We start from the raw sequence: 71,747 nt of genomic DNA, 5'->3' as shown, positions 1-71,747 counted from the left end.
AATAAAATCTTTTTTTTTTTTTTTAAGATTTTATTTATTTATCAGAGAAAGAGAGGGAGTGAGCGAGCACAGGCAGACAGAATGGCAGGCAGAGGCAGAGGGAGAAGCAGGCTCCCTGCCGAGCAAGGAGCCCGATGTGGGACTCGATCCCAGGACGCTGGGATCATGACCTGAGCCAAAGGCAGCTGCTCAACCAACTGAGCCACCCAGGTGTCCCCTGAATAAATAAAATCTTAAAAAAAAAAAATGTATTTGATCTTTGTCCCTGGTACAGTGCTCAAAAACCTTGGCATGTCCTGAGTGAAAAGAGTGTCATTGGTTATTCTGGAATCCAGAGTAACTTTAACTAGAGTTAATGGTAATGAGGTGACTCAAGGTGGAGGTTAGTGGTCCCTAGACACTTTCAGGATGGAAGCTCATCACCTGAAAAGCTAATTAGGTGATTACAGGGCTGGAATTTTCAGGCCCATCCTCTTATTTTCAGATAGGGGAGAGGAATTGCTGATTGAGTTCAAATAGCCAATGATTTAATCCAATACACCTATTCAATGAAATCTCATTAAAAAAAAAAAAACGCTGAAACAACCAGGCTCAAGCTTCTAGGTTGGTGAACACATCAATGTGCTGGGAAGATAGGATACCCACAGAGGTCAAGGAAGCTCTGCTCTCCTTTCCCCCCACACTTTGCCCTATGTATTTCTTCCATTCGGCTGTTTCAGTGGTAAACTTTACAATATAACTGTAATAGAGTGCCTGGGTGACTCAGTGGGTTAAGCCTCTGCTTTGATCTCAGGTCATGATCTCAGGGTCCTGGCATCAAGCCCCACATCAGGCTCTCTGCTCAGCAGGGAGCCTGCTTCCCCCACTCTCTCAGCCGCCTCTCTGCCTACTTGTGATCTCTCTCTCTGTGTCAAATAAGTAAATAAAATCTTAAAAAACCAAAACAGTAATAGTAAGCACAGCACCTACTTGAATTCTGTTCCGTTATTCTAGAGAATTCTCATATCTTATTTGGGGGTGTGGCAGTCATGGGAATCCCCCAAATTTGTAGTTAGGTAGGTAAAACTGCAAGTAGTTTGGGTATACCTGAGACTTGTGGCTAGTATCTGAAGTGGGGGCAGTTTTGTGGGAATAAGCCCTTGCTTGACCTGTAGGTCTACTCTAATGCTGGGTATTTAAATTACAGGGTACCCATTTGGTATCAAAGGATTGCTATTGAAACAACATATATTTAAATGGGATGTGTGCATGTATTACATACACCCTTCTCTCATCATATATTACATAATTAATAAGGAAAAATTTAACTACTGTGCATTTAAATCAAACAAAAACCATGAGGTAGCACTTACCTTTAACCTTGGGGCAATCATTACCCATAGGTCTTAAGTCTTGAAAGAGCCGCGTCTACCTGTATCCTCACATTTGGATTTTTAACTTTTAGTCTAGTAAGAGCTTCATCCATTTTATGCACAAAATATTATCAATCTGGCCTTTTCCCAGCATATTTCCCAAGAACTTATTTAGAATCTGGCACAACAAACACTGAACTTCATTGCTATATGCCTCAATCCTAAAAAGGAAAAGAAAAAAAAAATCAAATTATTCCCAGGAGGCATTATAATGACAACCATCTGATTTTCCCTAAGTTCAGAATTCTAGAATTTAATAATAACTCATGAGGAAGTTACAATTTATGCAAAAAAATAAAAAATATAAATAACAGAAAAAAGAAAAAGGCTTTAACGTTAATGTCATTCATAGTCATAGATATACTACATATGCATTTAATATAGTCTCAAAATAACCCTTATCTGAAATAATATTTGCCAAATAACAGGATGCAATAATTTTTGGACCAAAATTTAACTTCTTTCCTAAGTAGAATTCTCATTTAAATATATTTACCTGAAACTGGTTCTTAAATTTTTTTAAGTAAAGCTAGCATTATAATAATAAAGTAAATCTAGCATTATATAATAAATTAGCTTTTGATTATAATCATATTTTATCCTACAGAAAAAATGTATAACGTGACTTTCATGTGACATAAATATGTGTATGTAGGTACATATAACATAAACTTACTTATCATCACACATAACATTTATTTTTTTAAAAGACTATTTATTTGAGAGAGAGAGACAAGCAGACTTGGTAGCAGGGACCCGATGTGGGGCTCTATCTCATGACTCCAAGATCATGACCTGAGCTGAAATCAAGGCTTGGACATTCAACCGAGCCACCCAGGTGCCCCTATTTATCATCACATATAATTTAGACCCCTAGCTGTCTTCTCTCTAAATTATTAAAGCCCTAAAGGCTTTCACCCAGTAAGTTTTTGGATGATACATACACTCACTGCAAATGTTAATACTAATTGAGAAAACTTGCAGAGTACTTTCAAGATAAAGTAAAATAATTAAAATAAGTTGAAATGTCACTGTCTTCATATTCCCTCTACTTGGCTAAATGAAGTAATAAACTGGTCCAAATTCTATTTCTTGCTCCGCTGCAGATTTCATATTTACAGACTATCATAATGTATTTAAGGTATGAACAAATGCCTCCTGAAAAAATGCTTTACTGACAACCAGAAATATAAAACCAATCCTTCACAAACTACATTGATAAGTCTTTATCCCTAGCACTGACCTAAGACTCTCCAAGATATTAATGTCTCATCAAACTAAATCTTTATTCCTTAATAACTTTTAATCATCTATCCAGAAGAAATGATTAAGGAAGAAAGACTTGGTAATCATTTACTTGTGTCTCTCCTGTTTCTGAATTACTTCTGCCATGGATTAAAGCAGCATAAGACTTTGATTACAAAAGACTGTTTTGATTCCTCTACACATCCTTCAGTCTATTTAGAAAAATGTACCAAATACAGTTCAGTTGTCAATTCTTTTATAATTTCACCTGCCTATAACACAGCAATTTCACTTTGATATATCATTTATCATTTTAACTCCTATTCCCACACTACTCAGGATATTACTTACAAATGTTCATATCTGTCAAAAACATTCTCCCAGGGGCACCTCAGTGGCTTAGTGTGTATGGGTAGGTAGGGGTAGGGCATCTGCCTTCTGCTCAGGTCATGATCCCAGGGTCTAGGCTCTCTGCTCAACTGGGAGCCTGCTCCCTGTGTTTGTGTTCTCTCTCATTCAAATAAATAAACTCTTAAAAAAAAAACTTCCAATTATATTTCAGTGGTTCCCAAACACTCCCAAAAACAAACAAAAAAGCAATAGCTCTCGTATTTGGCTGCTGGGAGGATAGAATGGACCACTCTATGAAGGGCAACTGTAATTACCACATTTACTAATACACTTCCTCTTTGACCCAGCAATTCCCCTCAGATAATCTGACAGCTACCCCTGCAAATGTAGGAAATATGTATTCATTAAAGCTTTGTGTCTAGGGGTGTCCGACTGGCTCAGTCAGTAGAGCATACCACTTTTGATCTCGGGATTGTGAATTCGAGCTCTCAACACTGGGTACAGAAATTACTTTAAAAAAAAAAAAAGTCACTTCTAATACGTAAATACTGGAAACACAAGTGTGTACCTGTAGTGCACTGGCTATTAGAGCATGTCCACAAAATAGAACATGTGACAGCTTAAAAAAAAATGAAGAAATCTAACTAATAAGGAGTATCCAGAATATACTATTAAATGAAAGAAGCAAAGTGCAGAACAATGTAGAAAATCTTGAAGGAGAAATGAAAGAACACATATTCACATTTGCTTGTATCTGCATGAAGCCCTGAGGGTAAACAAGAAACTAGTTAAAAATGGTTATCTGTAAAAGACTGAGGGAAAATACTGGATGGGGACTAGGAAAGGAGCAAGTCTTCTCGGTGAATTTCTTTCTATATACTTGGAGCATGTAAAATATTTACTAATCAAAAAATGTTTTTAAAAATCCAGTGAGGGGCGCCTGGGTGGCTCAGTGGGTTAAAGCCTCTGCCTTGGGCTCAGGTCATGGGCTCAGGTCATGATCCCAGGGTCATAATCCCAGGGTCCTGGTATCAGGGAGTCTGCTTCCTCCTTTCTCTCTCTCTGCCTGCCTCTCTGCCTACTTGTGATCTGTCTGTCAAATAAATAAATAAAATCTTTAAAAAAAAAAAAAATCCAGTGAAACAAACCTGGGTGGCTCTGTGGGTTAAGACTAGGTCTTTGGCTCAAGTCATGACCTCAGGGTCTTCTGATGGGAGACCTGCCTCAGGCTCTCTGCTCAGCAGGAAGCCACTTTCTCTCTCTCTCTCTCTCTCTCTCTGCCTCTCTGCCTACTTTGTGATCTCTGTTAAACAAATAAAATCTTAAAAAAAAAAAAAAATTGAACATCCAGTGAAATAGTTTTTTAAAAATATCTTTGTGTAATCCTGCCAAATAAGAAAAATTAGCTTGAGAAAAAGAAATTTTTTTTCTATCTTTTTCCCTCTGAATAAATTAGCCAACCATATATGTTTGTTCAACATCATTCTTCGGTCATTTTTTTAAAACTTCCAGAAAGTGATCGCTTTTCTGTTCCTAGAATTGCTGCTATTCTTCTCTTCAATATCCTGTTGAGTTTGTAGGTGTTCAGAATGGATTGGTATCTAGCTGAATTCCTGGGACCAGACAAAATTTAGGTCCCCGGCTCCACCAATATCTTGCTCCTGCAGTCTATCTAGTCCATTTTTTTTTCTATTTCTTATAAAACCATAATAAAAGCCAATTAAGTATATCAACCTGAAAAATATCTGGTTTGTAGCAAAGATGCGCTTACTTACACTGATTTTGTCAATAACAAAGAAGTGTGTTTTGTTAAAATCATTACAGGGCATAAACACAAATTTGTATTTATGTATGTATTTTAAACCTGGTTAATGAAATGCAGATTAATGTTAAAATCAGTGAGCTCTTAACCTGAAGAGACACCGAACTGTGATCATTAAATGCAATACTGGTCTCTAAATAAGTAAACCAGGTAAAATGGTACTAAAACTCAAAATTCACTACAATCCTCTTATTATAAGACTGCCGGGATGTGCGTGCGCTCACGAGTCACTCGCGGGTCCGCGGGAAGGGGGGAGGGGCGGCCGGAGGCCCGTGGGGAGAGGGGGTGCCCGGGCGACGTCGGGCTGACCTCCAGACCTCTCTGAACCGGGTGGGGAAGGTTCAGAAGGTTGGAGTCCGGAGGGCCACGGGAGGCTCCTGGGAAGGCTGGTCCCAGGAGGGCGAGGGGCGAGCCCCGGGGCCGCGCTTACCGTGCGGTAGGCGCGGCTCAGCGCTGGTGATCTTGTTCTGGTGCGGCTGCTGCGTCCGCTGGAAGGCCTCCTTAACCGGCAGCGGCTCTTTCTCCGCCCCCATGGCGGCGGACCTGGCCGGGACAAGCCTCGTCCGCTCCGGGGTGCAGGGGCCCGACGGAACGTCAAGTCTACAAAGCCCCCTCAGGATCGGGTTAGCCCGCAGCTGAGCCCCCAAATTGGAATTACCGCCCGAGTGTTCAAGTAACTCCCGCGGGAGAAGGAAATACCGCGAGACTACCGCGGGAGCGCTTGGACAGGGAAGAGGCGGACCGGGCCTCTGGTTTGGCGCGTGCGCAGAAAGCCGAGCCTGTCCTTTTCCTACTGGAAGTGAGATGTTTATGGGTGGTAGGTTTCGGCCGGAAGTGGTGTTGCGTAGGGAAGGGAGGGATGCGCTGAATCGCTGCTTGACGGGCGAAACGCTAGGCTTGCGGCTCTGGGGTGGAGGTGAGGAGAAAGGCAGCCAGTGATATGACTGGACCTCAGACTTGTAAGGGGCGATATTCCAGGGTTCGTCGGGGGAGGCACATTCTGGTTTTGCTCAAGAGACGAATCGAGGTCTCCCGGGAGAAGGAGGTTTGAGGGAAGCTATTCTAGGGTCGGCTGAAAGGGTCAGACTGAAATTCTTCTCAGGCCTGAGAGGGCTGCAGGGAACAGGAATCTGCTGAAGTGGATAACGTGTGAATATACCCAGAGGTGATACCGGGAACTTCCTATCCTTAAGGTCTGGGGTGCTAATGGCGTGCATAAAGGGAAACAGGGAGTACAAGAGATGGAAGGTAATGTTAAGTTACGGGTTAGGAGACCGATCGGCAATGCCTGCAGGAGGGAATCAAGCCTTATCGATTCTTTTAAAAAGTAGAATTATTTTAGACAAAGATAGAAACAGAAGTGTAACTCATACATTGTGTACTTGCCATTTAATTGGAGAAATAAATAACATAAATTGTTTGATAATATAAATTGAAGTCCTTTGTCTACTCGACACAATTTCATTCTGTTCCTCTTGCCCAAGGTAACCACTCCCCCAAGCACCTTTGTGTTTTAATTTCATACATAGTACTGTTTTGCATAATTTTAACAACCAGTAATGTAATACCCTTTTGCAGCTTGCTTTTTTACTTAACATACTTTTTTTTTTAAAGATTTTATTTATTTATTTGACAGACAGAGATCACAAGTAGGCAGAGAGGCAGGCAGAGACAGAGAGAGGGGGAAGAATGCTCCCTGCTGAACAGAGAGCCCCATGCGGGGCTTGATGAGCTGAAGGCAGAGGCTTTAACCCACTGAGCCACCCCGGCACCCCTTGTTTACTTAATGTTCTTAATCTTTATCAGTGTGATGTAATTCCGATTTATTCATTATAAGAACTGAACAGATACTTCCTTATATTAATTTTTCACTATCTTTTTTTTTTTTTTTTTTTTTTTTGCTTTATATGGCCAGTGCCTGGTACATTGTAAGTACTTAAATGTTAGTTAAATGGATGAACGCTTTAGCATTTGAGCTAAATCGTTTCAAGAATGAAGAGAATTGGGGGTGCCTGGGTGGCCCAGTAGGTTAAAGCCTCTGCCTTCCGCTCAGGTCGTGATCCCAGGGTCCTGGAATCGAGCCCCGCTCAGGCTCTCTGCTCAGCAGGGAGCCTGCTTCCCTTCCTCTCTCTCTGCCTGCCTCTCTGCCTGCTTGTGATCTGTCAAATAAATAAATAAATAAATCTTTAAAAAAAAGAATTTTAAATGGCTTACAGGTGTTCGATACAAACAATACTAGTCAGAAGCAGAATCATGGAAGTGCATGGTGTATTTCAAGAACTTCAACAGTCTTAGAGCTTAAAATGTAGAATTGTTTGAAGGTATGGGATGAAGGAGACACCTAGAGAGATAGATAAGGCTTACATTTAAAGGATATTGTCCTGAGGAGGATGCACTAGCTCAGAACCATTAGAGGTTTTTGAATTATGAGGAAACTGATCAAATCTGTATTTTTAGAGTCCCTGGCTGGCTCAATTGGTAGAGCATGCTACTCTTAATCCCCAGGTCGTGAGTTTGAGCCCCACATTGGGGGCAGCGTTTACTTAAAAATAAATAAATACATAAATATTGCTGTTAAGATTTTATTTACTTATTTGACAGAGAGAGAGAGATCACAAGCAGACAAAGAGGTAGGCAGAGAGAGAGGGAGAAGCAGGCTCCCTGCTGAGTAGAGGCTGGGCAGCCTCTGTATCAGACTTGATACCCTCTGTATCAAACTTGCACCATTTTCTATTTATGTATGTGTTCCATTTAGCTTGTATCTTGCATCCTTTTTCAGTTATAGAAGAACTAACCCCACGGTGCCTGGATGGCCAAGTCAGAAGAGCATGCATCTGTTGATCGTGGGGTCATGAGTTAGAGCCTCACATTGGAGGTACAGATTACTTAATAAATCAACTTAAGGGACGCCTGGGTGGCTCAGTTGGTTAAGCAGCTGCCTTCGGCTCAGGTCATGATCCCAGCGTCCTGGGATCGAGTCCCACATCGGGCTCCTTGCTCCGCAGGGAGCCTGCTTCTCCCTCTGCCTCTGCCTTCCACTCTGTCTGCCTGTGCTCGCTCTCACTCTCTCTCTCTCTGACAAATAAATAAATAAAATCTTTAAAAAAAAAAAAAAAAAAAAAAAAAAAATAAATCAACTTAAAAAAAAAAAAAAAAAAGGACTTCCCATGCTTTCATTATCCCATCTACCAGGTCTATACCCTAATACATTACCTCTATTACTGTAAGTGATTTATCTGATTTAGGAGAGGAAGTAAGCTCTTTAAGAATACTTTTTGAATACAAGAGTCTGAAGCATAGCCAATTATAAACTCCCAAGGAGGACTGGGTTGAAATAGAAGTAATAAAAATATAAAAGACCAGAATCATTAAATGACAGCTGTCTTTGTGTAAAAGAATAATAATTCATACCTATAATAATAAGATACTAGTATTTTTATGTGAGTTATTTTTAGGTAGATCTAGGTGTTAAACTTTATAAGCTAAATTTAAACATAGTTTACATTTATGTTTTTATAGGACCATTCTTTCTACTACTTAATATTATAAGCAGTTTATTATGAAATAGGATCTCTTTGATTATCCTATTTATTTATTTATTTATTTATTTATTTGACAGAGAGAGACAGTAAGAGAGAGAACATAAGCAGGGAAAGTGGCAGAGGGAGAAGCAGGCTTCCTGCTGAGCAGAGAGCCCAATTCAGGGCTTGATTCCAGGACCCTGAGATCACGACCTGACCTGAAGGCAGATGCTTAACCTCTGAGCCACCCAGGGCCCCTGATTATCCTCCTTTAGAAAGTGTTTTACCGGGTGCCTGGGTGGCTCAGTGGTTAAGCCGCTGCCTTCGGCTCAGGTCATGATCTCAGGGTCCTGGGATCGAGTCCCGCATCGGGCTCTCTGCTCGGCAGGGAGCCTGCTTCCCTCTCTCTCTCTCTCTGTCTGCCTCTCCGTCTACTTGTGATTTGATTTCTCTCTGTCAAATAAATAAAATAAAATCTTTAAAAAAAAAAAAAAAAAAGAAAGTGTTTTACCAGCCTTTGTCTTACATATTACTAAATTGTTCAAATACTTATTTTTCAAATAAGGTAACAGTAATAGTAAAAATAATGTCAGTCGTTCCCTCATTTATTCTTTTTGTTTGTTTGTTTAAAGATTTTATTTATTTATTTGACAGATAGAGGGATCACAAGTGGGCAAAGAGGCAGGTCGGGGCGGGGGAGTGCGGGGTGGGGAAGAAGACCCCTGCTCACCAGAAAGCCCAATGTAGAGCTCAGTCCCAGGACCCTGAGATCATGACCTGACCTGAAGGCAGCTGCTTAACCCTCTGAGCCACCCAGGTGCCCCTAATTTATTCTTTCTAATACATTTATTGAGTGCCTACCATATAACAAACACATTCTGGGAACAGGTAGGTAAGATTCATTTAGTACAAAATCAGTAACGTGAAACCATATTACATGACTGCATTAATGAAACCCTCAACTACAAATAGTTGGTCATCTTAATTGAAATTTTGTTCTAAAGGATGGCTAAGCCATATGCACAGCTGACTGAAGAGCATTATTGCTTGGAAGTGTGGTTATATATCCACAGCAGTCAACTTCAGTGCATATATCTTAAGCATCACTGCACACATTCATGATCTTTCAAGTTTTGGCCAGAAGGGATCTGTCCCAACAGAGCCCATTTGGCCTGTGGAATTATACTGGTGTACTTGCTTATCATGATATGTATAGCTCTGATTTACATTGAATTCTAATGAAGGATATGTCTCTTCAAATTAAAATTCCAAAACTTAGACCAAAAACTTAAGGTTTGAACCTATTCCCCAAAACTCCTGTGACTTCCCATTAAGGCACCTTTCAGAGATAAGTAAAGAAAAAGGAGGGCAAACAAAACACGAGCGTGTTTAGCTCCATTTTTCTTTTATTTAGCTCCATTTTTCTTTAGCTATATAAGGTAAATATTTAAAAAAAAAATAGGGAGATATGACATAGTTTATCCTTAAAATTGTAGTGGTTTCAGGGGCATCTGATGCATTCCAACATAGAGCATGTTACTCTTCATCTTGTGGTTTTACGTTTAAGCCCTGTGTTGGATGTAGAGATTACTTAAAAATAAAATCTTAAAAAAAAAAAAAAAAAAAAAAAGCTCTAGTGGTTTGAGATTTCTTGGAGGGAAAGAAGTATTAAAAACAAGTGAGGATCCTTGTTGGAAATTTTAATTATGAGAGGAAGAGAGTTAATAATTGTTCCCTCAACTATTAAGGACAGCTGTATGAGTCAGATTGCTTCAGGGCTACTGTGAATTTCCCTCCATTCTTTTTATTCATTAAAAGGAAACCTAGATGCAGTTGTTTCTCCAACAATTTAGTTCTGGTTTAAAACATTGATGATGTACACCATGCTCTGACATCCAGGAGAAATAAACTCTTTAGTCCTACTACTTTTCTTGGAAGATAGGAAATAAGACCTCCAAAGAAAAGCTTGCCTTTTTAAAACAACATAAAATATTTGGAACATGTCATCCTTCAAGAAAACATCTAACCAAGTTTAAATCAAAGGCATCTACCAGTCCCTGAATTCTCCCCCAGATGCACATCTTTTTAAGTGTAGGCAGATACTGTATGCAGTAGATTTCCAGCTATTAAGGCTACTTAGCCATAGTTAAAGCATTTATAATAACTAGCCCAAGTTGATATCTCCAATTCCCTCCTAAGGCAACCAACAACTAAAATTGCCACTGTTGTAACAAACCCTGACCTCTGTCCCTATTTGTAGGTCGGCCTGATGTTACCAACCCTTTATATTACTATAAAAGAAAGCTATGCCAGGTACCTCATTAGTGCAATAAGTAGTGTGTTGGTCTCATAAAAGAAAACTATGTCAAGAGAGTGCTAGCCCAGAGACAATGTGCTACATGTTGTGTATTGCATATTACAGTTTAATCCTACTCCTATAGCAATAGCTGTTTTCTCAGATGGCTTCTGCTGCCACCTTCCTGGCACCTTCCTGGCACCTTCCTAAAGCTACATTCCAACATTGTTCCAGAATGCCCAGTAAAGCTTTCCATCTCATATAAAGTCCCAGCCCTTAGGTTCAATATTTAACATCTGTCCAATCCTAAACTGACCAAACAAGAGAGATTTCTCTTGACTAGCTCTCTACATGCTGTTTTTCACTGAATTACACTTAATCATGTGACCCATCTCACCAGCCATCTTTGTCCCTTCCTGTACCTTCAGATCGATAGCCTTCAGTTCTATTTTCTGACAGTTCATATCAGAGAGACCAACAAGGTAACTGAGTAGCATGCTAGGCCTTCACAACTCATGAGATCCTAGAGTAGTCCTTTTGGCATTATTTGAAGTCTACCAGTGTGAATGAGTTAACAAATGTTGACACCATTGCCAAAAACCCAACAACTGCACTTTGTCTATAATGCATAGCCTGTGGCCACAATTTTTGGTATACTCCAGCAACAAAAAGATACACAGCCTTTGCTGTGATCCTTATTAAAAATGCATTGTATGTACAATCCTGCAATCAGATTCCTTAGTATTTATCTGAAGGAGTCGAAAAGTTATGTTCTCACAAAAACCTGCAACTGATTTTTATAGCAGCTTTATTCATAATTGCCAAAATTTAGAAGCAACCACGATGTCTTTTTCAGTAGGTGAATGGATAAATAAACTTTTGTATCCAGACAATGGCATTATTATGATGTGCTAAAAAGAAATGAGCTATCAAGCCAGAAAAAAACATGGAGGAACCTTAATTGCATATTACTAGGTGAAAGAAGTCAATTTGGAAATTATACTACATGCTGTAGTATAATTCTAACTATATGACATTCTGAAAAGGTGAAAAGGGAGACGGGGGGGGCCTGATTATCTGGGATTGGAGGGACGTAGAGATGACTAGGCAGAACATAGAGGATTTTTAGGGCAGTGAACATACTCTGTATGATACCACAGTGATGGATACATGTCCTACATTTGTCAAGTACTGCCAAATTATTGTTAATAGTAGGGGCACCTGGGTGGCTCAGTCGTTGAGCATCTGCCTTTGGCTCAGGTCACGATTCCAGGATCCTGGGGTCGAGCTCCACCTTGGTCTCCCTGCTCCGCAGGAGGCCTGCTTCTCCCTCTCCCACTCCCCTTGCTTGTGCTCCCTCTCTTCGCTGTGTCTCTCTGTCAAATAAATAAATAAAATCTTTTAAAAAAATTATTGTTAATTGGGGCACCTGGGTGGCTCAGTGGGTTAAGCCTCTGCCTTTGGCTCAGGTCATGATCTCAGGGTCCTGGGATTGAACCCCCCATTGGGCTCTCTGCTTAGCAGGGAGCCTGCTTCCCCCCTCCCCCGCCTGCCTCTCTGCCTACTTGTGATCTCTCTCTGTGTGTGTCAAATAAATAAAATCTTTAAAAAAATATATTGTTAATAGTAAAGTCTGTATAAATATTAATTAATGAAGTCTCACAGAAGAATATCACCAATATGTGGCGAACATATTGTTCTGGGAACATATTGTTTCAAGGTTACCATTCTCGTGATGCCTCCTTCAAAGCAGCTTTATTATTAAAAGATAAGATCCCCACATAAATACGATACCAACAGACTAATGAATACTGATGGCATTCGAACAATGTATTAGCACATTTTTGAGGGCTACCTGTATTCCTGACACCTATACCTTACTTGTGTAAGGTATTTTACTCTGTTTCACTCAGATGAAGATTGGGTAATAGCCACAATGAAAAATATTATGTCCACAAAATTGGGGGATTCTAGTAGTCCTCTCAAGTGAGTGAGTGAAATCCATTTACCAGACAAGTAATAATAAGTAATCTTAAGGTAATGGGTGTCTCAGCATTAACACTATGACTTCTTGGAAGAACTCATGCAATGTAGAAACTAAAACATAACAGACCTTATGGGGAAAATAGGAACAGGATCACATGTACAACTTTGTAACCAGAGCAATAACAACAACAACAACAAAAAAAAGGTTTAAAATGTATTCAGGGGGCACCTGGGTGGCTCAGTTGGTTTAGTGTCTGCCATCAACTCAGGTTATGATCCTGGGGTCCTGGGATGGAACCTCCATAACAGGCTCCCTGCTCAGCTGGGGAGTCTGCTTTTCCCTCTGCCCCCTCCTCCACTCCTGCTCTCTCTTGCTTTCTCTCTCTCAAATAAAAAAGTCTTAAAAAAATATTCAGGATTTGTTTTAATGAGGCATTAAATAATATTTAATAAATAAAGTCTTGAGAAAAAGTACTCAGGATTTGTCTTAGATTTTATTTATTTGTCAGAGAGAGAGAGGGAGAGCGAGCAAGCACAGGCAGACAGGATGGCAGGCAGAGGTAGAAGGAGAAGCAGACTCCCTACTGAGCAAGGAGCCTGATGTGGGACTCAATCCTAGGATGCTGGGATCATGACCTGAGCCAAAGGCAGCTGCTTAACCAACTGAGCCACCCAGGCGTCCCTTCAGGATTTGTTTTAATGAGGCATGGTAAGACACGCACACAGAAATGGCTGTCACGAAGTAGGAAGTTTTTATAATCCCAGATCCCTAGAAACAGAAGGTAGAACATGCCAAACCATGCAAGGAGGGCCATATGGGGAAACACTACGACTGGTCAAGAGGCAGAGGGAGTGGAAGGGAAACTGCAAAACCCTGTATTGTGGAAAAGTCTATGTAGTTTCTAGGAAAGGAGTGAAGCAGGGTAAGCAGACTAATCAGGTTTAGAATTGGATTTTTTTTATTAATTTCAACAAAATTTTTGTCCCTGGGTTGATTAGGGCCAATGGGGAATATTGCCAGAGTGTAAGAGCCGGATTGGGGCGGGGGGCGGGGGCACAAGGTAGGGGTGTGCAGGTAGGATGGGCTATTTTATGGTTAGTTTGCATATGGCAAGCTGTTTGCTGTCAGCCATCCCTAGGATAGTTCTGGGGGATGATGGGTTCTTCCTTGATTAGTGAGAACCCAGATGCCAGATAGCAATCAAGAATACAGATAATAAGAAAATATAGTTAATGCAAACAGTTCTGATAAAGATTATTAACACTATGAGATGTTCAAAAAAATTTTTTTTTAAGATTTTATTTATTTATCAGAGAGAGAGGGAGAGAGAGCAAGCACAGGTAGACAGAATGGCAGGCAGAGGCAGAGGGAGAAGCAGGCTCCCTGCTGAGCAAGGAGCCCGAATGTGGGACTCGATCCCAGGACGCTGGGATCATGACCTGAGCCAAAGGCAGCTGCCTAACCAACTGAGCCACCCAGGCATCCCTCAAATTTCTTTTTTAAAAAAGGATTTTATTTATCTACTTGTGGGTTTGTTGGTTTTTGGTTTTTTTTTTTTAAGATTTCATTTATTTATTTGCATGAGAGAGCCAGAGAGAGCAGCTGAGGGAGAAAGAGAAGCAAACTCCCCACTGAGCAGGGAGCCAGACACAGGGCTTAATCCCAGGACTCTGGGATCATAACCTAAGCCAAAGGCAGCCGCTTAACCAATTGAGCAACTCAGACACCCCATTATTTATGTAACTGAGAGAGTGCACGTGGCACATGTGAATGGGGGGAGATGAGGAGGAGGGAGAGGAAGAGGAAAAGAATTCCAAGCAGACTCAGCTGAGCGCAGGCAGCCCAACAAAGGATCAGTCTCAGGACTCCTAGATCCTGACCTGGCCCAAACCAAGAGTCGATGCTCAACTGACTGAGCCACCATGGTGCCCCAAGTCGTTGAATTTCTAACAAACATTACAGTAAATATAAGTCTTTACCCCCCTCCTCCAGAAGGGTGAAACAACTTGCTGGAAGGGTGTGTAAGGAATTGCTTTGTTGCAGTGCTAAGACGGAGATACACCAAGATCAAAGAGAGCAATGCATTAAGTGAGGTTTCCCCTGCAAAAGGAGAGCATTCCTCTTGAAATCTCCTGCTTTCTGAAAGTTTGTTATGCCAGTTCACTTTTATCAAAGACCTACATTAGTACAGTAACAGCTTTATTTTTTATAAAAGTTAAAATCCTCTTTGGATTTCTTTGAGTTAACAAAAATAGGTATTAATGTAGGTCTGTCCTAAAAGTGAAATAGCATAACATGAACTTTTAGAAAGTTGGGGATACCTGGCTTTGAAGGTGGACATAACCAAACTGAGCTAAGAGGAAGTATGAAATGGTGAATGAACTATGTTCCTCCATGGCTTACTGTATTCAGCTTTCTAAGTGTACTTTCCAACTCCTGATGCTGACTTTCAGGCTTTACTGACATTTTTTCAACTTACCAGTCTTGGTTTAGGTGCTTTGCCTTACAGAAATAGGCCTAAGCTGTTACAGCATAGTGATGAGAAGAGCCTTGGGCTTTTTGCTTCAGCATCCATGATCTTGGAGGTCATGAAGGTTGCCATAGCCAGCAGTAATACTCTTTGTATGATAAAGCTTTGATGTCACATCTCTGATTTTATTCCCAGGTCAAGGATGCATTCCAATAAAGTTCTAAAAATGTATCAGCAGGTCCAACATGGTAGTTGACCTACCTGTGGAAAGCCTCCCTGGATCCTCACTGGGTCAGATCATACTGACATTCTTAAAAACTCTTCCCATCAAAAACTAACAAGAATGAAAAGATAAGACATATTCCTACCACTTCAAGGAAGTTCCTATACCAGCCAACAGTCGAGCACATTAGCTTGCTGCTTTGATCATCAAATAGACATACTCAAGCTCAACACGGCAGAGGAAAATGTCTCTGTATCAATATCTTTCACATTCTGTATGTGACCTATCAGTAGGTCATGCAATCAGTTCTGTGAGTCACAATGAAATTTTTTTTAAACAAAATAAAATATAAAGTATCAGGTGTTTGCATGAATCCTCTGCCAGAATTGTGCTGCAAGGAATACTAAGGTCAATTTCAATATGTGAAAAGATAATTAGTGGAGGGCATATAATAAATAGAATGTATACTGACTAAAAAATGGTTTTTCAATCCTTTGTCCGCTGGTGTCTTGTTCAGTTTTCATAATAAGTTGGTGAGCTGTCTAGTTTTATGTTACCATGACTTGCAACTAGATGTGAATTCTCAGATGTTCAACTGAGATGCATTTGCAAACTGCATTTTTTTGGAAAGATGTTATCTAGGCTATATTTATGTGTGTGTGTGTATGCATATACATATATATGTGTGTATATATATAAATATATATATAAAATATATATAAAAATAAATATGTGTGTATATATAAAAGTTAAAAATATATATAAAATTTATTTTTTGTTAAGTGGCAGTTAAAACATTTTAATCAAAATTACTTTTAAAATGGATCATATCTTTTTTTTTTTTTTTTTAAAGATTTTATTTATTTATTTGTCAGAGAGAACGCGAGCGAAAGCGAGCACAGGCAGACAGAGAGGCAGGCAGAGGCAGAGGGAGAAGCAGGCTCCCCGCTGAGCAAAGAGCCCGATGTGGGACTCGATCCCAGGACGCTGGGATCATGACCTGAGCCGAAGGCAGCTGCTTAACCAACTGAGCCACCCAGGCGTCCCTGGATCATATCTTTTTTAAAAGAAAGGAAAAATGAAGTGAAATATGCAGAAGCATGTTCAAGTTCAACTGCTAGATCTGGAAATGTGATTAGTGACAATATTGAGAATAGAGACAATATTGAGAAAAATATTGACTCTAATTTGCAGACTTCAACTTCGTTTGAGCCACATTTCAAAAGGAAAAAAGGCTTCGTTTGAGCCACATTTCAAAAAGAAAAAATTAAGTGCAAGACATTATAATGAAGATTATTTTAAAATACAGTTTTATCAAATGTGAAAAACCCTTTGAAAATGACAGACCTCAGTGTGTTATTTGTAATAATATTCTTGCAAATGAACGTTTAAAACCTTCAGAATTAAAAAGACACTTAGAAACTCAGCATGCTGAACTTATTGATACGCCTCTTGAATATTTTCAAGGAAAGAAAAAAGATGTAAAGTTGTCAACACAGTTTCTTGGTTCTACTGCTGTAGTGAGAAAGCCTTATTATCATCATACTTAGTTGCATATCGAGTAGCAAAAGAGAAGATGGCTCACACAGCTGTGGAAAAAATAATTCTCCCAGCACGTTTGGATATGGTACACACAATTTTTGATGGCAAATCCGCTAATAAATTAAAAATGATATCTAGTGATAACATAATATCTCTCCGCATTTGTACTATTGCAGAACATTTAGAAACAATACTTCTTGCTCGGTTGCAGTCTGGTATGGATTTTGCAGTCCAGCTTGATGAAAGCACTGATATGGGGAGTTGCACTCTTAGTTTATGTCAGATATACGTGGCAAGATGATTTTATGGAGGATTTCTTGTGTTGTGTAAATATAACCTCACACCTAAGTGGATTAGATATTTTTACAGAATTAGAAAAGTGCATTGTTGGTCAATATAAATTAAACTAGAAAAACTACAAAGGAATTACAAGTGATGGAGCAGCACGCATAACGGGAAAACATAGCAGAGTACTTAAAAAATTGCTGGAAGTTGCTAATAATGGTGCTGTGTGGAATCATTGTTTTATACATATGATACACGTATGTATATGTGAAGCTTTAGCATCCAGAGAAATCCCACAGAATCTCATGGAAGTATTGAAAAATGCAGTGAAAGTTGTTAACTTTATTAAAGGAAGCTTACTAAATAACCAGCTTCTTGAAACATTTTGTTCAAAGATTGGAACTAATCATACCCACTTACTATATTATACCACAGTCCGTTGGTTATCTCACGGGAAAATACTAAGCAGGGCTTACAAACTCAGGAATGAGATTTACATTTTTCTTACTGAAAGAAAATCTCATTTGGCAACTTTTTTTTAAAATTTATTTGACAGAGAGAGACCACAAGTAGGCAGAGAGGCAGGCAGAGAGAGAGAGAGAGGGAAGCAGGCTCCCCGCTGAGCAGAGAGCCCGATGCAGGACTAGATCTCAGGACCCTGAGATCATGACCCGAGCTGAAGGCAGCGGCTTAACCCACTGAGCCACCCAGGTGCTCCTTGGCAACTATTTTTGAAGATGATATTTGGGTAATGAAATTGGCATATTTAACTGATATTTTTGGCATTCTTAATGAACTGAGTTTAAAACTACAGGGGAAAAATAGTGATATATTCCAATATGTTGAATGTATCCAGGGATCCCGAAAGACATTATTGTTATGGCAAGTGAGACTTAAAAGCAACAGTCCTAGCTACTACATGTTTCCAAGATTTTTGCAACATATTGAAGAGAATATTATTAGTGAAAACATTTTGAAAGAAATAAAATTAGAGATATTGTTGCATCTCGCTTCTCTGCTCAAACTTTTAACCATTTCTTCCCAGAAGAGAAATTTGAAATGTTGAGAAAACTGTTGAGAAAAGATCCATTTGCTTTTCGAAACCCAGAATCAATAATTGAGTTAAACTTGGAGCCTGAAGAAGAAAGTGAATTGCTGCAGCTCAGTTCTTCTTATACATTGAAGAGTGATTATGAAACATTAAGTTTATCAGCATTTTGGATTAAGGTAAAGGAAGACTTTCTGCTGCTAAGTAGGAAGAGTGTCCCATTATTATTACCATTCACAACAACTAGCTTGTGTGAGCTAGGGTTTTCCATCTTAACCCACTTAAAAACAAAGGAAAGAAATGGATTGAATGGTGCAGCAGCTATGCAGGTAACATTGTCCTCCTGTGTTCCAGACTGGAATGAACTTATGAACAGGGAAGCACACCTATCACATTAAATAAATCTTACCTGACTTTTACTTTTGTGTTTCTTATTTTGTGACATTTTTCTATTCTGCATTTAGATGTTGATAGAACATTGTATGTGATAACTTTGTTTTTGTTTTGATTATATTTAAATACTAATAAAATCATAATGTACCTTCACATTCATTTAACACAAATTCAGTGAACTTCTGTTAAGTCCTGGAACTGTTTGAGAGACATTTGGGATACAAAATGAAGAAAGCAAAGATCATTCTATAGTGGAACTTATGTTCTGGCAGGGAGAGAGAATAAATAAGGCTTATAATATTTTAAAGATAAGTGCTATAGAAAGAGTAATAAGAAAGAAGGCCAGGGAACTATTTGGGGACCAAATCATGACGGACTCTGTAGACCCTCATAGGGCCTTTGGGTTTTTCTCAGTGAAATGGAAAGCAATTGAAAAAGATTATGTACAGGCAAGACTTGATCTGAATTGGGTTTTAAAAGACACTCAAGAGGGGGGCACCTGGGTGGCTCAGTTGGTTGGGTGTCTGCCTTCAGCTCAGGTTCTCCCTCTCCCTCTGCCCCTCCTCCCTGCTCCTGTTCTCTCTCTCGAATAAATAAATAAAAATTAAAAAAAATCAAAGACACTCCAGGAATGCCTGGGTGGCTCAGTTGGTTTAGCATCCGACTCTTGATTTCGGCTCAGGCCGTGATGTCAGGGTTGTGAGATCAAGCCACACATTGGGACTCTGTGCTCCTTGTGGAGTCTGCTTGAGATTCTCTTTCCCTCGGCTTCTGCACCCACACCCCCTGCTCACTCATTCATGCTTTCCCTTTCTCTCAAAGTAAATAAATAAAATCTTTTAAAAAAAAAAATGACTCATTCCATGGGCACCTGGCTGGCCCTGTCAGTGAAGCATCTGACTCTTGATCTGAGGGTTGTTGAGTTTGAACACCTCATTGGGTGAAAAGATTACTTAAAAATAGAATAAACAAATAATAAATGAATGAATGACCCACACTGATACTTTGAGAATAAATTAAGTGCTGCTTCACTAAAGAGGATTTTCCTAACTCCTGTAGCTTTTGTTCTCATTATTCCCTTTATTTCTTTTCTTTGTAGTCTATCATTTGTAGTATTTTTATTTATTTGATTACTAGTTCTGTCAGTCTGCCACCTTAGGATGAGTGCTCCACAAGAGCAGAGTTCCTGTCCATTTTGTATGATACATACAAGTGGATATTCAGTATACATTTGATTAACAAATAATGGACTCTAACCTCTGAACTGGAGGTCGTATTCTCAGGAATAATTATTAAATCTGTAGCAAAGCTTTTTTTACATTTTAAAATCTGATTTTTTTCTTCTTACATAGTTAATTTTTTTATTAACATATAATGTATTATTAGCCCCAGGGGTATGGTTTGATTTTTTTTTTAATTTATTTAAATTAAGAGAGTGAGTGAAAGCATGAGAGGGGAGAGGGTCAGGGGGAGAAGCAGACTCCCCGCTGAGCAGGGAGTCTGCTGTGGGACTTGATTCTGTGATCCTGACCTGAGCCAAAGGCAGTCGCTTAATCAACTGAGCCACCCAAGTACCCTAAAATCTGATACAGTGATTGCTGATAATAAGCAACTTAAATTGCTTAATAGGTCTTTCTCAAACCAGTCTCAACTTCTGCCTTTATGTATTCACTGACTCCAGTGAGTGATTTTTTTTTTTTTTAAGTGAGTGATGTTTCTGTGGGCAACGGCTTTCTCTAAAATCATAAAGGTTAGCAATTCCTTTCCATCAGCCACCACCTTTAGCTTTATTGTAATGTTTGATTTTCCATATTTTGTATTTTGTTGAGGGTAATCCCACTCCCACCCCCACCCCCGGTTTCTTTGTGCTTGAAATAAAGTGTTAGAAGACAGTTCCCCATGAATATTTCACTTATCTGCTCTGTGGATCCTCTGAATGAAGGTATTTGCAGCCAAGTTAAGAACGTTTGTAAGGGGGGGGCACCTGGGTGGCTCAGTGGATTAAGCCGCTGCCTTGGGCTCAGGTCATGATCGAAGGGTCCTGGGATTGAGACCTGAATCAGGCTCTCTGCTCAGCAGGGAGCCTGCTTCCTCCTCTCTCTCTGCCTGCCTCTCTGCCTGCTTGTCATCTCTCTCTGTCAAATAAATAAATAAATAATCTTAAAAAAAAAAAAAGAATGTTTGTAAAGGGAAACAGTTTAGTATCATGAAGATAGAGACACCCAGGGAAGTAAAAAATAAAGCCTTTTTCCCCTCCTCAGAGATGTTTAATTGCATATCAGATCATCTCTCTGGAGGGGAAGATGGGAAGACAGTACCACCAACTCCCTAACACCCTAGAGTCTTCTCTGGTACAACCCATTGCACAACGCAGAGGTAACACCTAGCCCTTACCACATCATGCTGCGGGAATTGGGGTATGGGGAAACAACAAACAATACTGATTTGGCAGGGTTTTTGCTATGAGTAATTGTTTCTGACCCAGAGATCTTGTGTCTTTTTATCAGTATATATCACTTGTGCAAAATCCTTTTTAAATCTGGTTATCTTCTGGGTAGTGAAGGGGGACTCGACCTATCACAGTCCACTCTTCGCAAAGACTCATACCCATCTGGCATGAGAAATTCTCTCACCTGTCCTGAAGTGGCCAAAAGTTTCAGCCACTACAACATTAACTTAAGTTCAAATCTCATCAAAGTCTCACTAGCTCAAATGCTCAAATCTTGTACTTACATCACCTAAATCAGGTATGGGTACAAGGTCTGGGTATAATCTATCCCAGGGCAAAATCCTCTATCTGTGGACCTGTGAAGTTAGAAAGCCAGTTCTATGCTTCAAACGTAGAGTGGTGGGACAGACCTAGGTAACAGTCAAAACCTTTCCCATTAAAAAAGAAAGAAAACAAGAGGCAAAAAGGAGTCACCATCCAATCACCTTCAGTGGTCCACCCAGGCAAACTCCACTAGGTTTCAAAGCCTGGGGATAACTTAGGTGGCACATACTTCTTCCTCTGGACTAAGGCTACTCTCTGGGATGAGGGCTCCACCCTTGGACTCACACTTTTTCTTTCTTTTCTTTTCTTCCTTACTTTCTTTCAGTAAACTCTACCTCCAGTGTGAGGCTTGAACTCATGACCCTGAGATCAAGAGCTGAGCTGAGATCAAGAGTTGAACTCTTAACCAACTAAGCCACCCAGGTGCTCCTGTTCTAGGACCTTTAAATGCTTCAACTCTTCTCTTACTTCATCCTTTAGCAACCAATAACAAAAAGGATAACTTTTTTTTTTTCTTAAGGCAAAAATTTAAAAAAAAGATTTATTTGACACACACACAGAAATAGAGAGAGCGCACAAGCAGGGGGAGCAGGAAAGGGAAAAGCAAATTCTGCCCTGAGCAGGGAGCCCAATATGGGGGGTCAATCCTAGGACTCTGGGTTCATGACCTGAGTAATAATTTCTGTGATGCTTGGGTGGCTCAAGTCGGTTAAGCCAAGGCCATTGGCTCAGGTCATGATCCCAGGGTCCTGGGATTGAATCCCACATTGGGCTCCTTGCTCAGCGGGGAGCTTGTTTCTCTCTCTGCCTCTGCCTGCCACTCTGCCTGCTTGCTCGTTCTCTCTCTCTCTCTCTCTTTGACAAATAAACAAATAAATAAAATCTTTAAAAAAAAAGAGTAACAATTTCCAAATTACTCCATGAGTATGTTGAACTAGGGAAGCATATTTGGAGTCAGTATAAAATTAATTTTTAAGGCTTTGGCAATTGCCAAGCATGAGTGAACACTATAGCACACCTAGCTTATTATTCCCTTTTTTAATAAAACTATTGCCATCAGTAAACCAACTGTCATCTTTATTTTTGACAGGGGAATCTTTAGAATCCAGTTGACTAGAATAAATAAGATCAATAACCTCCAAGAGTTATGCTCTGGAGAAGTATGATGGTCAGGTCCAGGCATCACGGTAGCTGAGTTTAAAGTCTGTCAGGTTTTAGGTATTTTTTTAAGCATTGCCTGGTATTTAATAAGTCTGCCTCCCATCATCAATTGGGGGCCTTTGGTCTCTGAGAAACTCTGGACCTGATGTGAAGTCATTCCAGTCAGGGACTATCCCATAGTGAGTTTTGAGGCTCTTTTTACCAAGAGAGCTGTTAAGTGCTTGGCTAAAGCCTTTGTTTATGACTGTACCTCAATAGAATAAATATGACTATGAGGGATGAAATCCATCAAGAAGCCCTTTGAGGTTTAACCTTAACAATAACCTAATTATAAGGAATCACTGGCAAGTGGGAGAAGACTTGTCAAGAGATAAGGGCATCCCCAAGTATATCATCCAATCCAATCATGAAGAAAGTGGAGCAATCCATTATCTCCACAAGCCCACAGTTAACCTTATAGAATGGGGTATGCTCTGGCTTTTATGGAGTAATTTCATTGTCCCAGCCACATAGAATTGGTCAAGGTACTAGCTACGTAATACAATCGTAGGGGAATCAATTCCATTTTCCAGTCGTTTAAATAATCATACTCATGGGGTCCTGTTGTTAACCCCACTCAATAAAAAAGCATGATTGTCTATATGAGCTATTGTGCATTTTTTCCCCAAAGTTTACCTCAAGTTGTCTATCTTAGGTAAACATTATCCAAAGACAATCAGAACTAGAATTTAACATCCACAAAGGTGTGTCATTGAAACATAATTTTTCTCTATAATAACCCTCATTTCCAGAGATAGGCAAATAAGACTCATTTGTTTGAAAAACAAGTCCAGTTTTACAAATGGCATAATCATTTACACAAGCTCAGCAAGAATGATAGATTGTATAGATCTTTTAGAATCTTTTTTAGTTGAAACTTTCATAAGGAATCTCCAGGTCGAACTTTCAGTAGTCTCTCCAGGCCAGAAACCACCAAGCCAAGTACTTGCTATCAGACATGCCTGCAATGCCTGTAGATTTGGGTGGATTCCTCTTCCTGAGGTCCCCAATAAAGCTTGTGGTTCCTTCACCTGCCAGGAAGTGACATTCTTTTTTTTTTTTTTTTAAGATTTTTATTTATTTATGTGACAGACAGAGATCACACGTAGGCAGAGAGGCAGGCAGAGAGAGAGGAAGAGAAGCAGGCTCCCCGCTGAGCGGAGAGTCCAACGTGGGGCTCCATCCCAAGACCCTGAGCTCATGACTGGAGCCGAAGGCAGAGGCTTAACCCACTGAGCCACCCAGGCACCCCAGGAAGTGACATTCTTTACTCACCTGATGAGGCTGAGGGAAATTCTGTAAACAAAGTATCAGGCTAACATTTCCAAGGGGCGTTATGGCTCCACATTTCAAAAAGTCCGGTTAGTTCCTTAAAACTGTTTGGTCATATCTGAATATGCATGTCTCTCAAATAAGACATTCCCATCAAAGCCTTGGTAAAATAACAAATGCTTTCAATGGTGTCTTGTTACAAGAACAGATTCTTATTGAACTTACGCAAATAACTACGATTGCCATGGAAGAAAGAATACTAACTGAGACCTTTTGAATTTCAGAGGGTTCAGGTAGAGAGAAAAGTTAAATGCTTCAATTTGTTCACAAATGTATTCATTCATCGTATTTTTTGTAAGTCAGATATCTTACAAAAAAGTTTTTCTTAGTCTGGAAGAGTAAACATTAGAGACTAGCAATGTTTCAAACAAGAGTCACAATACTATAATCATCTTTTTAGCTCATTCAGTCCCTTGTTACTAATTCTTGTTTAGTTTGAAGGCAGCTTCACTTAGTCTGGAAATTTTACTCATTTCAGTTTTGATCTTAAAGATATTGAATACCTGTTTTTGTCCTCAAAGCCCTTTATACGAACTTCCTGGAAGATGAAACTCATTTTGCAAGAAAAATAAGAACACTTGCAAATGACAAAAACTCAGAAACAGACATTGCCAATGATCCAATATGAGAGTTCACCATGATACTACTGACTAGGAAGCTTAGTTATTCTGTGACACTCAACACTTCAACAGTCAGAACACTGAGTGATGATCTTGTTAGTACATTAAAACTTTAGGAACTGCACATTACCTGCAGAATAGCCATAGCACTCACCCAAATGTAACCCAAGTCTTATCATTTATTTAATAGTACTTCGGAGTGACTTTGCATAACAAATAAAAGGCCTAATAAGTTAAGAGTTAAGAGGACTTCATTTACATTGCTTCTCGGCCTTTTGGCTAAGATCACATGTAGAACACTTCATTTACAATTTAAATCTTGGGAAGTTTGTTAAAATCTTAGGAAGTTTTAAAGCACATGCCTATATAGGATTAGGGATGCTAAAGACCTGATAAAGGCAAACCATAGAGACTGAGGTTTTTCTGGGGGGCCAAAGAGAAAACAACTGTTTACAATTTCTTATCAAGAGTAGACCAGCAATTTAAGAAAACTTGTCTTTTTTGAAAAGAGAAAGCATACTGTTAATCTTATACCAGTGTACTTTAAAATCCATCTATTTTCATCTTAGTCTGTTCTGATCACACCTAAAATTTCATTCCAAAGTTTTCCCTTTACAAACCTTCTACAACCTTCCTTTGCATTTAGATTTTGTCCCAAGCCATTTTTTTCCCAACAACCAGTCTCACTTAGGACAAAATTACCTTCTTTTATCTTTAACAAAAATGCATTCCTATTTCTTATATCTTTTTACATATCTCTTACTTTTCTACATACAGAGTTGTTTACCTTATTCCCATCGTCTTAATTACATTTAGAATTTCACACTCTTAGAAACTTTAGTCTCCAGTGAAGACTGAGTAGTAACCAATTGTGAACTGTTACACAAGAATTCTTTTGGTGGCAAATTTATGAATCAATTAAGCACAAAACATGTTTACCAATAGATTTAAATATCCTTAGTTGTTTTGTTTTGTTTTCAGTAAGAAGTCAAAACTGTGTCTAGTCACATGAGAAAGTGCTCAACATCACTTGGCATCAGGGAAATACAAATCAAACCACAGTGAGATACCACCTCACACCAGTCAAGAATGGTTAAAATTAACCAGTCAGGAAACAACAGGTGTTGGTGAGGATGCGGAGAAAGAGGAAACCCTCCTACTTCATTGGTGGAATGCAAGCTGATGCCGCCACTCTGGAAAACAATATGGAGGCTCCTCAGAAAGTGAAAAATAGAGCTACCATACGACCCAGCTACTGCACTACTGGGTATTTATCCTAAAGACACAAATGTAGTGATCTGAAGGGGCACATGCACTCAAATGTTTATAGCAGCAATGTCTGCAATAGCCAAACTATGGAAAGAGCCAGGATGTCCATCAACAGATGAATGAATGAAGAAGATATGCATGTATGTGTGTGTGTATGTGTGAATATAAATGGAATGTTGTGGAATACTGTGCAGCCATCAAAAAACCTGAAATCTTGCCATTTGCAATGATGTGGGTGGAACAGGTATTATGATAAGTGAAATAAGTCAATCAGAAAAAAAAGAAAGAAAGAAGTCAATCAGAGAAAAACAATTATCATATGATCTCTCTGATATAAGAATTTGAGAGGCAGAGCGGAAGGTCATGGGGGGAAGAGAGGGAAAAAATGAAACAAGATGGGATCGGGAGGGAGACAAACCATGAGATTCTTAATCTCAGGAAACAAACTGAGGGTTGCTAAAGGGGAGGGGGATGGGAGGGATGGGTGGTTAAGTGATGGACATTGGGGAAAGTATGTGCTATGGTGAGTGCTGTGAGTTGTGTAAGACTGATGAATCACAGACCTGTACCTCTGAAACAAAGAATACATTATATGTTAACAAAAATTTTTTTTTAAAAAACTGTGTCTAGTTATCAATGATTTAGCACTTCATGCTATTTGGGAAAGACCTAGATGTCTAACGAATTTAGTCCCATTTATCATCCAAGCAGAACTTTAAAGTTTCAGGTTACCAAAGACTATCCTAAGAACCACCTATGAAAACTTTGAGACAGACAATTACCTAGCATTTTAGTATTTTTGCTAACACAACCTTATTTGACCTTCAGTAACCCTTGGTAGAGTAAAGGTTTCACATTTAGTGCTGATAACTTAAAAGACACGTCTATCTTAATTAAAACAATAATTTAACTTAGTTTAAATACCAAACTATGGGGTGCCTGGGTGGCTCAGTGGGTTAAAGCCTCTGCTTTCAGCTCAGGTCATGACCCCAGGGTCCTGGGATCGAGCCCCACATCAGGCTCTCTGCTCAGCGGGGAGCCTGCTTCCCTTCCTCTCTCTGTGCCTGCTTCTCTGCCTACTTGTGATCTCTGTCAAATAAATAAATAAAATCTTAAAAAAAAAAAAATACCAAACAATATTCCACCTGGATCCTCCCCCTTGTCAAGTTCTACCTGAGACACATGGGGAAATCTGGAGTGGGCAGTGTTGTGTCCAGGGGGTGCTCTTCTTGCTCCTTGACAGTGAAGGGAGAAGGAGCCAAGGTGCCTGAGACTGGTCTAGAAGCCAGTTAAGCAGGCCACACCCAAGGTGGGGCAGAGGCAGGACAAGGGGGAGCCAAGACAGAAGAAGCAAAGTGTTGCCAGAAGGCAGAGAAAGTATTCCCGGTTTTAGAGCTTATCAGCTCCAAAAAAGAAGGAGACACTTGGGAATATTCCTTAAAATCCCCATCCTGGGTGAGCCTGGGTGGCTCAGTGGGTTAAGCCTCTGCCTTCAGCTCGGGGCTGAAGGGGTCCTGGGATAGAGCCCTGCATCAGGCTCTCTGCTCAGTGGGGAGCCTGCTTTCTCCTTTCTCTCTGCCTGCCTCTCGGCCTACTTGTGATCCCTCTCTCTGGATTTAAATAAAATCTTTAAAAAAATCTTAAAATCTTAAAAAAAAAATCACCATCAGAAGGGAAATTAACCACAGATGGCTTCAGTAATAGCCATTAACCTGGGAAATGAGTGAGGGAGAAGCCCCCACATCTATCAGGCAGGCAGTTCCCATTAGCCCCCTTTTCCTTCTGTCTGGGTCTCCTCTGGGCTCTTTGCTTTATGACTTTCGTGCTGCCTTCTTTGACTCTCTATTTAATTCCTAAAGCTAGTTACCAATTAAGTTTTCCATTTCCAGTAATGTATTACTTATAACTCATGAAAGAGCAACTTTCAAACAACAGGGGTAAAATAAGTTGAGTTTTAAAAAATACACAAATGGCATAAGATTATCACCATAACTAAGACAAACTCATCTTAAAAGAAACATGAAAAGTACACTTCAATAGGTATTTTGACTGTCATACTCAAAATACAGGAAGCAGAATGGCATTTTAGAATAGCATAGATTTTGAAGATCACTGGAGAATAATATCAAACATTTTCTGGGAGTTACTTAAACATTAGATGTTTGTCGAAGCAATTAACAGAGATAATCTAATTTGAATCTTACAACTGTTATGTAAACACTACCCATATTTTGTAAGAGGAACTAAGGCACAAAAAATTTAGAAAAGTTGTTCAAATCTCATCACTAGGAAGTGGTTGAAACAAAATTTTGAAACTTAAGTTGCAGGATTCCAGAACCCACACACTTCCTCTCTGTGTTTGAATCATTGCTTCAGATTATCAGATTTTTTTTTAACCTATAACTACTTACTAGGTAACCAAAGTTACATTATTTACATTCTACAAGCATACATGGTGTTTTGGAGAAATTAAATGAGAATCTATGTTTAACACCCCCAACATAATGCCTGGTTTATCAGAGACACTCAGAATTCTTAGTCTTCTCTCCTTTTTCTTTTTCTTTTTTTTTTTTTTTTTTAAGATTTTATTTATTAATTTGACAGAGAGAAATCACAAGTAGACAGAGAGGCAGCCAGAGAGAGAGAGAGGGAAGCAGGCTCTCTGCCGAGCAGAGAGCCCGATGCGGGACTCGATCCCAGGACTCTGAGATCATGACCTGAGCCGAAGGCAGCGGCTTAACCCACTGAGCCACCCAGACGCCCCAACCTTTTTCTTAACTTTAGGATGAGAGCTCCTGTTATTTTACATTCTGTTACTTTCTGGATCAAGTTTCCTGTAGGCTGTCAGAGATGCTAAATTAGGTATCTCCCCACACAGGTCACTTAGAGGAAGCAGGAGCACTGTCTTCCTGTAGATCAGCTTCAGGCCGGGGGAGTCAGAGGAGCACTGCAGACTCCATGCTTCCTCAGGGGCTCATCCTCCTCCCAAGCTCATCCAGATTGCTGCCCCTGATGTCCGGGAAAGGGTCTCCTTGATAGATAGACATTGCTTCCTTACAGCCTCTGGGCTCTTTTATTGGGTTTTACTTGGGTTGCAAATATCCTACTTTGGTCCCTTCTATTAGCACAGAATCGGACCCATCAGTGCGGAGTTTGGGCTATCAGAAGCCGAGAATCAATATACAGGAATTGGTCAGGAGCTGGACGGTGGGTAGGTCTTAGGGTACCCTCGGAGGGCCAGCTGACCCCAAAGGTGGCCTATTCCAGTTTATATAATGTGCGTAATTTTCCACGAGACATTTTGATGCCATAGTCGCCTGAGAACCCTTCTTAAAATTTTTGAGTGTACAGTCTGGGACCATAGGTTTTAAAGAGCTTCCACCAATGATAAACAGGGGCTCTTTTGCTCACCCTATGTGTTCCCTCCCTGCCTCGGTGGAGCAAAACAAAGGGTGAGCGCCCCTCCAAAGGAGAGACCAGTTAGATGCTGGTCTCTCCGCTCTCCTGCGGGAGACGTGGGTGCCTCCTAGCCGCAGGAAGTCTCCTATAAGACCCAGACTGGGGCCTGAAGGGCTCGCCCTAGACTCTACGAGGTCACCACGGAAACAGGTTGGGGCCCACCTCAGACTCCTAGTCTCAAGACCCCAGAGCCACAAACACAAACAGGCCGTTCACTCAAAGTTAGAAGTTATTAAGGTCCCCGTCCCCCGCCCCCGGGTATCTTTCCAGTGGCATTCCTTTTGGGAATTCCTAGAAGGTCATGACGCTTCCCTTCCACTCAACAGAGCGAGCAGGAACTGACTACACATGATCTTCCCGGCTGGTTTACCGAGTCCTGGCGAGTTGCCAGGCAAGTTGGTCCACTTCTTCTTAAGAGTCCAGCGGGGCACGACTTCCCAGAGGGTTGGAACTCGGGGTGAAGGAGAACCCCGAATAGTGTCTGTGGCCCACCCCCTCGGTTGGATCCCCGACTTCCTTGCTGCCCTGGTGCAGTCTAGCCATCCCGGCCTGTAGCTCAAGACGCTGGAACGGTTGGAATCTCACCTCTAAAAATGTTGCGGAAAAATAATCAGACCTGCGAGAGACCAAGTGACACTCGGAGAAGCAGGAGAACTCGGTTTTATTTTATGCTCAGACCCAGAGGAGCTTGTACTCCGAGTTCCGGGCCCCGGGCAGTGGGTTACAGGGCTGGAAAAGAGGCAGTCAGGGTCCAAAAGGCTATACTGACTGCTGGTAGGTGGGTTTAAACTGGGAAGGCGGGGTCTGCTTTAGGCAGGAACAATAGTGCAGGGAGCCTGTGGCGGGAAGCCTCTTTACCGGAGAGGAAGACCTGGTTTTTTCTTTCTCCGGGTAGGGTTTCTGGTTATTTCTAGCTTGTTGTCAGTAACTTTCCATCACCTGGGACCCCCTGGCCTGATTCTGCTGTGCGTACCATTTTCCTCTTCAAAATAACTGAAGAAGTTTAAAAGGTACATAAAATAAATAAATTATAAAATAAGTCACAGAGATGTAGAGTCCGGGGAATATAATAACCTATGGTGACGGGGGCGGCGGTGAGGGGTGAGCACTGAGTAGTGTATGGAACTGATGAGTCGCTACGTCGTACACCTGCAACTCCTATAACACTGAATGTTAAATATACCGCAATTAAAAGCAAAAACGTCACAGTCCTTAGATCATGCGACTGTTGATCTCCGGGTTTTGAGTTCGAGCCCCACCTTCGTATACCCAATACTCTCTACAGAGATTACTTAAAAATAAAAATCTTAAAAAAAAAAAAAAAAAAAAAAAAGCCAAGAACAAGAATCCTATCACCAGTGAAGTCCCAAGTCAATTCTAGAACTGAAGCAGCTAGCAGAGGCTGAAAGCCAGGGAGCGGTGTTGGGAGGGCCTCACTGCGCGGCGAGGCAGGAGGGAGGAGGGACGGTGGCGAAGGATGGAAAGTGAGTCAGTAGGGACAGAGCTGGAGGAACCGAGTCGCGGCGATGACAGCCAGGGGGCTCACGCCTTCGCTGCTGCTGCAGCTGCTGGTGGTCGCGGGCGCTGCGGGCGCCCGCTGGCGCGGGCAGGGAACCACACCGCACCTCCAGAGCATTATCCTGGGCCGGTGCGCGGAGTATGACGCCCTGGTGAATCCGGACCCGCGGTGAGCAGGACCCCGGAAGCGGGAAAGTGTAGAGGGGAGGAGGAGGCTGTTCGGAGGGGCAGATGGAGTCTAAAGGGTAGCGGTCTCTCCACCCGAGAGGTATGCGCGGGGTGGGGCGAGGGAGGTGGGATTCTAAAGGTCCGGGTAGCCAAGAGCAGAGCGTGGTACGTCTAAGGATAAGGAGAGAAAGAGAGACAATGAGAATGTGTGTGTGTGTGTGTGTGTGTGCGCGCGCGCGCGCGTATGCTTAGCCAGAATGGTCAGACCCGGGATGGCGGACCTGGAAATTGGTGAATACAGAGACTTGGGGAATTAGAGTTTCAGATTCTCTGAAACCTACAGGACTTCATGAGTTTGAGTCACTCTTGCCAGCACAGTGCTTCTTATTTCTTTCTTCTAACTTTTTTTTTTTCTTCAAAGATTCTATGCATTCATTTGACAGGGATCACAAGTAGGCAGAGAGGCAGGCAGAGAGAGAGGAGGAAGCATGCTCCCTGCTGAACAGAGAGCCCGATGCGGGCGCTGGGATCATGACCTGAGCAGAGGCTTTAACCCACTGAGCCACCCAGGCACCCCCGTTCTTCTAACTTTTGTTCCTTCTTTGGACCTACTTTTTCGGTTTCATAATTTTTTTTCTTGTGCAAGTTTTGTTGTTGTTGTAGTTGTTGTTGTTTCATTTCAGACAAATAAAAAGAGCAGAGAATAATATAAGGAGAAGCCATATTACCCAGTCCCCACACAAGAAACAGTTAAAACAGTTAGAAATGTTTTTGGAAAGCTAGGATGGACTTGAAGAGTGTGGCTGTCACCAGAGGGCGTCCTGTCTGCTTTAGTGTTACTGAAAGCAAAGGGTGAGGGCAGGAGGTGTGTCCGCCAATAGATCAGCCCAAATCTTCCGGCTTGAGCAGACAGTTTGTTACTTACCGCAAGTAAGGAAGAGAGGGAGGTAGTTCTCAAAGCACTATCTCCTCTAACATAAACTTCGGGGCTATTTTAGGCTGCCAGCCAGCAACATCTGGGTGAGTTAACTCCCTACAAAGAGGAAGCTGGTCAGAAGAACTTAGTAAAACCTTTGTAATCTTTTGAGCAAGGCATTGAAGGGGTTTGCATACGAAGGCGGAGCTCCGTAATTTCCCAAGAACATCTGCCGCATTCTTAAGTGACTTGGGGGTTTCCCAGAAATGGGGCAGTTTACAGGATTTGCGAACCTGACAAATGAACATGCTGGAGGAACAAAACAGTGTATTCCTTTTAACTTCTCACTGTGGTCCCTGGTAACCTTATCCCTAACTAACTCACTGGTCACTGGCCTGACCAATGTGCCCCCCGCCCCAGTGGACCTTTGAAGAGGAAAATTACCCAGAGTAGGCCCAGGACGGGGGGGGGGGGGGGGGGGGGGGTGCGGGGGGGGGGTGTCCCGGGGGGTCCCCGGGGAAGATGGAAAGTTACTGACAAGAAGTTAAAGAAAACCAGAAGCCCTACTGGGATCAGGAGATAACCAGCTGCTTCTGCTCCTGTAAACCGGCTTCCTGCCCCAGGCTCCCTGCAACTACTGTTCCCACCCAAAGCAGCTCCTATGCCCCCAGTTTAAACCCACCTACCAGTAGTCAGCATAGCCCTTGGACCCTGACTGCCTGCAGCCCCCTATAAAAGCCCTATAACCCACTGCCAGGGGCCCAGAACTCAAGCGCAGCTGGGTACTCCGGCGTAAAATAAATACGAGTTCTTCTACTTCTCCTAGGGTCACTTGGTCTCTCGCAGGTCTAATGATTTTTCTGCAACACCTTAAGTCTCAATGGAGAGGCCCCTGGCGTTGGGAGCCTGAATGGTTTGTTGGGATTGTCATCCTCCAGCAAAGTGCCTTTTGTGTTCATCTCCAGGAGATCCTGCCAAGACTCTGTTCCTTAGCGCTGAAAAATGTGTGCCACAGTGTCTGAAAGCCATTTCCACCATTGGATTCCCAAATCTATCACCTAGGTTTTTCTTCTCTTCTGACTGGGTGTTAATGCACAAGACAGGACAGTTAGCGATCTTTATTCTGCCCAGTTCTGCAGAGTTAATAAATGGCAAAACTGCTCGGAAAACTGTTGGAGTATTTAGAAATGGCAGTACTTCATGACACCTCATAATGTGTTTTTTTTTTCTTTTTTCTTTTTTAAATGTGTTGTGCTGCACAGGGGCAGGAACTGCACAGCTATCTGGGAAGCCTTCAAAGTGGTGCTGGTTAAGGATCCCTGTTCCGTCCTTCCCTCAGACTACGACCGTTTTATTGACCTCTCCAGACATTCCATTCCCAGAGACAAGGTAAAAACATTCCTCTCCGTCCCTATAGAGATAGACGGTACCAGGGGTCTGCGACCCTGCAGGCCCCTCTTTTAAATTTAACTAATTTAAAAAATCAAGTAGCAAACTCCCCTGAATTTTCTGGTGGGAAGGCATCTTTGTCTTCAGTGGCAATCCTGGGTCTCTTTCCTGTCTGGGCGGAAGGAACTTTCCTAAGGCAACAATTTCTGTGGGGAATCACTATAGAAGGATCTTGCCACACCTTTCCCCTGGGGCTCTGCCCCTAGCCAATTTTGAATAACTTGTGTCCTAACTGGCCCCAAAGGCCTGAACGTCCAAGTGGCTCAGAGGACCCTTACCCTCAGTATTTTCCCTGAAGACCAATCTTTATTTTAAGGGACCTTAAAGTTCTAGCTGTTCAGTAGCAGTTTCTTTAAGAAAACCATGTCTGTATTCTGAGTTTTAATAAAATGAAAGTAAATGAGAAAATCTACATAAAATGCTCACTTGGAACAATACCTTGAGTTTAAAAAAAGTCAGATAGCTTTGTTTCTCTATGACATAGTTTTCATTTTCATTGTAAAATCAGGTAACATTGATGTTTACCAATGAAAAAATCTTCACATTGTTTTTTTTTAATTTGCAAATGGAGATAGAAGGTTCAGAGACAATAGATCGAAAAAGAATAATTTTTAAGAATATGTTGCATTTTGAGGGGCACCTGGGTAGCTCAGTGGGTAGAGCCTCTGACTTTAGCTTAGGTCATGACCTCAGGGTCTTGGGATCGAGCCCCACATCTGGCTCTCTGCTCAGCGGGGAGCCTGCTTCTCCCTCTCTCTCTGCCTGCCTCTCTGCCTACTTGTGCTCTCTGTCTGTCAAATAAATAAAATCTTAAAAAAAAAAAAAGAATATATTGCATTTTGAACCTTGCTGCCTCCCCGCCAGTAAAAAGAGGAGCCCTAAATGTTCTCTTTCATAGATTTTAGTGCTAGTTGATGAACTCCGTAAATAGTTATTGAGCTCCTTCCATGTGTTGGACCTTGTGCTAAGGTTGGAGGACACCTGCAGTGGGGAACAAAACAGCCCCTGCCCTCTGGAAAGTTTCCAGTCTAGGGATAGTCCAGTTGGACTGCTGAGGGTCTGATGAGATCATGAAAGGGCTATTGTTATTTCTGTTAGTGTTATCTGAAAACACTGAGCATTATAGTGGAGATCATAAAATACAATATAAAAGTAACATATTTCTGAGGCATAAATAAATATAAATATATAAAAGTAGCATATATCTGAGGCACTTTACACTCTTTGTGTGACATAACCTCCTGAACACGGCTGTGGAAGAAGAGAAAGGGCTCATGCTCTCCATTTTCCAGAGGTGGAAACTGAGGCAGAGGGCTCTGACATGCCTTGCCCAAGATCAGACAGACCGACAAGATCTTTTTAAATCCAGAGGTTAAAAATACATATGTATATACTACAGGGAAAGTACTTTTTTATTTTATTTATTTATTTATTTAAAAGATTTTATTTATTTATTTGTCATAGAGAGAGAAGCGAGAGAAAGCACAGGCAGACAGAGTGGCAGGCAGAGGCAGAGGGAGAAGCAGGCTCCCCACCAAGCAAGGAGCCCGATGTGGGACTCGATCCCAGGACGCTGGGATCATGACCTGAGCTGAAGGCAGCCGCTTAACCAACTGAGCCACCCAGGCGTCCCGGGAAAGTACTTTTTTAAATGTGTGCAGGATACCCTTGGAATGATGGAGGAGAGATCATAGCACTCTCTGAAGGGGCAAACAAAGACAAAGTTTGCTTGTTGTCAGAGAAGTCAAGAGTTGAATAAGAAATGAACTGCCTGGGGATGCCTGGGTGGCTCAGTTGGTTAAGCCTCTGCCTTCCACTCAGGTCATGATCCCAGGGTTCTAGGATCCAGTCCCCCAGCAGGCTCCTTGCTTGGCAGGGAACCTACTTCTCTCTCTGCCTCTGCCTGCCACTCTACCTGATTGTACTCTCTCTCTGACAGATAAATAAAATCTTTTTTAAAATAAAGAAAGAAATGGACTGCCTGGCTGAAACAAAATCTGCTTTGATTTTTCATGTTAATTTTGTGTTTGCTTTTCCTTAGTCCCTGTTCTGGGAAAACAACCACCTCCTGGTCACTAGCTACTCAGAGAATGGACTTCGCTTTTTGCCTTTGTGCAGTGTTCTATACGGGAGGATTGGAGATTTTCTGAGCTGGTGTCGACAGGAAAATGCCTCGGGTAAGACTCCTGGACAAATCACAAGGAGAGTAAGAGCTTCTGGTTAAGTTGATACTGTGCATTTGCCATTTGTGCTAAATGCTTTCCTATGCATTTGTCTCATTTGATTCCCCCTAAATCATCTGATGTAGGTGGTCATAATAATAATTAATAATAACAATAGTAGAGAGAAAGCACTTACTTTTGCCGGCTACTCTGTAAGCATATATTGACATTTACTAACTAATTTAATCTCTGCAGCAGCCCCAGCAGCAGATAAATCCTCTCCTAATCCCTGTTGTGATAAATAAGGAAACTGAAGCACAGCAAGATTAAGAAAGTTGCTGAGGAGTGAATCGCTAGAAAGCAGCAGGGTCAGACTGTCTGATTCCAGGGCACATGCTTCCTGCCCTGCCCTGCCCTGCCCAACCTGGCCTCAGGATTCTCATTTTCCAGAAGGGGAAACTGAAGTTTGAGAAGATTAAGTCACTTGAAGGAGTTGGGCCAGCAGTTAATCCTCTTCTGATGGATTGTGAAGTTTGTGCACTTAAATGCCACTCCAGGTACCAGAGATGTTTTAAGATTAAAATCACAGGGAAAGTCACAAGAGCTGGCCTGGGGTGAGGAAAAACTCTCCTAATGCATCCAGATCCTTCTGAGACCTGGAGATAGAGCAGTCCCCATCCTCAGTGGGCTTATAGCTTTGTGGGGGTCATTTCTTTCGTGCTGTGCTCTGATGCAGGAAAGGCCAGATCCTAAGCAGTATTGGAGACACCCACCTAGACCAGTCTGGGAAACTTCCCACCAGCTGTTGGTTCTCAATGAGTCTTGAAGGGTGAACAGGAAAGGAGGTGGAAGGAGGTGTTCCCTTCATGAAAATTGGTGATTCTTCCTGCCTAGGGACTGGAATCACTTTAAAAATTAGCCTAAGTTCATTTCTCTGTATTCTCCTCCATTCATTCCTTTATCCAACTATGAGTCATAGAGTACCTGTTCTCTGCCTCTATGCACTGTAAACACAGCAGAGAAAAACACAGGAAAATAATACCCCATCCTTACATTATAGATGGGGAGGTAAGACAAGACACAGGCAAGTCAAGTAGTGTGCCATAAGATTACATGGGCGACAGAGAGAAACAAAACAGGAAAGAGAGTAGAAAGTAGAAAGCGGGAGGAAGAGGAAGGACAGTGTTGCAGGTTCACATTCATGTCCAGAGAAAGCCTTGCTATGAAGCTATTTGAGCAAAGATCTGAAGGAGTTGAGGAAGAGCATTTCCTGAAAGAGGGAACAGCCAGTGCAAAGAAGTAACGTCTAGTATATTTAAGGAACAGCAGTAAGTAATAGGCTGTGAGGGTAGAAGAATAAAGGAGGGCCAGATGGCATGGGGCTTTCACTGGGAGGGAGATAGAAAATTGCAGGGTTCAGGTCAATGGATGTGGCCCTTCATCCGATACACAGTGACCAGGAAGTCTGATTATCTTGCAGGAGAGATAGGTGGAGTGTGAGAAAAAGAATGTGAAGGAAGGGAGAGTATGGTATAATCACAAATATTCGGTGGTTGTCCCCAGTTCCTGGCACACGGCTCCTAAAACCCTGGGAATGTGAGGAGTAATAAGATTGTCTTGTGTGTGATAGTGACATGAGTAGTGGTTGGGGGCCCCTGTTTGGCTTCACATGGGGGCTGGTCACCAGAAAGACCAAGGAAACCAGATTAGAGCCTGTGAGGTTTAACCCCATCCCTGTCCTCCAGGAAGGAAAGATCCGATTGATGTATTTGAGAGAGGGCACAAGCAGGGGGAGGGGCAGAGGGGGAGGGAGAAGCAGGCTCCCCTCTGAGCAGAGAGCCCAATGCGGGGCTCCATCTCAGGACCCTGAGATCATGACCTGAGCCGAAGGCAGATGCTTAACCCACTGAGCCCACCCAGGTGCCCCATTGTTAGAATTTTTTTAATGTAATACATTTTAATACTTTGTACGTTTAAATGTCATAACATTTCTGTTTTCTGGCTAAAGACTATCACTTTCTTGGTGTATCTTTGCTGCGTTTACTTCCAAGACCAGGGCTAACTATAGAAGGCACTTCACCCAGCAGAGCAAAGGTTTTGTTTTATTTTGTTTTTTAATCACTTCACTGGAACCTCAGTAAAGAAATAGCTGAGCTGACATGATGATACTGAGTGGTCGGCAGCCTCACTCATTAGCCAACTGCTTGGGTCTTTGCCTTCCTCACATTTGTGTGAAGCAAAATGACACCTGTCTTCTCAACACAGCTTTTTCCCCTTTGTGGATCGGGTAGGCAGAACTGTGAACATCAAACTTGTGAACACCGGCTAAATACAGATTTCATGGAGTCAGCAAATGTTTTAAATTAATTCTTCTCTGATGCAATGTTTGAAATGAAACACTGTCTGTCTGTTTTCCCCTCAGGGCTCGATTACCAGTCCTGCCCTACATCAGAAGATTGTGAGAACAACGCTGTGGATTCTTTCTGGAAAAGGGCCTCTATGCAGGTGAGCTTGGGAAGGCTGACTGGGAGGCTGAGCACATGTGGGACATGTGAACACGGAACGGAGGGGTTCAGAGACAGAACCATTGGGCCGTGATTTAACGTCTCTGAGGCTGTCTTCCTGTTCACATTCACCACATTCTGATTCACGCCTTCTACTCCATAAAGGAGTGAGGACTTACGGAGCCTAAATACTTAGTGCAGCCAACATATTCAGTGAGTGTTCGTGTAGATGAGGATATTAAATAGTCACTATTACTACTATTGTGATGTGGCCGCTCTTAGTTTTGGAAGCAATATGATTTTGATTGCCATGTAAAGCAATCAGGGGTGGCACCTGTTTCATGTGAGACGCTGGGACACCTGAGATCCAGATATGGGCGTCAGAAATGTCCCCAAGGCTGCTATTCATGATAGAGGAGGTGTTAGGAGGTGGTGGGTGACAGGCGAGGAGAAGATAACTGGAGACACAGAAATGGCCCCTTACCGAAGGTCTATTCGTCAGGGAATACTGTCACCAGAGATGATGACAATCTAGTAAATGTTAGTTCTGTTGACTGGGAGGCCAGTGGACTTCAGGGTCCTGCCATCCACCACCACCAACTCCCTGTCAGGGCTGGCCATGTCCCTTTTTGTCCCATGCTGGATCTTCAGGTACCCACAGGGTCCCTTGTTGATCAGAGTGAGATGACTTTGGTTAAATCCTCCTCCATGCTGCGGTGGAGCCGGCTAGAGGGCCAGCACTAGGCAAAAGTCACTGTTCATTCCTGAGCTCCCTTGCTGCTCCAGTGGGAGCACCCCATTTATGCTCACTACCCATAGGCTCCATTTCCGGTGGAGACTCTACTCCCTGAGTGCTGGGCTGCCAGAGCCCCTCATGGAGGTTATGGGGGCATCATTTAGCAGCAACTTAGGGGCAGTGTCAGCATTCTCGTAAAGGAACTAAGAATCATGCTCACATCGTATGAGCCCTTAGACTGTGCTGGATCATCTATGCACAAGGAGAGGTAGTTCAGTGATGAGGAAAGGGTTTGAACTGTAGCAGAGGAGTATTCAATACATGTTAATAATTACTATTTTGTTTTATTTTTATTTAGTTTTTTAAAGATTTTAAACATTTGTTTATTTTAGAGAGAGAGAGCATGCATACAAGCGGGGGGAGGGCCAGAGGGAGAGAATTTCAAGCAGACTCTGTACTGAGCCCCAGAGCCTGGCACAGAGCTTGATCCCATGACCTTGAGATCATGACCTGAGCTGAAGCCGAGTTGGAGGGTTAACTTACTGAGCTACTGAGGTATCCCAATAATTATTAGTTTAAATGATTTAATCTTTACAACAATCCTGTGAGATCAGGGACCCTTATGACCCCTGTTTTACAGATAGGAAAAATGAGGCACAAAGAGATCAAGAAACTTAGGCAGACTTATTTTTGTATTTTCTTCCTGTTCAACTTATTACATAGACTTATTCCAGAGCTTAATAAGTGGAGGAGCCAGGGAACAAATTTTTCAACCACTATATCATACAACTTCATTTTATCTGCATGCATTTTTTATTACATTTTTTTCTTATCAATGTGATAGCTGCTCAGGATAAAAAAGTGACAAATAATAGAAGATACAGATAAGAAAATTAATCACATATATGCCTACTACTGCCTGAAGGCAATCCCTTCAGCAGCATGGTCATCAGACCTTGGCATTTGTGGATTTGACCATGACCATTAGCACTGACTGCTTGGAATCACCCTGCGACATGCATGACACGAAGTGTGTTGTTGGTTTGCTGCCGCTGGTATTGGGCATCACTAGGTCCAGCCAGGGCTTATCTCAGTGCCACTTGCCTTCCCAGTCCCCCACCTCACTCCAATATAAACCTCTTACCAGGGATATTGAATGTTCTGGTAGTACTTTGAAGTGAAGATTTCTGAACTTTTTCTGGACCCATCTCTTCCTTGGGAAACTTGGGGGGTTGACTAATATTCCCAGACTTTTGCTTATTTATTTTTAGCACAGTAGAGCTCATGCTGCTTCTTCCTAATATTGCATTTTGCTTTGTAAATCCATATTTCCTCTATGTTTGCAAATCTTTAGCAGTTTTATTAATGGCTGGCTAATATTTCAGACACTTAAGTACTATGAGTTACTTACTTGCTATTTCTTTTTTCTTCACTATTTTAGATGGCTTGCAAACAAGGCTGCAGTATACGCCTTTGTGCACAGTGCTTGTGATGGTCCTTAGAACTGCTTGCAAAATATGTCTGCCTCATCTCCTGCAAACATGGTTTGCATTCCCCTGCCTGTTGATGTTACTTGCCTGTGACTTCTTATGACTTGCCAGTGAGATGTGAGAGGGAGTGACTGTAATTTCTGGGTAGAAGTGTTTCAAAACTGGTCAGTGATTTGCCACTGTCAACTTCTACCTTCTCTGACAGTCAATGACTTTGTAGATACGGACTCTTCATCAGCTTGAGGACATATGGAACAAAACCCCAGTGGACTTGTGATAAAGATGTAGTGTGAGCATGAAATAAATCTTTGTCGCTTTTACTTTGCTTGAGATTTTATTTTATTTTATTTTTTTGACAGAGAGAGATAGAGAGAGGGCACACAAGCTGGGGGAGTGGAAGAGGGAGAAGCAGTCTTCCTGCTGACCAGGGAGCCCGAAGCGGGGCTCGATTCCAGGACCCTGGGATCACAACCTGAGCCAAAGGCAGATGCTTAACTGACTGGGCCACTCAGGAGCCCCAAGTCTTTGTTTTTTAAAGCCACTGTGATTTTGAGGTTGTTTGGCAGCATACCTTAGTCTATTCCAGCTGATACAGTGCTGGAAACTGATTATTTCACATGGTTTTCCAAGAGTAGATTCTGCCATGGAGTTACAGAGTCTATGAGTTTTTGACATTTCAAAGCAATTTGCTTTCCAAAAGATGCCAGTTTCATCCCTACCAGCTCTATGAGATGTCAAATTTAGTACATCCTTGCTCACCTGAGGAATGTCAATTTTTTAAAATTGCTCATTTCATTGCTGAAAAAAAGTAACATGTTAATTTAATCAAAATGCTTGTTTCTTCTTACAGTATGCAAGGGAGAGTTCTGGAGTGATCTCTGTCATGCTGAATGGTTCAGAGCCATCAGGAGCCTATCCTGTTAAAGGGTAAGAACACCAACATCAACAAATACAGCAAAGAACGCCAGGATGTGTGTTTAGTCTTTTCTAATGGAAGCTTGAGAAAATCATCTTAATCATCAGCATAATGCTTGCTTCTGTAAATTCAGGTAAAGCAAAGACAGTTGAATGAACTGGAGGTCAGAGCCACATCTATACATCTCTGCCATTAATAGCTGATGAATGCATGAATGAAATAAATAACCTAAAAATAAAGGCCAAAAATACTCCCATAGAACACTCTGGAAGCTTTCCAACAAAAGTAATGTGCAAATAACTAAAATTAAAATGGGAAAGATATCCTCTTGCTTTAGGACTTTAAGAAATGTTGGGGTGGGGGTGCCTGGGTGGCTCAGTGGATTAAGCCTTTGCCTTCCACTTGGGTCATGATCTCATAGAGTCCTGGGATCAAGCCCCTCATTGGGTTCTCTGTTCAGCAGGGGTCTGCTTTCCCTCTCCCCCTCTGCCTGCCTCTCTGCGTAATTGTGATCTCTCTCTCTATCAAATAAATAAATAAAATCTTAAAAAAAAAAAAAGAAAAGAAAAAACAAATGTTGGGGTGCCTGGGTGGCTCAATCATTTAAGCTTCCATCTCTTGATTTTGGCTCAGGTCACCATCTCAGGTGACCTCCACACTCAGCGTAGAATCTGCTTGGGATTCTTTCTCCTCCTCTTTCTTTGCCTCTCCCTCTGCTCACATGCCCGTGTTCTCACTCGTTTGCTCTCTTTCTCTCTAAATAAATAAAAATCTTTTTTTTAAATTGTCTTTCTTGGGGTACCTGGGTGGCTCAGTCGGTTAAGCACCTGCCTTGGGCTCAGGTCATGATCTCAGGGTCCTGGGATGGAGCCCTGCATTGGACTCTCTGCTCAGTGGAGAATCTGCTTCTCCCTCTGCGCTCTCCCCGCCACCCCAAATAAATAAATAAAATCTTACCAAAAAAATTGTCTTTCCTGTTTCTCAGGTTTTTTGCAGATTTTGAAATTCCCTACTTGCAGAAGGATAAAATCACACGAATTGAGATCTGGGTTATGCATGAAATCGGAAAACCAAAAGTGTAAGTCAGCGTGTTACCAATGATGGTAATTGTGCAAACATGCTTCTCTTGAATATGCTATACTCGAGCCCATTTTACACTTTCATTTTTGGGGAAATTACAGCGTTTTCTGTTTCTGATGTCATGGGTAAAGAAAGACAATGTCTTGACTTTTTGGAAATGCCACTAACCAGTCCTGAGCCCAGAGAGGATCTACCTCCTTTATTCAGTTAGTGTTCTCAGCCAGGAAAAGGGTGTTCCTTTCTGAGCTTCCTGGGAAGCACTGGGTAGGAGAGTTCCTGATGCGTTTGTGTGAGTCAAAGCCAGTTTCTTCTCCTGGTTGTTAGAAAGCCCCCACCAGGAGTTCTCAGAATTGACACAAGGACTCTGTAATGAAGTGTTTATTCTCAGAGAACAATCATTTCCACAACTGGGTCTCAGATAACTGAGCAAGGAAACTGTTAAGATCCATATTTTCTGGAAAATCCCTGGATCAATGCAAGCCTGACCTCATTCTTCTCATCAGCGAGGAGAATTGCTGGAAAAAACGGAGGGTAAGAAATGTAAACCCAGATGATTTCAGAGACAAGCCAAGGACGCCCAGCCCGGTCCAAGTGCAGCCATGTCAAGCCTCAGAGGCCTGCTGGGGCCTTGCTCTTCAGAGCATCGATGAAAAGTATTGCCAACCCCAGTGAGTATGTATGGGGAGAATCTTAGCAACTTCCCCATTTTAGGCTCCCTGAACCCTCTAAGACTCACTGCATCATGAGCGATTATTTTTTCCTGTCTCTTAAGAGATTAAATTTGCAAATTACTTACTATGTAGTATTACCACAATCTGCATTTCTTTTCCTGGAAGACAAATTATACTTACGTTGCATTAAAAAACAGTGTATAGTATTTTTATTTCTATGGGAAGTTCATCTTTGTCTAGAAATTATGCTCGTTTGTTGTTTTAACGTGTCTATGAGAGACAGCTTGCCCTTTGAACCTATCTTTAGTGAGATAAGGAAATTGCAATTCAGCATTATCTTGGACCAACAGTTCTGCTACAGGCGAGATGATAAAAGGGCCCAGAGCTCGCGGTTGTATGTTTGTACTGCAGAGTTGGAGTTATGGGTCATGAGCTAAGGAAATGAGGGTCCTGCACTGCTCAGATTTTAGGGAAAAACAAAACGTATAGACAAAGAGCTAAAAACAATATGGCTTGATGTAGGAAAGGCGATATTAAGGTTCAAAGCCGACGGCCAAGAAAGAATTCTTGAGACATCTTCGGTGCAAAACTGTGATTTTATTAAAGCGTGGGGACAGGACTGGTGGGCGAAAAGAGCAGCATCTGGGTCAAGCGGGAGTGACCCATTCTATACCTACAAGTTGGGAGGGTGAGGTCAGGGAAGTTTCAAAAGAATTTTCATATGCTAAAGAGAACCTACAAGATACCAGAGGCCTGCCTTTGTCAAGTTAAGGTGGTTTTTAAGCAAGACATTAACTTTAAGATAGTTGGGAGTTTCCTGGCAGAAAGTCACACTCGTCCGGGGAGTGGCGGGGTGTAGAGGGAGGTTTGGGCTAGGATTTCCTTTTGTCCTTAGCAAAGTATTAACTTAGAGACATTTGAGCCTCTTAGAGGAACGTCATTCTGCCTGTTTCGAGGATCTGTCAGTGGGCGGTAAGGAAATGCATCAAGTTTCTTCTGCCTTTGTTTCCCACATCCTGGCTGATACCCAATTGTGGTTGGCTTTGTTTTAACTGCTGTTATTTTAAAATATATATATAGTAAAATAACCCACTGACCTCTATATCAAGGTGTCCTGAAACCACCACAGTATTGCTTTCTAAAAAATTCTCAGTAATGAGCTGAGAATTAGCTCAGGAGAAGAACTTCATCCAGGAGAACTTCATCCCATTTTTTAGCTAGATTCTAAAACTTGAGGTCACTTAACCCCTTGCCCTCATCATTCCTGTAATACATAGAATTCCACTTCTTTTGTGAAAACTTCTTCCAGTCACTCATTTCCACTCTATACTCCATCTCCATTAGTGTTAACAGTGGGGAGGCCGTTTCCCTTTTCATTCTGGGTAAACTGAGGCAGGCCTTGCTGGAGATATGAATGCCATGCCTGCTTCTCACAGCTGGCGCTATTGCATCCGTGCTGTTTGCCCCTGCTGAATTATGGCCACAGGAGAGCAAGACTCCCGGTGGATGAGTGTGTGGGGAAATGAACACTCACACGGTGCTGGTGTGCCCAGCAGAGGGTGCGGTTTGGCACTGCCTATGGCTGGAAAAGAAACAATAGGCCCAATTAATGTAACCTTGTGTATCAACTATACTTCCTTAACAACAACAACAAAGTAACAGTGGGTCCCCAATACAGTCATTTCTCCCCACAGTAGCAAACCAAGTTTCAGCCTCTCCCAGAAATGTGACCTTTCAAAGGTCAGTTTGAAATTTCCTGACCAGTAGTAATTGTAAAGGCCTTTTTAGCCAGAGCAGCCCCACCTCCGTTGAACAGCCATTTTGTTATTTATGCCATAAAACTTAAACTGACCCTGTCCTACCCCGGGGAACTTACTTAAAAGCAAGTCGGGGAAACCAGTCCCAGGTAACAAAGCCCAAACACAAGGGTGGGTCAGGTCAGGTGGAAATAACGGCCCAAATGCAGGGATGAGTCGGGTCAGGTGGAGACATCCAATCAGTATAGTGCGTCTACTGTCTCCCTAGCTACCAAGCAGTGTGGGCCCTGCCAATTCTGACCAAGGTGATAGGCTAGTTCAAATAGCTACTGTGGGGTGAATTGTAGTTCAATTGGTCACCTGTGTGTGACCTAGCATGACTGTGCAGCCTTCTCTGTGTGTTCCAATCTCATTGGCCACCTGTGTGTGGCCAGGCCCAACCTTTGCTCTATCAAAGTTAGTCTGTGAGGCAGGGAGGGGTCGCCCTGCCTGTAAGGGGCGGCCCAGACCCGTCTGTTTGAAGATCGGTTTGGTTCTTGATGCTTGGCGCGAAATAAAGCTTTGCTTGACCTTCATGTTGGATCAGTCTTGCTCCTTTGACCAGGGACCCATTATTGGGGGATTCAACAGTAATGACACTAAATCTGCCCCTCTCCCTTCCCAGCAAAGAGAAGATGACCTGGCCTGGAATAATCCTTTCTTTTCTTTCGCTAGTAACTTCCCTGTCTCACGCTCCTAAGGATACAAAGCCTTCCATGTTCAAGGACTTCTCAGAGCACCTGCCTGTTTACTAGAAGGATGCTGCTCTATGCCTGAATCACTGAATCGTTGAATAAAGCCAATTAGATTTTCAGATTTACTCGGTTACATTTTTTTGCTTTAAGACCATCAAGAAGCCTTAAATCGAATTCAAAACCTTAGTACCAGAAAAAGTACTTCCAGGAATTCATGCTAAGGAAGCAAAGAATTAGGATGTGTTTGAGAATGAAGCTTCAACAAAGTTAGTTTTAGTCATCAAAATATAGGAATTAACCTTGATCGTCAACAAGGAGAACTGGTTTTATGAATCATGTTCTGATTATGTAAGAGAGACCATGCAGGAATTTAAAAATAACAGCAGAGAGGTCTGTGTGTGGCACACTTATCCATCCATACACACACAGACGAAGGCCAAAGCAGAATACGAAATGCACTGGACACCAGAAGCCTATTATATATATATTTTTAAATTTTATTTATTTATTTGATAGAGATCTCAAGTAGCAGAGAAGCAGGCTCCCTGCGGAGCAGAGAGCCCAATGTGGGGGCTCAATCCCAGGACCCTGGGATCACAACCTGAGCGGAAGGCAGAGACTTTAACCCATTGAGCCACCCAGGTACCCCCTATTATATTTTAAAAGTCTCCGGGAATGAATGTATTTCAGACTTTTAGAAGGATATACACCAAAATGTTAGCAGCCTTTAGTCCTGATCATAAGCGACTGGGATGATTTCTTTTTCTTTGTGTTTGTTTGCATTCTTTTGATAATTTTTGATTTGTATGTTCTTGTTTTCATGAAAGCCTAACCTAACACACACTGTTTGGTGAATAAGTGGGCAGCACTGTGCTGGCCTGGGGTGTGTCACTGAGGAGTGTTGACTGCTGGGGTGGTGATGCGCTCTGGGGCACAATGCGCATGCGCCAGTGCGAGCCCTCCCAATGCGTTGGACCGCTGGACCTGCATGCTTTGGTCCCCAGTGCACCGCCTTCTGGGGGTGCCGCGGGTTTCCCGGAAGCGGCAGTTTTGGAGGTGCTTCTCTGTATTCCCTTAGAGAAGAGAATAACCCGGGAAGAATCTGGTCATAGAAAATTTTAATTCACCCAGAAACAGCTTCCTTTCCCCGGCTTTAATTTTATTTATATGTTCTTATATTTTAGGGAATCCTGTGGAGAAGGCACTGTGAAAATCCTGGAAGAGAGACTGAAGAAAATGGGTTTTCAGTACAGCTGTATAAATGATCACTTGTAGGTGGTATATCGTAATCAGTGTGCAATTTCAAAGGTGAAGCAGTGAATTTGGAGGGCACAGGGTTGTTGAATGTGTTCTGCTGGGATCAGCTCTGTGCCTTCTGGGCTGTCACTGGGTGTGAGGTTGCTTTGAAGGATGCTCTTTTCTTTCTACTATAGAATCCTTCCTTTTTTAAAGCACCAGATGTAACTTTATTTTTTTAAAGTCTTTATTCAAATGCTAGTTAGTTAACATACAGTGAAAAATTAGTTTGAAGTCAACAATATAGAGATTCCACATGTCAATACAATACCCAGTGCTCATCACAAGAAAGCACCAGATTTTCATAAATTTGTCTTAAGAGGCAGTTCTTTGCCAACACAGCTCAATGATGGAGAAAATTGTGCCTAAAAATTCCACATTTAGGACCAGTTTGCTTTGGCTCAGGAACTCCCTCGAGGAGGCTGTCTTTGTAAGTCATCAGGCCAAGTGTGGCGACCCAAGCCAGAGCCCAAAGCGTCCTTCCCTTCCCTTCCTAAAGGACGCTTTGGGCTCTGGCTCGGAGACTCAGACTGCTTTCACATGCTGTGGGGTTGTCCCCAGCTGTGCTGCTCTTTGGGGCTCTTCCCTTACAAGTCTGGCTCAGCTGTCCTTATTCCCACTTCTGGTATTCACCTGGGATTTTGTCTTGCTCCTGGGAGCACAGAGGAGATACATGAAAGACTTACCATGGGAGAGGGACCAAGATTAATGCACCAAACTCCAACCCAGATGTAACTAACAGCCACTTGCCCCACAAAATTCAGGGGACACGGTCCTCTGTTCTGTGGCCGTCAGGAGTTGATTTTGGCCTGATCTTCTCTTTTCTGAGCCTCTCTTGCCTCCTGGTTGGTTACTGTGAGCTCTGCATTGAGCCAGACTCTATAAAACTCAATGACTTTGGGGGGGGGGGCAGGGGCACAGAAAACAGCAGCAACAAACTATTCTCAGAACAAATACTTCTATAGTATAGACTTTACTGGAGAGTAGACAAGTTCTGTAAATCGAACAATGCATTTCCTGTTTTTATTCCAGCCACCTGGCCAATAGAGAACCCCTGTTGGCTTGCCTCCTTAGTGCCCCATGTGCCACGGCTATCCTGCTCCTCTATTTAAAAAAAAAAAAAAAAAAAAAAAAAAGATTATTTATTTATTTGTCAGAGAGAGAGAGAGCATGCACATGAGCAGGGGGAGGGAGAAGCTGAGCAAGGAGCCCGATGTGGGACTCTGTCCTAGGACCCTGGGATCATGACCTGAACCGAAGGCAGATGCATAACCGACTGAGCCACCCAGGAACCCCTAGCCCCTCTCTCACTTCTGCTTCCCTGCCTTCTCGGGACTCTGCATCTTCTCCCTCTAACCATGCAGCTTCTTTGCTGGACCTGGGCACTAGCCATCACCTGTGTCCCTCAAGTCCAACTTTCTGGCCAAAGACCTCATTGAGAGGATTTTCCAAGCAAGACTGTCCATGCTTACGGAAGTGGTTCCATGCTTGGGCTCTGGCGTGTGCCTATAAGGTTCAAGTTCAGCTCCGCCACTGCTACTGTGTGTACTTGGGCAAATTACTTTGATTAGCTTTCTCAGCTATAAACTGGAGATGGTAATACCTGCTCCATCTGGTTGTTGAGAGGATTCAGTGACATGGTCTGTGTAAAATCCATAATCAGATTTCTTTGTACAAAATAAGTGCTCAGTAAATGCTAGCTAGTATTGTTTAAAAGAAACAGTTTGTGTGGGGGCACCTGGATGGCTCAGTTGGTTAAATGACTGTCTTCAGCTGGGGTCATACTGGGATGGAGCCCTGCATCCGTCTTCTTGCTCGAAGGAGAGCCTGCTTCTCCCTCTGCCTGCTGCTCCCCCTGCTTCTGCTCTCTCTCTCAAATAAATACAATCTTAAAAAAAAAAAAAAAAAAAGTATGTGTGTTCTTTAAGGTCAGAGACTTTGTGTCCCCAGTGCTTTGCCTGCACACCATAAATGTTTGATGAGTGAAAATCACTTAAATAATCCCTTAAATATTCTTTCTTTTCATACCATAGACCAGTGAAGCTCTTAAAGTGTGTGGACCACAGCACCCATCCTGATTGTGTCTTGAATTCGTAAGTAGATGTCTGACCCAACCTCCTTGCTTCTCCAAGATAACCAGGACTTAACCATTGACACATTGATGAACTATAATATAATTTAACATATTATAATTTAACACCCATCCCTAAAATGACCTGGCTGCCGAGTAAGGTTTGTGTTCTTGCTCTTCTCCATCTCTCTGAGCTGCTAGGTAGGTGTGGGTTTGGAGAATATATGCCCAGGCCAGGTGACATCCATCCGTCCATGTGGGCAGAGGAGATCCTGCCGCGCTGCAGCGGTTGGCACATGGTGGGTGCTCCCTGATGGCCGTAGGATCCATTCTTCATCTATAAGGGCAAGAATATTAATCAGGGCCTCATGCCGGACACTGTGCTGTGTGCGATACATAGAATATTTTGTTAATTTTTATAACTAGTCCATTAGACAGAGACAGACACAGAAAGAGAGAGAAGGAAAGAATATGCAGTCACCTACTGGAACCACCTGCCTGGTCGTTGTCCACCTGGATTACTGAGTAGACCGGAATGAATCTCCTTGCTTCCACTTTGTCCCATCCCTCATGACTTCTTTGCAACCCAGCTGCTAGAGTTAGCCTTTTATTTTAACTGTTCATTAGGGAAAGTTCCAAACATACTCTTGGACTGTAGTTCTTCAACCTCTTAGTCATGTGGCTTGTCTGCTCACAACTCTGTGGCTCTGCAGTGGCTCCCACATCCCTCAGAGCCAGAGCCAAACAGCCTGCTCTGGCCCGTTTTTCTCTCCGTCTTCTGTTCTGCTCCTTTCCCCTTTCTGCGCCTCAGCTGCAGTAGCTTCCTGAACATGCCAGGCACATTCCTGCCCCTGGGCCTTTGCCTGTACTGTTCATTCTTCTGGCAGTCCTTCCCCTAGCTGTCCGTGTGGTTAACTGTCTCAGCTACTGTATTAGCTCCCATTTGACCTCTGTGAAGTTATGTTGACCTCAGTATTTGAAATTACAGCCTACACCATCGACTGCTCTGTGAAACCCCTCATGCTGTTCTGTTTTTCCTTTTTTTTTTTTCTTTTTAAGATTTTTAAATTAAATTAAATGTATTTATTTGACAGAGAGAGAGAGATCACAAGTAGGCAGAGAGTCGTGGGAAGCAGGCTCCCTGCTGAGCAGAGAGCCTGATGAGATGCGGGGCTCCATCCCAGGATCCTGAGATCATGACCTGAGCCAAAGGCAGAGGGAGGCTTAACCCACCAAGCCACCCAGGCGCCCCCTATTTTTCTTTTTATACTGTTTTTCATCTTCCAGCTTATTTGCTCATTAAGTTTATTCTTTACTGCTTGTCTCCCACATGTTAGAACATAAGTCCCAGAAGGACAGGGACTTTCACCTGTTCAGTGATGCATGTGTCCCAGGAGATTAGCAGGTAGCTTACAAGTGGGTAGGTGCTTAGAATGAAGGAATGAATAAATGAATGAGTGAATGACAAATGATTGGTTTCTACTCTGAGGAGGCATGGATTTGAGACAAAAAATGTCTTAATTCGGCCAGGCAGTTGAAAGGAATGACAGATGTCCTACAGAGTTGAAGATGTGTCTGGTGTGTGCAGATTTTGATTGCAAGAAACAGAAACCAATGGCTCACTTAGGTGGAGAAAGGGCAGAATAAGATTGCTGGGAGGACTTAATAGGATAAGCAGTCCAGTGAACTGAGGACTTCAAAAGGCCCGGAGAGGCAGATATCCATAGTGTTACAGCATAACTTATGTCTATGTTTTTACTCCTTGCTGTCTTAAGCCAACTGTCAACTTTATATAGATACAGATCATGCAAAATTTCTTTTATTTTTTAAGAAATTTTTTAAATGATTTTATTTATTTATTTGCTAGAGAAAGACACAGTGAGAGAGGGAACACAAGCAGGGGGAGTGGGAGAGGGAGAAGCAGGCTTCTGGCTGAGCAGGGAGCCCAATGTGGGGCTTGATCCCAGGACCTTGGGATCATGATCTGAGCCAAAGGTCATGACTGAGCTACCCAGGGCCTCCAAAATTTCTTTTTGTGAAACCATGGCACTGTACATGACCATTTCTGAAACAGGCAGGTGGTTCCACCCTGGCCTCCTGTGCCTCAGTTTACCTCCTCTACTACAGGAGGTGTAAGGTGAATGAGGTGGCTCTCCTTACTGGTCCTCAGAACTTTCTAGGTGGGGACTTTGGACATGAGCGCATCATCTTGTTTCTTTCCAACCACATTCCTGAAAGGAGGGCAAGTCAGTCCCCATCAGGGATGCTGAAGGGGTTAACGATCTCTTAAAGTTACTCGGGACTGGCTAGAGCCAGAAACAGAACCCAAGTTTGCATGTCAAGTTCTTGTTTCCCCCACAAAAACACTTCACCTCAGAATGTCACTATGGCTCACACCACAGCAGAGAGGAAGGGATTTAAAGTACCTGATTTGCTCTTTGGGCATTCTTCCAGCGATTGTTGAAAAGATTGATGTATGACACTTCTTTCCCCATTCCACTGAATGTGAAGAAGAAAACTGCCTTTCACTCTTTGCCAGGTTTTCTTCCACTTTCATTGCCCTGGAAGGAATTTTACCGATGATACCTTCTTTAAACAACTTAGCTAAGAATATTGATGGATGATTTGCAGGAGAGATCCCCAAGTGGCAAATATGGAGAATAATTTCATCTTTCTAGTAACAGTGAGATACAAATTTAATAAGGTACAATTTTCGCTTCAACCTCTTGGACTAGGCTTAGCCAAAAACAGTGAAAAAATATTTTAAAGGTCTTATTCAATGCTTGATGCCATTGTAAGTTTGTAAATTGCTTTGGGAGAGCAATTTGACAATATATATCAGGAATTATAAAGATATTCACAATTTTTGGCTTAAGTCAGACCTTAGGGTACTTCCAGTACCCTCTTCTAAAGAATGTGGGGGCAACCTGTATGCTCAAAGATGTTCACCAAAGCATTCTTTATAATACTGAATCCAAGGTGTAAGAATTGGGAGCTGGACCTAAATATCCGATGAGAAGTGAATGGTTGTATCAAGGGATTACATTTACTGGGTGGAATATAATGTAGATACTATATGTAGATTGTATCTCCATAAAACTAGGCAGGGGCAACAGTGGTAGGATAATCATACAGCAATTGGAAAAACTCTCATGAACAATTCAAGTGAAAAAACATGTAGAAAACAAACTTGAAGGCTTATAGGCTCCTGTGTGGGCCAAAAATTCAGTACAATTGATAATCTCCTGGATTGGTGAAGATAAGAGAAAACAGATGTAATTATGTTATTGAAATAAGGACTCACTTTGTCAGTCAGGGTCAAGGAGAAACATCAAATCTCTCATCTTGGCCCAAATTCTCTGTCTAAAGTGAGTTATCTCTCCTCCTCCAACACACCCCAGGACACAGAAGTGGGAATTCCAAGTTCAACTTGGCTAGGAATAATGGAGTTAAGGACTTTTAATCTGCAAAAGTTTAGAATGGAACAATCAGCTGTTTGTGTAAATCCAACTCACGTTATTAATAGTTCTGTAGTAAGTTTAGGACTGACTTGCATATTTTGGTATTTAATTTATTTGCAACATTTTACAGAATTTAGCATATAAAAATAGCTGTGTGATTCCAAGTATATATATGTAACCATTAAATAACTGATTTCTTTGCCAGGTTTTTGGGATTTTTAGCTGAAAGTTATAAGATATTTTACTAAATTTTTAGCCAAAAATGGAGAGTTTAAGAGAATTGAAATTAAACTTAATACTCTTATTAGATTTTCTAGAATCAAGTATTTGAGGAAGTTCTGCTCATTTAAAGTCATTTGAAGGGGCACCCACCTGGTTCAGTCTGTAGAACATGAGATTCTGGATATCAGGTTCTGGAGTTCAAGCCCCATGTTGGGTACAGAGATTACTTTTTTAAAAAGTTACCAGAGGTCCCTATTCTTTCTCTTTGAGATAAGCTTTAGCCCCAATATGAGACTTGAACTCACAGCCCTAGATATCCAGAATTGCATGCTCTACCAACTGTGCCAGCCAGGCAGATTCTTTTTTTTTAAAGATTTTATTTATTTGACAGACAGAGATCACAAGTAGGCAGAGACGCAGGCAGAGAGAGAGGAGGAAGCAGGCTCCCTGCTGAACAGAGAGCCTGATGCAGGGCTCGATCCCAGGATCCTGTGGTCATGACCTGAGCCGAAGGCAGAGGCTTTAACCCACTAAGCCATCCAGGCGCCCCCAGGCAGATTCTTAAATAGAAAAATATGATTCAAAATTAATAGAGAAATCTATGGGGAAATAAGGTTTTTGAATTTATAAGTTTAATAGCTGGAATTAAATTTTTAAGCCAATGTAATTGCAAATAGTGGTTTTTATCTTTGCATGAAAGCTGCCCTCAAGCACAACCTCACATAGTCAGAAAAGTTTAAGTTAAAATGCGACATGTGGGGCGCCTGGGTGGCTCAGTGGGTTGGGCCTCTGCCTTCGGCTCAGGTCATGATCCCAGGGGCCTGGGATCGAGTCCCGCATGGGGCTCTCTGCTCAGCGGGGAGCCTGCTTCTCCTCATCTCTCTCTCTGTCTGTCTCTCTGCCTATTTGTGATCTCTCTCTCTGTCAAATAAATAAATAAAATCTTTAAAAAAAATAAATAAAATAAAATGCGACATGTAAAGGCACATGAACCCAGTCATGGAAAGCAAAGGAAAACAAAACGGTGTTTCTATTTGTGCATGATAATGAACATCAGTGATGAAATAGATCTAAGGACATGAACTCCAAATTGCTATCAGTGGTTACTTTTAGGAAAGGGAGTGAGAACTTGAGTTGGGATGGAGACCCTCAGTATAACTGTGTCTTGTTCTGTAATATTTTATTTTTCTAAAAGAAAAAACAGAGGCTCACTTGGTTAAGTGTCCAACTCTTGATTTCGGCTCAGGTCATGATCTGAGTGTTGTAAGGTGGAGCCCTGTGCTGGGCTCTGTGCTCAGTAGGGGGTGTGCTTCTCTCCTTCTTCCCTCTCCTGCACCTCCCTGCTCTCTCTCTCTCCACAATAAATAAATACATCTTTTTAAAACATATATATATATTAAAGATTTTATTTATTTATTTATTTGACAGAGATCACAAGTAGACAGAGAGGCAGGCAAAGAGAGGAGGAAACAGGCTCCCTGTTGGGCAGAGCCCGATGCGGGGCTCCATCCCAGGACTCTGAGATCATGACCTGAGACGAAGGCAGAGGTTTTAACCCACTGAGACACCCAGGCGCCCCTTAAAAATATTTTTAAAAGGAATAAGCACACCTACCTTTGTATTTGTTAATTATTTTAGGGCAAAAGAAAAAAATCTATTTTTAGTAAATCCAAGTCTGCAATGTTAACTGAATCAGAAGTGCAATTGTAGAAAATGTCCAGCAGGAGGAGCCCTAGTACAAATGTGTAGACTGCTTAAGATTATTTTATTTTACTTCTTTCCTTTAATTTAAGATTTTATTTATTTAATTAAAAGAGAGAGACAACATGGAGGTGGGGAGGAGCAGGAAGAGAAGCAGACTCCCCGCTGAGCAGGGAGCCCAACATGGGGCTCCATTCCAGGACCAGAAGACCATGGCTTGAGCCAAAGGCAGCTGCTTAATGGGCTTTATTTTGTTTTTATTAAAAAATTTTGGGGGGGTGTAGTTTGTTGTACAATGTCATTCAACAGGCTTATATAGGCTTACGCTGTGCTCACCACAAGTGTAGCTACCATCTGTTACAAGATAAGTCTGTTACAGTATCATTGGCCATATTCCCTATGCTGTGCCTTTTTTTTTTTTCTTTCTTGTGGTTTATTCAGGCTGTTACTGGAAGCCTGTATCTTCCACCCCTTGCATCCATTTTTCACATCCTCCCTCCTATCTGGCAACCATCAGTTTGTCTCTGTATTTACAGGTCTGATTCTACTTCTTGTTTTTTTATTCATTTGTTTTTTTCTTTTAGATTTCGCATATGAGTGAATCATATGGTATTCGTCTTTCTCGGTCTGACTTATTTCACTTAGGATAATACCTTCTAAGTCCATCTGTGTTGTTGCAAATTATTTAAAAAAACAAACTGCATCCCTTTTATGGCTATGTAATATTCCTCTGCCTGTGTGTGTGTGTGTGTGTGTGTGTGTGTGTGTGTACACCACATCCTCCATATCCATTTATCTATGGATGGACGTTTAGGTTGCTTCTGTATCTTGGCTGTTGTAAATAATGCTGCAATAAACATTAGCAAGAAAGGGGTGATCAGCACTCAAATGGAGTCTAAATAACCACGGAATAAATTTCCAAGCCAACACTAGATTGTTTCATGATTTTTTTAAAAATGTATCTTTTAATTTTTTTAATTCAGTAATTTTTAAAAAATTCAGTAATTTCCACTTAAAAAAATTCAGTCAGTGGTCAGACTGTATTTGCTTTGGTTGGAGTCCATTTTTTTGGCCAGGTCCTCTCTTGGTGTCTTAATGGCAAGACGGATTTTTCCACACTAGTTAAACTCCAGTGATACAATGTCCATCAGTAAGGAGGTTGGCTACCTTTATGGTATGTCCATACAGTAAGACTTCATCCATGAGAAAGAATGAAGTAACTAAAATGTATAATACAGATATATGTCCAAAATCTGAAGTTAGGTGAAAAAAGGTGCAGATTCCATTTGTGTTAGATAAAAGGGTACGTGAAGGTCTGTGTAGGTATCCGCACAGTAAGCATAAGTCATATTTCTCGGAAGCCAGCTCAAACCATCAACACTGATTCTCTGTGGAAAGCAAGGATGGGGAATCAGTTTGTGGGGCACCGAGGTGGCTCAGTTGGTTAAACGTCTGCCTTCGACTCAGGTCATGATCCTAGGTCCTAGGATGGAGCCCCAGTTGGGTTCCCGGCTCAGCCGGGAGTCTGCTTCTCCCTCTCCTCCTCCCCCAACTCATGCTCGCTCGTTCTCTCTCTCTCCCCCCAGCCCCGAAAAAATAAATAAAATCTTAAAAAAAAAAAAAAAAAAAAAGAATGGGGAGTCTAAGGCACTTTTACTTTTCACTTTATACTTTCTGTCCTATTTCATTTTTTCTGCACTGTGCATGTATGTATATTTTTGAAAGTAGGAGCCACACACCAATACTGAAATTTTCTTTATTTCCCTTTTGATTTGCAGGGCAGCTGCATCTAGAGAAATCCCACCTCTCTGGGCAGAACATGGTGCCAGTCATATTGTTCCCTTCCTAGTGGCTCTGGCTTCAGCTGTTCACATGTAACCAGAAACTCTGCTGTGTGGCTCTAACTCTACCCCAACCCTGAAGCCTGCCCTTTGCACATTCATTCTTCTTGTTCTGTGCATAGCAGGTGATTCCATTGTCTGATGAAGCTTCCTGCTGGGAAAACAATGTCCTGAGAGGGCTTTTCAATGATACACATGCTCAGGATTTCAGAGACAGGAAATTCTTCTAGTCCTATTGAACAGGTTAAAATTGCTGCATTAGAATTAAAGCAAGTTATTAGCTTCTTACTTCATAATGGTGCAAAGCATTGAGATCCAGACTGATGCTCTATAAAAAATATTTTTAGGAAATTCTAATAGAACTAAATCTGTGTATTTTTCTATATTTTCTTTTATCCTCAATGGGGCACACTGCATGCTTATTGATAGTTTAAGATATATACTTAAGATAGTATAAGATATATATACATATATATTTGTCATGCAAAGATTTATGTTTAAAGATGTTCATTTAGGAGTGCCTTGGTGGGTTGGTCAGTTAAGTGTCTGACTTTGGCTCAAATCATGATCTCAGGGTCCTGCTCAATGGGGAGTCTGCTTTTCCCTCTGCCCCTCTCCTCTTTCTGTCAAACAAATAGATTTAATTTTTTAAAAAAGTTTTCATTTAATGGTTAAATATAATGGTAGGGGAGAAACTCACAATGTCCAATAATAGGGAACTGTCCTCATATTGCTTTGTATATCTGTAGGATGGAATATCGTTCAGCTGGGAAAAGTCAAGTTTACTAACCCAAATGTCCTTTGCCCAGTGAATGGATGAACTAACTGTGGTACATCTATACAATACTCAGCAAAACTCTGTATATTTAGCAAAAGAAAGTAACCAGCTATTGGTATATGCAGCAACATGAGTAACACTGAGATGCACTCTGCTAATGAAAGAATTCAGACCCATAGGTGACATACCAATATTATTCAACTTACATGACATTCTGGAAAAGGCAAAGCTATAGGAATGGAGAATAGATCAGTGGTTGCCATGGATTAGGACTGGGGGGAGTGGTAACTACAATGGGGCAATGTGAGGGAGTTTGGGGGGAGTGAGAAACTGTGTCCGTATCTTGATTGTGGTGGGGACCTGAATGTATACATTCGCCAACACTCAGAACTGTATGTCAAAAAGAGGAGTTTCTCTGTATGTAACTGAAATGTCTTCAAAGAACGTTTAATCACATAGGAAAATGTCAACAAGAAATATAAAACTGATGAGGGAGCACGAGGCTGGCTTAAGACAAAGCAAAAGCTGGCGCCTTGCACCCTCCTCTCCATCCTCTCCCCCTCAGTCATATGTGTAGCATCCCTCAGGCAGCCCTGAACAATAAGCAAATAGTTAACTTGCAGAGCTCACAAGCCTGCTAGACAGGAGTCTCCCTTGGCTTACAAATGTCCTAAATCTCACTAACAAAGACGATTGATAGGAGGATTGTGACATCCCACCAAAAAGTCTCCCAGCTATCCTAATGTTAATGGTTGGTCTAAAGACAACATTGATCAAGCCGAAAGGGGCAAGGGCAAGGCCTCCAGCTGGCCTCGGACCTCCTTGCACCTTGTAGGCCCTCTTTAGCACATGAAAACTCCGTTGAAACCTCCCTTCCCCTCACCTTCCCCCTACTGCAGGGTACATCCCTTTCTCATCCCTCACAACCCGGGGCAGCAGCTCTTCCTGCCCACGGGTCCTGTCCCCGTGCTTTAATAAACCACCATTTTGCACCAAAGATGTCTCAAGAATTCTTTCTTGGTCATCGGCTCCGGACCTCAGCCCACCGAACCTCACTTAGGTTCTAGAACTTCATCAAAACCTACTAAAATACAATACACATTTAACAAATTCTGTTATGTCTGTGTATTTGAATGACATGCATATGGTAAGTGAATGAAAGGAAATATAATAAACCCAAAGGCAGAGCAGTGATCTATGGGTAGTGCTCTTATCAGTGATTCCTGTTTTTGGTGTTTGGTTTTTTGTATTTTCCAGAAGTTCTCTAATGAGTATGCATTACATTTATAATCAGAGAAAGAGAAATATGCACACACATACACACATGCACCTATCATATATGTGTGGTCATTTGACCCAACACAAAACATTTCCAGAAGATAAAAACAAAACCTAAAGCTTGTCACAGACTTCTCTGTTCCTTTTCTTCCATAAAGCAAGCAAGGGAGGTTCAGACGTGAAAACTCACTGATTCTGATGCCCCAGCAGCCAGAAACAGGCAGCGGAATCCCCTTCCCTTCCCATAGGACCTGGTAGAGGAAAAGAAATTGCCCTCGGGTAGTGGAGCTGTTCCTCAAAGGTGCAGCCCTGAGTCCAGAGCTCTTTCTCACTTATTCCAGTGGCCTTCATCTCTAGGTGAGGTCCTCCTGACAGTGCCTCTACTCAACTTTTGTGGACACTTGACCAGATATTTGCTGCAAAGTAGGAAAACTGTGCAGCTTGATGATCCCTGGGTATAACATATACACACATAACATAACCCCATGAAGATCTAAAGAGGATCTAGACACTGCTCTGGGCAAGCCCCTGCCTTCCATCGCTTTCTCCCCTGCTTCCTCTTCTCTCACCATTATCCCACCCTTGTGACATCTGCAGGCTCCCTGGCTGCATCCTGGTGCTCTGGCAGGAAAGACCAGCTAACTCCCTTGCCCGCTGTCATCAGCTGTCTTTTTTTTTTTTTTTTAAGATTTTATTTATTTATTTGACAGAGAGAGATCACAAGTAGGCAGAGAGGCAGTCAGAGAGAGGAGGAAGCCGATTCCCTGCTGAGCAGAGAGCCTGATGTGGGGCTTGATCCCAGGACCTTGGGATCATGACCTGAGCGGAAAGCAGAGGCTTTAACCCACTGAGCCACCCAGGCACCCCATGTCATCAGCTGTCTTCATTATCAACAACATCAGGACCATAGCTAGTATTTATTGAGTTCTTATCACCAAGTGGGCACTGTTATAAATGTTGGATAAAGGATTTAATATCCACAGAGTTACCATCACTATCCTCATTTTGCAGACAAGGAAACTGAGGCTTGACAAGGTTAAATCATTTCCTCAAGATCACAAAGCTAGTAAGTGGAAGGGAGTTTATACAGCCAGAGGTGGGGTGCTTTACCCTCTGCTGTACTAATAAGACCCCACAAATGTTAAGAATCCCTGCATGTGTTCCAGAACCATCTAAACGGACTCCTTGTCCCTCCATCCATGTTCTCAATCTTTGTAGATTTCCAACCCTGCTATCCACATAACAACTTTGCTTTTGCTTCTCCCTTACACTTTTGACACAAGATAGTCTCTTCTTGTCCTCAAACCCAACTTCCCTCCTGTCTGTATTTGCATCTCTCTTCCTTGTTTTGCATGTTTAAAGACACCTGTCAGCGTAACATACTTTCTACCTCAAGAACTGATACTGTCATACCTCTACTCAAACCACCTGAGCACTGCAGGCAGAAATTAGACTTACATTTACATGGCGTCTAGGGGCACGTGGTGGCTCAGTCCTTTATCATTTGCCTTCAGCTCCGGTCATGATCTCTGGAGCCTGGGATGGAGCTTCCTGTACTGGGGCTCCTGCCCAGCTGGGAGTCTGCTTCTCCCTCTCCCTCTGTCCCTCCCCACCGTTTGTGCACTCTTTCTCACATGTGCTCTCTCTCTCTCTCTCTCTCTCTCTCTCTCAAATAAGTAAATAAAATCTACCTTCCCACCCCCAAAACAAAACAAAAAGACATTTACACAGCAAGTAGAGTTCTCCATGTATATGAGCATGAGTATTACCAATTTCCAGCTTTCTCTTTTATTAGCTAAGGTCCTATGGGGTTTTGGAGAAACCTGAATTTGGGGATGTTTTCTCTTTTTATATAAATCTTGTAGCCTTTGGCATGCAGTGTCAGCCTATGGATGTCTTATTTTAGCTTCAAAGGATATATGTGACCAACGTTTGTATGAGGAAGAATGGAAGGAAGGAAGAGGGGGGAGGGAATGAAGAAAGGAAAGAAGGAACGGAGAAAGAAATCCTTTGTAATGTTTCAAAGTCCTGCCCTAGTTCCCCCACATATCCCCCACATGGGATATGGCAAACCATATCCTGTGACAAGCTGTAGGGCATTGTATGAGAACAGGCAGGATGAACAAGCTTGACCAAAGCAACTCTTCTTCTCAACTTAGCCTTGGAGTTACACAATTTCATCTTCCTTGTGTATGTTCCAGTGTAATGCCTCCCAAATGAACTCTAATAGGTTTCCAGAAGGATCCAGACCTTTGCAGATATTGTGGTATAAAGAATATCATTTGAGTTCCCCCCTTCCTGTTGTGTCTAACAACACTAGATTAGACAACTATTCCTACAAAACAATTCTACTGGCTGCAGAGGAAGGAGGAAGCAGAACCAGCCTCAAAGGTGTGTATCTGCGCAGATACTCTGGGACTCATGCTCAGAAAGGCCCAGCTTGGTCTAATGCTCTTCTTTCTCCGACTTTAAATTCTAAATTTTTGAACAAGGAGCCCAACATTTGTATTTTTTCACTGGGCCCTGCAAATTACATAGCTGGTCCTGACTGGAAGTATTTTCAGACAAAGGGCATTTTATTTTGTCTTAACTGGCTCTTTTTCATAGATAAGAAACAAGGCAATGGAGGCTCTTGCTGTGCCCAGTCTTAGAAAAGGATGCCTCCATCGCATGTGCCTGGGAGTTTTCCTACCTAGGTCCCTCTTCCCCAAGAAAGATGCTGGCAGCCTGCCTTCCCAGTCGCCCTGGAAGCGGGGGTGCAGACACATGACATCAAGCTCACCTGCCAGCTGCATGTGTTAGGAGGCTCCCATTCAGGGGAGAGGTAAATGGAGGTGCATCCGAGGACGCAGACTGTCCAGCTGGAAGCACGGTGCTGGTGGGGTCCTAGTGGTGTTATGGCTGCTGCAGCCCGAGGTGACCGCTTGTCCGTGCGCACGCAGCTGCTTGTCTGGGCTTGTGCTGCTGGTTGTGAGGCCCCTTGCTGGGCACATTCTTTCCAACCTCCTTGTACTCGGCAGTGCATCGGTGGTCACTGCACTTTCGCGGTTGGAGGTTTGAGCCACCCCCTCTTGTTACGTGAATCCCAACCAGGCCTTCCTGCCCCACCAAAAAGGTACTGTCTTAGTCCGTCTGGGTGCCTATCACAAAATCCTACAGACTTGGGGCGCTTACAGACAGCAGAAGTTTCTTTACCATAGTTCAGGAGGCTGGGAAGTCCTCTCCAAGTCCGAGGTACCAGCACCTCTTTGCTCAGGTTCAGAGGCTCACGCCTTCCTGCCGCATCCTCACCTGCTGGGGGCGCTAAGGAGCTCGCTGGAGCTCTTACCCGAGCCGCGGATCCCAGCGGTGCGGGCTCCGCCCTTCTGGCTTAAGCTCCCCCTAAAGGCCCCACCTACCCATGCCCTTACTTTAGAAAGTAGGATTTCAACACGGGAATTTGGGGCGACACAAGCATTCACAACTTAGCAGGTGCTGATGCCCAAACCAGATAAGAAGTCCTCCCAGCTCTCAATTCTCCACCACTTCGTCATAGAGGATGCAACCAAACTCTATCAGCAGAATGGTCTGGCTCTCCCTATGGGCTCAGAGTATGCTAACCCTCTGCTCCACCTTCTGTGCCCGCCAGTTATCTCCAGCCCATCCTCTAGATCTCAGCTCAAGGGTCTCTCCTTCTGTGAAGCTCTCCCAGACCGACATTCCCAATCTAGGTCAGGTTCAGAGTTCGTTTTTTTTTTTTTTTCTTCTTTTTTTCACTTTGTAATTATATGTTTCTATATTTTATCTGTCAAATAAATAAATTTTTATTTGTCAAATAAATAAATAATTGGGGCACCTGAGCCACCCAGGTGCCCCAATTACATGTTTTTAAAAAAAAGGCGGGGGGGCGCCTGGGTGGCTCAGTGGATTAAGCCGCTGCCTTCGGCTCAGGTCATGATCTCAGTGTCATGGGATCGAGCCCCGCATCGGCCCTCTGCTCAGCAGGGAGCCTGCTTCCCCCTCTGTCTCTGCCTACTTGTGATCTCTCTCTCTCTGTCAAATAAAATAAATAAAATCTTAAAAAAAAAAAAACAAGGCCGGGGGGCGCCTGGGTGGCTTAGTGGGTTAAAGCTTCTGCCTTCGGCTCAGGTCATGATCCCAGGGTCCTGAAATTGAGCCCCGCAGGGGCTCTCAGTAGGGAGCCTGCTTCCTCCTCTCTCTCTCTCTCTGCCTGCCTCTCTGCCTACTTGTGGTCTCTCTCTCTCTGTCAAATACAAAATAAGATCTTTAAAAAACGATAGTAAAAAATAAAAAATATAAACAAGGCCAGGGACCACAGGTGGCCTTAAAAATATATAACCATTGTGACAGAGTCTGGCCAATCAGAGCAGACACCCTGTGACCCAAGCAGGAAGGCCACTGGCTTTCACAACTGACTGGTCATGTTGTGGGTACCAACAGCAGCCACAGCAGAGACTGACTAACTCTGCTCATGGCTGGATCTTCAGCCCCTGGCCCAGTGCCTGGCACATAAAAGATGCTTAATAAATATCTAGTGAATAAATTATGGTTTTGTTGTTGATCCTTTTCTCTTTTTTTACATTTTAATTTAATTTAATTTTTTTATTTTTGAGAGAGAAAGAAAGAGAGCATGAGTTGGGTGAGGAGCAGAGGGAGAAGTAGACTCCTGCGGAGCAGGGAGCCTGATATGGGGCTCCATACTGGGACTCCGGAATCATGACCCCAGCAGAAGGCAGACACTTAACTGACTGAGCCACTCAGGCATCCCGACCCTTTTCTTTAAATGTCAGTTTTGCTCCCTGGCTTTCGTGGACCTAACGTGTTGGACCATCTGAGGCTTAACATGGCCTTACTGTGGATATGGACACCAGCTTGCTTTCCTTCCTAAAGCTGCTTCTCACAGCTTCCTGCTTTGTTCCCAGAAGCCACCCAAGTCTCTGGTGGAACAGTAGATTCCTTCCTTCAAGACAAGGATGCTCTGGGGTTCCCTAGGGTTCCTGTCTACACAGGGACTGGGCACCCTTGGGAACTAGGTCCCACTCAGAATGGTTTAAGTTGACAGACTGTGGAAGAAAGAATGGAGGGTAATGTAATCCAAGAAGATCTGCCATATGGCGGATTGTTCATTAGTGTGGCCACTGGTATGGTACTTAAGAGTGCTGTCTGTCAGCTTCTTAGAGAAGTTGTACCGAGCTGGGCACCATCAGACCACATAGCTTGTCATAACCCGGATGTGCCCTCTTCTCCCAATCCAAGGGGACTTGAACATGCTGTCTCTCTGCATGGATTGCCCTTCCTGCAGACCGTAAGATCCACCTCAAGCATCATATGTTTGCTGAATCTTTTGGCACCCTCACCCACCAGAGCCTCAGTTGTTCTTGGCCTCTTTGTACCTCCAGGCTCTCACGAATTCTAGTAACACGGTCCATCTCCACTGTCTGGTCATTGTTTAGGACCCTGGTTTCTTCGAAGACCCACCCCTCTTTGCAAAGCTGGCCCATTTACACCTGGATGAAGTGAACATTCCACATGGGGGTTTCATGAGAGAATAGATAGGAGGATGACCTGGGAGTCGAAGAGGAAAATGCAGAAGGGTGGGCGATTCCTTAATTTTCTTTTAATGTCATTTATTTATTTATTTATTTAAAATAAGCTCTACACTCAACGTGGGGCTTGAGCTCATGACCCTGAGATCGAAAGTCGAATGCTCTACCCACTGAGCCAGCCAGGCGCCCTTTAATTTTCTTTTAATGTAAGTTTTGTTGCGGAAGGTCAGGGATGGTATGAGACAAACTTAAAAGCATTGTAAAGAAAAAAATCATGTGTCCTACTTTTCTGTATTTATGCTATACTTCAATAAAACATTTGGAATGCATGATATAAGTCTGGGTCAGGGGAGTTGGGGGGAGGGTGACAAATGGTGTAAGATCTTGGCATACCTAAAGAGGAAAAGAAAAAGCCCCAACTGACTGACTTCCAGCCCACAGTTCGTCTTGGGGCCAGTGGCTCCTCAGGCTAATCACGTGGGACCCACAGCCAAGAGGCCCCTGGAACCAGGCTTGAGAACTCGGTGTTTTCTGCCTTCCGGTTGCCACGGTTACCAGTCAACTTGTGCAGCCACTCACAGCCTGTGACTTCTCTAGCCGCTGCCAGTAACCTGGTGAGTAAATGGGTTTCTGTGGAAAAAGAGAATGCTATTTAAAACAAATAAAAAATAAGTTTTCTGAATATAAAAATAATACTTCCTCACTTGAAAAAATGTTTTTCTTTTCTTTTTTTCTTTTATTCCTCTTATTTATTTTCTTTAAATATTTCATACGTTTATTTGAGAGACAGAGTGAGCACAAGTGGGGGGAGGGGCAGAAGGAGAAGCAGACTTCCTGCAGAGCAGGGATCCCCAGGTGGGGCTCCATCCCAGGACCCTGGGTACATGACACAACTGAGCCACCCAAGCGCCCCTCACTTGAAAAATTTCATTTTATTTTATTTACTTGTTTTTAAGATTTTATTTATTTATTTGAGAGAAAGAGGGAGAACACAAAGGGAGAGGGAGAAGCAGACTCCTCCCTGAGCAGAGAGCCTGATGTGGGACCTGATCCCAGGACCCTGAGCCAAAGGCAGACATTTAACTGACTGAGCCACCCAGGTGCCCTTCACTTGAAAAATTTTAAACCTTACCTACAAATTAGGAAAAAGGCAATAGATACCCTCTATTGTACAACATGCCAAGTAGTGGCCTTTTTCTCTATGTATATTAAAACACATATTCATATTTTAAAACACATGACGAGGTCTTGTTTGATATCAGGAATGTAATTGAGAGCAGAATCATTAAATCACAGGTTCTAGGCTTTTTACACATTAAAATGCTGATTTCAAACGTAGACTTGTTTTCTGACTGGTCTCCCAGCTTCTGATGCATTTCCCCTCCAGCCCGACTTCTTTCTATATCACTGCCAAGGCAGTCATCCTGATTGCATCAGCCCTAGTTCAAAATCATCAATGCAAAATAAAACCTATGTTTTAAAATCTAATATTCAGGATCTTCCCATTTGACCCCTTTCACTGCCTTTCTAGCCTCGTATCTTCAGAGACCGTCTGTGCTCTCCAGGTGCCTTCTCTCAGTTCCCCATTCTCAACCGGAGCTTCCGCATCTGGTACCTTTGCTCACCTGATTCTTGACATCTCACTTTGTTCCATTCTCAAATGCATTTGTTTTTATGTCTTTCTTGTGGACAGAGTATTTACCCATTTGTCTTTGCGTCTGTCACAGTGCTTCCCCTGACCAACCATGACCCAGTGAGCAGTTGTTACGTGAAGGAATCAATATTGAATTTAAAATTGAGCAAGATTACCAGGGTTGAGGATAGAAAGAAAAATCCCATACTGCTCCTCTGGTGTTTCTCCTATATACATAGAACACTTCCCTTCTGATATTCTGGTCACCAAGTGTGCGGGTTTTTTTCCCACACCAAGAAGTATTCTGACACCAGCTGGATGACCTACAATTCAGTGAATTCTGACACTGCCTACCTCGAGATACATTCAGAGACCACAGGGGAAAGGCTCAGTCCCACAAGGCTGTGCCCCAACCCCCTTCACACCATTCATCAGTCCAGGTTGCTACCCGTGCTTCTGACTGAACAGCGATAGGTCAGAAGTTCCCATTTTCTTCTCCTTGGGTTCAATTCATTTGCTAGAGCACCACCCAGAACTCAGAAAACCCATTTAGTCATTAGATCCCTGGTTGAAGACAATGGATATGACTCAGGAACAGCCAGATAAAGAGACACACAGGTCGAGGTATGGGGAGAAGGCAAGGAGCTTCCAGGCCCTCTCCAAGTGCTGCCACTGTTCCAGTATGTCCATGGGTTCACCACCCTGGAAGCTCTCCAAACCTCATTCTTCTGGGTTTTTATGGAGGCTTCATTACATAAGCACGATTGATTAGATAATTGGCCAGTGGTGATTGATTCAGTCCCTAGCCTCTTTCTCCTCACTAGGGGGTCAAGGGATGGGACTAAAAATTCCAACCCTTTTTAAAAAAAATTATTATTTATTTATTTGTAGCATAACAGTATTCATGGTTTTTGCACCACACCCAGTGCTCCATGCAATCCGTACCCTCTATAATACCCACCACCTGGTTCCCCCAACCTCCCACCCCCCACCCCTTCAAAAACCTCAGATTGGGGGCGCCTGGGTGGCTCAGTGGATTAAGCCGCTGCCTTCGGCTCAGGTCATGATCTCAGTGTCCTGGGATCGAGCCCCGCATCGGGCTCTTTGCTCGGCGGGAGCCTGCTTCCTCCTCTCTCTCTCTGCCTGACTCTCCGCCTACTTGTGATCTTTCTCTCTGTCAAATAAATTAATAAAAATCTTTAAAAAAAAAAAAAACAAAAACAAAAAAAAACCTCAGATTGTTCTTCAGAGTCCATAGTCTCTCATGGTTCACCTCCCCTTCCAACTTCCCCCAACTCCCTTCTCCAACCCTTGAAGCACCTATTTGGCTCCCCTGGCCAACCCTTCGGTGTGTTCAAAAGTCACTTCATTAACGTACCAAAAAACAGCCTTAACCCTTCTCAGCATTTAGGAAATTCCCAGGGTTTTAGGGAATTTTTGTCAGGAATGGGAGGAAGACCAAATATTCCTTCTTATAAATATTCCGTCTCATAAATTCCTTCTTATAAATCATAATAGCACAGGTAACCAAGTGGGGTGACAGCCTGACATTGTGGCTAAGAGCCAGGATTCTGGGGCCTCAGAATCTGGCCCAAATCCTGCCTTTATGCCTTGTTAGCCACATGGCTCTGGGCAGATCATGTCTGTCTCATAAATAGCGATTACAAGTGCTCAGAATAAAGTGAGTTCCTGTGCATAAAGAATGCAGAGTGGTGCCAGGCAGGTAAGTGGGCACTGTGTCCTGCATTAGTTGCCGGTACTGTTATAACTATGGGAATCCTTAATAATTACCTAAATCAACACTATCTATGAAGACAGTACTTTCTAGTATAGGTCCAGAAATTACTCTGCAGCAGTTACTGAGCTAAGCACTTTCATACATGCACTTTTTTTTTTTTTTTTTTGCTAGAGAGGGAGAGAGAGGGGCATAGGAGGGGCAGAGGGAGAGGGAGAGTGAGAATCCAAAGCAGGCTCCTCTACCCAGTGCAGGGCCTGATGCAGGGCTTGATCTCACAACTCAAGTTCATGACCTGAGACCAAATCAGGAGTTAGATGACTGACCTACTAAGTCACCTCATACATCTTTTGTTAATCCTCATCCAGCCCCATGAGATCATCAGTTCCACTATTATCCTATTTCACAAAGGAGGAAATGTGAACATAGAGAGCTTTCTTTCTCTACTTGGCCAAGATCCCACAACTTTGGTGCCCCTGATCAGCCCTCTGGTCTGGGTGGCAGCCAGCTCGAGCTGAAACAGCAACATCAGCCCTCCTTTCTCATGAACTTACACACCCAGCACCAGCACTCAGTGGGTCCTTGATGCATGCCTGCTGAGCCAGGGGTAGATGGTTGGACAGCAGGAGAAATGCTCATGGAAGTCCCCAGAGCACAAGAGGGCATAGGCAGGCCCATGGGAGAGTTGGGTTCTAGTCCTCTTTGTTTTGTTCTGGGTCTTTGTGGTAGCCATCCCATAAGTTGGTCATCCCTCTAGCACAACAGACTTGATAACAAGGGATGTGGCAAACACAAAAAGGAAGTGGTGGAAACCATGTTGGTGAGGATACTGACAGCTCAGCAAATCCAAAGACACAAGTAACTTTACCCTCTATGGTGAGGAGGCCAACACCTCCAACACCCTCATGGCTTACTCGGTCCATGTCAATGTCCTCCAAAAGCTTCAGAGGTAACAGGATAAAATAGAAGTCTAATTTGAAAAGGAATTTCAGACATGTGAGAAAAAGTATAACCAGGTGTGTGCGGCCTTTCTTGCTAAGATACCTGATCTGCCTCGTGCTTCCCTCAGGGGATTGGAGAGACATTCACGGAGACTGGAGAACGTGGGAATGTTCACCAGGGGGACCCGATTTTGAAGCAAGTGATTGCGCTGGTAAATAAAAAAAGAGAAAAAGAATAAGAAAAAATACCCCCCCCCCAAATTCTGAATATTGGTTGATTTAAAATATATTTGGAAAGGCACAGGACTTCGATCAAAAAGCATGACCACCCTTTCTGATGGTTTTCAACTGATAATTAAACCAGTAATTGCTCTTTTCAATGATGTGGAGTGGAAGTGATCACATCTTGGCTGCCTGAAAGGTTACATGTCTGAAACTCACCCTGAACACAATTGTTACAGATTGCCTTGTTTCCCCCCAAAACTCACATTTGGTTACCATGGCCTCAGCAAACCAATACTTAATGAATATGTCAAAAATAAAGTGTAAAGGCAGACACCTGCTAAAGTGAAAGCCATCTTCCTTGATTCCTTCTTTCATAAGATAGTGAAAATAGAGGTTTGCAAAGGGTGCCAAGTAGATGTGGGTGAACAGAGTGTCAATTTGAGAAGTATCTGTGGTCCCACTCCACGTGGGGCAGTCCAGAGCAGAGCTGACCCAGCAACCAGTGCTTATTCTTCGATTTATTTAGCTTTCTGTAATTCCCAGTGCAGAAAGTGGAACTCAGAGAAATGCATCTTTGTCAGAAACTTTGCGGTTGTTGGAAACCTAATTGACAGTCTTGTGCAACACAACAGCCAGCCTCACACTTGACAGAGGACATTTGGCACCAAGGAAAAGGGCAACCTGAAAGCCCATGCTAGCCAACCGGGCACAACTATTGTTGAAACTGGGAAACTGCCTTTTGGAGCTCTGGCAGGGCTTCTGAATATTCACATTAATAACCAGTGAAGCAGGTTGTAGAATCTGAACTTGGCTAATTTCAGTACAATTGCTCATTATTTATAGTCTTAAGTTTTTGTGCTTTCTTGGTAGAGTCTATCTTAAGATATGTCCCTATAACAAGAGATGTATTACTTAGTGTTTTAGGAATAATTAAATTAAATTACTTAGTGTTTTAGGAATATCGTTATTTCTTTCCCCAAAAGATATGGATTGCTGCAGTTTCTCTAAAGCATAGTTATTCATTGCTATGACATTTTTGTACTTTGAAAGTCATATTATCATGTAGGTATTAAAGGGTAGCTATCAAGATTACCCTAACTCTTCATTGAAATGACATATTTGAGAAAAATGCATGTTGAAAAGCCTATCCAAGTGTGTGTATTTCCACCTTATGCAGAAGTAGAAGGGGTTTTATTTGGCTTGTACCTGCTTCACCTGCATGATTTCACTATAGAAATGTGACATAATTAATTCTAAGATGGTTCTTGTAAATTTTACTATTTGGGAATAACTAGCACGTAGTTAAAAGCTCTCAGAAGAACATTACACTTGTTTGGATTCTGTGTGACACAGTGATCTGCACAGAATTAAAATCAGAATGAAGTTCTTGTTTACCACTACTGCTGTTAAAAGAATTTAGGGGATATGGTGTGGGGGCTGGAGGTTGAGAAAAGAGAGAGAGAGAGAGATTTTTTTGACCCTTACCAACTGATAATTAAACTAGTAATTGCTCTTTCTTTTTATGTACGTGATGGAGACAGAAGGTATTTTGTGATTGCATGGTGGAAGATCTAATCTAGTCTAGCATCAGAGAAGGGAGACTTCCCAGAGAAGTGACCTATACACTGAGATAGAAAAGATAACAGTTATTTAGCAAGATGAGTGGTAGAAGTGTTGGAAATATTCCCAGGTATGGAGATTAATATATACAAAGACTCATATCCTCAACTGCTGAGTTTGTCTTAAATGTCTGCACTTTGTTTATTTAACAAATTTATATACTCAGCCAGTAGTTATTGATTATCTTGATTAGGAGTCTGGGAGAGGTGGTGACTGATACCTTGTAACCAAGGACACAAGACTGTTTTGAGTTTGGCCTTGCTGGTCCCCTCTTCTCCAAAGGAGTTGCTGAACAAGGCAAGTTGCCTTAGGTGAGCATAAGCATAGATTGGAAATCAGCTTCCAGTATTAACCACTAGATTGTCAGTCTCCCCACTAAGGGCCACCCCTGACTAAGCTAAGGTGGACAGGCCCCTGAGGACAGGCCCTAGGATTCCTTCCTTTTAGAACTCATATTAAGGAGTTCTTCGTTCCTGGAAGAGAGGGTTTGAGGTTGGGAGGTGGGAACGGGACAGCCTAGGCAGAAGAAAAGGGAGAAATGCTGGGAAATTCTGCCCATACCCTAGATAGACTTCATGAAAAATGACAAGTGAGAGGTTCTGGGAAGCTCTCAAGCTTCACAAGGGCTTACAATATAGTTTGTGTGTTGGGGTTGGAGGGGAGTCGTAATCAACAGCATTATTGAAAGTATGTGTCGGGGCGCCTGGGTGGCTCAGTGGGTTAAGCCGCTGCCTTCGGCTCAGGTCATGATCTCAGAGTCCTGGGATCGAGTCCCGCATCGGGCTCTCTGCTCGGCAGAGAGCCTGCTTCCCTCTCTCTCTCTCTGGCTGCCTCTCTGTCTACTTGTGATTTCTCTCTGTCAAATTAATAAATAAAATCTTTAAAAAAAAAAAAAAAAAAAAAAAAAAAGAAAGTATGTGTCAATGGCCCATGGCAGGGGCCAAATTTGGCCCATCGACTTGCTTTTGTACAAAAAGCCACAAGAGGTTTTTTGCATTTTTAAATAGTTGAGCAAGAGCAAAAAAAGAAGAATATTTCATGAAATGTGGAGATTACATGAAGTTCAAGTTTCAATGTCCACAAATAAAGCTTTGCTGGAACTTTGCCTCGCTCGTATTTATGGTTGCTTTCAAGCTGCAGTGGCAGAGTTGAGAAGCTACAACAGAGATTGTGTGGCCCTAAAGCTGGAAGTATTTATTATTAGTCCCTTTCCAGGAAATGTTTCCTCCCCAGCTGAAAGTCTGGGAAGGTCAGTGGCCCACAACCCAGCTGCTGCCCTGGGAGAATGATGGACAATCTGGTTGATGCATGATGGCTCTACTCTATGCTTTCTTCACCAATGGACAATAAAAATACATAATATTTCATTTTCTTTTAACATCCTCTGTTCTGTGGTCACACCTGTGACAAGCCTGTGACAAACATTTTCTTATAGAGGGTTAAGCCTCTGCCTTTGGCTCAGGTCATGATCTTAGGGTCTTGGGATCAAGCCCCGCAGCAGGCTCTCTGCTCAGCAGGGAGCCTGCTTCCTCCTCTCTCTGCCTGCGTCTCTGCCTGTTTGTGATCTCTGTCTGTCAAATAAATAAATAAAATCTTAAAAAAAAAAAAAAGAATATGCCAACTATTAAAAAAAAACACATTTTCTCAGTGGGGAGGAGGAGGGTTTTTTCCCCTAGGTATTTGCTGAGCTGTTTTTTTATTGAGAACTTGAAAATCAAGAAATTCCTTTTATGACTGGAGCCAGATTTAAGGTGTTGACTGACTTTAAGTTGTTGAATCTCCTCAAAAATAGACCTTGTGATAGAATAAATCGAGGTGGTTGTTTTGGGAGGTGATTCCAGGAAAACATGGGTGAGGGAGTAGAAGTGGGAGCAGAAGTGCAGGAAGCCAATCCAGGGTTGCCAAGTGAAGGCAACTGGAGTTTATGCTGAAGACAGCATAAAACATACTTCTGAGTTGTTGCACCTGGTGAGAGGAGGTTGGGACATTTGTCTACCTATCAAGCATTAGTTGAGAACTGCTCCAAGAGGACATCTGGCCTGCATTTTGG

At 42.5% G+C, this 71,747-nt stretch overlaps 2 protein-coding genes across 2 annotated transcripts in view; one reads left to right on the top strand and one right to left on the bottom strand.

The window, feature by feature from the left end:
* The window catches only part of LOC131812185 (uncharacterized), a 10,251-nt gene extending 4,204 nt beyond the window's left edge, over positions 1-6,047 (bottom strand). Inside the window, exons 1-3 of the mRNA XM_059141730.1 lie at positions 5,990-6,047; positions 5,261-5,839; positions 1,353-1,573 (exon numbers count right to left, since the gene is read on the bottom strand). Coding sequence (XP_058997713.1) covers positions 1,524-1,573; positions 5,261-5,839; positions 5,990-6,047 — 687 coding nt within the window. The 3' untranslated portion in view covers positions 1,353-1,523. The remainder of the gene's footprint in view (positions 1-1,352; positions 1,574-5,260; positions 5,840-5,989) is intronic.
* Positions 6,048-30,687: 24,640 nt separating this feature from the next.
* BST1 (bone marrow stromal cell antigen 1) lies at positions 30,688-56,847 on the top strand. The gene is made up of 9 exons (XM_059165187.1): positions 30,688-30,935; positions 33,113-33,239; positions 35,341-35,476; positions 37,884-37,966; positions 41,042-41,118; positions 42,093-42,185; positions 46,534-46,620; positions 48,679-48,738; positions 55,879-56,847. The coding sequence occupies exons 1-9, from the start codon at positions 30,775-30,777 to the stop codon at positions 55,976-55,978; spliced, it is 924 nt and encodes a 307-aa protein (XP_059021170.1). The 5' UTR covers positions 30,688-30,774; the 3' UTR covers positions 55,979-56,847.
* Positions 56,848-71,747: the final 14,900 nt, after the last annotated feature.

The sequence above is a fragment of the Mustela lutreola genome, chromosome 1 (genome assembly GCF_030435805.1).
Source record: "Mustela lutreola isolate mMusLut2 chromosome 1, mMusLut2.pri, whole genome shotgun sequence".
Taxonomy (NCBI): Eukaryota; Metazoa; Chordata; class Mammalia; order Carnivora; family Mustelidae; genus Mustela; species Mustela lutreola.
Note: the sequence above shows the minus strand (reverse complement) of the source record. Positions and strands in the feature narration are given on the sequence as shown.

Coding starts and splice junctions, on each gene's coding strand:
- BST1 (XM_059165187.1), top strand. CDS start 30,775: ATGACAGCCAGGGGGCTCACGCCTTCGCTGCTGCTGCAGCTGCTGGTG. Junction 46,621..48,678: donor AGCTGTATAAATGATCACTT/GTAGGTGGTATA, acceptor TTCATACCATAG/ACCAGTGAAGCTCTTAAAGT. Junction 48,739..55,878: donor CCTGATTGTGTCTTGAATTC/GTAAGTAGATGT, acceptor TTTGATTTGCAG/GGCAGCTGCATCTAGAGAAA.